A 72089-nucleotide genomic window follows, 5' to 3' on the forward strand; every position below is an offset into this window, starting at 1 on the left:
ATCATTTTCTTAAAATATATTATATATCACTTGACATTAATTTTCTTAAAAATATATTTTATCTCACATAAGATTTTTTACTTAAAACATATTTTATCTCACTTGAGATTTTTCCCTTAAAACATATTTTATTTCACTTGAGATCGTTTTCCTTATAATATATTTTATCTCACTTGAGAGTGTTTTATAAAAATAGATTTTATCTCACTTGAGATTGTTTTATAAAAACAATTTTTTTCTCACTTGAGAGTGTTTTTCTAAAAACAAATTTTATCTCACTTGAGACTGTTTTTCTAAAAAACAATTTTTATCTCGCTTGAAATTGTTTTACTTAAAACAAAGTTCATCTCACTATAGATTGTTTTTCTCAAATAATTTTAAATTACTTAAGATTGTTTTTCTTAAAACAAATTTTGCCTTACATTTGACAGTTTCATTCAAAACATATATATTAAGATCATTTCACATGAGATTGTTTATCTTGAAACATATTTTCTCACTCAAAATATTTTTTAGCTTCTCCTGAAATCCCTTCCTGTGAAAATTGAATTCTCTCTCCCTTGATATAAAAAGATCATTCTCAGTCTCACATGAGACCAACATAATAAATAATAAAAATAAATATTCAAACGTGTTAATCAATGACATTTGTGTCTTTTGCAGGTTCAAACCCATCACAGAAGGAGTTGGATCAACATTTTTAACGATGAGTTCATAAAGAGAAGAAATTGGTCAACCTGCTTGATTCAATAACAGAAGTAGGTGGATCAACATTTCCGATAGAAGAATTCATAATGAGAAGAACTTGCCTAGAGATGGAGAAAAGTTCATAATGAGAAGAACTTGTCTGGCCCTTGTTAAGATCCATCACAGAAGGAGGAGGATCAACATTTCCATTAGAATAATTCGTAATGAGAAAAATTCATTCAACCATGGCTCATCCATCACAAAAGGAGATGGATCTATATTTCCAACAAATAAGTTTATAATGATAAGAACTTGTTCAACCTTGGCTTATCCATCACATAAGGAGATGGGTCAAAATTCCCAACAAATAAGTTTGTAATGAGAGCTTGTGGCTAAAAAATCTAAAGGCCACGTCAAAAAATGATGTTTTATATATTTTCTCTATTCCAATTCCACAGTAACAAGCAAATACGAGCAGTTGTAATCACCATTTTTATCCTGATATTATTATTAATATTATTATTACGATAAACCAATCTAAGCCCAAATATATACATATACATATAAATTATAATTATAATTATAATTATAATGACCCACATGTGAAAGGGAAAGGGGAACTAGGGTTTCACCACTTTTGCTCCATGCACAACTTCACTCTCTGTCGTCAGATCTGGAGATGATCTGATGGTCCCAGATTTACCCTAATTAGGGTTTCTCCTATACCCTTGAAGTTTTAAGTCGCTCATGCCATAGCCATTGGATTTGATATGATCCAATAGTTCCTGATGAAGTCTCACAAGTGACTCGCCGGTTCCCCATGCAAATATAATGATGTGGTCACCGTCAGATTCCTTGTCGGTCACCGTAAAAAAAGAACAAAAGGCCTCTAGGTAAAAAATACTTACCCCGTCCTTCGTTTACGTCACCGCCGCTTGCAGAGTGTAGACCACTCCGAATTACCCTCCTCGGTCAGAGCATTTAAAGCCAAAAAAGAGAGGGAAAAAAGAAAAAATCAAAGATCCCTTTTTTCCATTTACATGCAACACGAAAAAGTAAAAAAAATAAGAGGGTCTTCCATATAATATACAGATCCATCAGAGAAAGAAGATCATCAATCAAGCATAAAAAAGGAGAGGAAGAAAACTTTCGAAATAAAAAATGGGGTGAAGAAAAGAAAATGAAAAGGAAGAAACGAAAAAAGGGAAATATCTAAAATATCATGCCATTCGTGGAGCCATCATCGATCGGATTCACAGAGACTTATTTTCGAAGGTATTTCACCAAAATTTGTTCTTAGATTTATACTTGGACCTTCGATTTTAGGCTTAGAAGGCTTGAGATTTAGAGTCTAAAAGAAAAAAGTTTTCTTTTAGGGTAATATCAAACCTCTATCCATCAGTAAGTACCAAAATATGTTTACACAAAAGAGGAATGACTCTAAACCTTTGTGTTTTACCTTAAATTCATAGAATAAAATTCTTTTCAAATGAAAGCATGCAAACTAGATACCATGCAGTTAGATTAACTTCTTCAAATAGAGTGGTAGATACATGATGGGATCGATATTATATTCATCTATGAAAAGTCCTTTTAATCTTTATCGATTATCTTACATGTACAAACTTATTTCTCGTTTTTATGGCATTATAAATTTTTTGCATCACATCATCATGGCATAATACAAAGATGTCGATCCACAATTGAATATTCAAGTGGAAATGTTTCAAAGGAAGAAAAAAGTTTCCATACACGAACATGCACTGATACATAGGAGAAGCTAAAAGAAAACAAGGAGGAAACTCGCTTGAAGATTCAAGCATCAGAGTTGATCGATGGCATGTCATCCGAGATTGAAGGATATCAAAGGGACATCATATGAGATGGTCCATACTTTTAAGAAATCCTCAACATAAGCTCAAAGGATCATGGAGCACTTGAGAGATCGAGTCTTTGAGGATGAATCACTGGGATGAAGCATCAACATACTTTAGACCAAGCACTCAAGCAAGTCTGTAAAATAGGATACTTTGTAAAGTGAAGACTTTGATCTCCAATGTAACTTTTTATCTGATATTCATCATTGGGATCGATAATATTTTCATTTTGCATTAGCATTTAAATCCTTACACATGTATATTTGCATCAACATGTACTTATATTTATTGAAGCAATATAACATTCATTCATTAATTCAATAAAACATCGAATAATTAGAAATGAATTCCAATCGTAGTGGTATTGGCTCCCATTAGAAGCAAGAACACTTAGCATCTGTAAATATCAAGAAGAGTGGCTAAAAAAATTGAGGACATACTATCTAAAATTGAGAAAGAACAAAAAGAGTTGCAAAAATAGATGAGATGTCGATTGCCTAAATTGAGGTTGATATTACTAACTCTCAGCTAGATTAGTTGAAGAAGATGGAGTAGATATTCAAGAAACATAAGACAGTTGGAAACAGTCCTGCTGATGAGCTTACTCACCCTCCAAATTTTATGCACATCCATATGCCTATGCATAATCCTATGCACCAAGAAACACACCCGCAAGTTTTCTTAACTGGTGAGAACTAATTGTATCACTAAGGGAGTACTTCCTTCCATACCAACCATTACGTTGCCTCTGGGTTAAACCAATGGAATTTCATGCTAACAATGAGGTCCTAGATCTTAACAAATTAGTTGAAAAGGAAAAACTCACTCAGCATATGAAAATTTTGGAGAAGATAAAATCTTGGGAAATGGCTAAATCGTTTTGTTGGTTCAAAGCTAAAAAGTTAAGCCTAGTCCCTGATCTAGTACTTATGCCCAAGTTCCAAGCTCATAATTTTGAGGACATATAATGGGACCACTTCCCCTTCGCCACACATCACCATGTCTTGTAGGAAAATGGTTGGTCATGTGGAGAATGAGAAGTTGCTTATCAACTATTTTTAAGACAACATGACTGGACCCGCTTCTAAGTTATATAACCAAGTCGTACTCAAATTCGTTCTTAGAAAGACTTAGCTCATGCCTTCTTTCGTCAATACAATCATATGACTATTATGGCCCTTGATCGAACAACGTTACAAAATATAGAGATGAAGTATGACGAGATCTTTCAATAGTACGCGTAATGATGGAGGGATATTGCATCCTAGTACATCCACCAATGATCGAAAGGGAGTTCACCATCATGTTCATAAATACCTTAAACTTCTCATATATCGATCACACGATAAGTTGCATCCAAAAAGAGTTTCTCTAACATTGTCATGTGTAAAGAAATGATCGAAATAGCTATCAAGCATGGTAAGATAAGGGGTAATGACAGTGTTGAAATCAAGAATAGAGCAGAGGTCAATATAGTGGGATCCTATTCGGCTAATCATGGGGTTGAACCTCATAGGGTGATATGAGAAATGACTCATATTGATCTAATTCCAAACACATGAAGAATTGCTTCGAACACTAGTTAAGAGGAACCTGGTGATTCTAGTGTAGTCCAAGCCAAAGGGGCCCTATTTCATTAAGACTATGGTGTTAATACAATATGTAGCTACCACATAGGGAGCATAAGACACACTACGAAGAACTGTGGAGCATTGGAGTGTAAGGTTCAATATTTTAACAATTTAGAGCATGAGCCTTCGATTAGTAATGGGGTATTCTAATGCAAATCAAAAAGAAGTTATTGCATTCATTAAGTATCCTCGTTGCAATTCCAAGTTTATTTACGGATGGGTATGGAATCCGAACCCGACGGGTTTTGACCCGACCCAATCGGGTCATATTTTTTAAAAAACAATCTAGGGTTCAGATCAGGTTTTATATTAAAATATTTAAAGTCGGGTCAGAGTTGAGTTTGGGGCTAAAATAATCCTACCCGACCCGAATCGTTAATACATAATTATTAATTTTTTACTTTCCCTAACCCTTTATTCCTACTCGAGCATCTCTTTTAGGCTTCAACGCTTTAAACTTCACTTAACACATAGATTAGAGCCACTGACGCAGACACAACGACTCGTTTTTCGACGCAGACGCAGCGACTCCCTTTCCGATTTATCTATTTCAGCCTTAAGGTATTTGATATCTTCGTCACTTTTTTGTTTCTGCTTTAAAAGTTGAACCTGGTTCTATTGTTTCTTCTTCAGTTCCAGAATCTAGTGCAAATAAATATCCACAATTATAACGGAATCAATATCAGTCATTCTATTCAATCCAACAATAAACACCATTTAGCCAAAACTCTTTGCACCTGTGCCTCAATGAATTTCAGTTTCTGAGCATGGATATCTTGAACCTTTTGTTTTTGTCCATCAGAACCAGCAGAAAGATTTTCAATTTTAGCCATTAAGGTGATCCCTATCTTGATGCAGTGAAGAAATATGATAAGAAATGTTAGCATGCTTATTTTTTCCTTCAAGCAAAAAGTCTGAGAATTAAAAGATGTTTGAACCTAATCGACTCTTTTCTCATCCTCTAATTCCTAAATTTTCTTCCCAAAATGAAGCTTAAGAGCAACTACATCGCCTCCAAAAAGTTTCATTTCAGACTGCTCAAACATAAAATAAAAAATTGGGTTAGGTCGGGTCGGGTCACGGATGGAGGTCCCCTTCTTCTTGGGTCAGGTCTGGTGGACCAAAAACTCGACCCAACCTGACCCATGCCCATCCCTAAGTTTATTTTCTTGTTAGAATTAGTTTTTCTTTATTTTTATCTTGAAAAAAGTTTAAGTCGTTTGATTTTTCAACACATTAAATAAAATGCTACCTTCTAAGGTTATGAAGAATGAATCAAATTCTTAATCTTATAGTTCTTTGAATATCAGTTGAATTAAAAGATTTTTAAATAATTAAGGTTATAAATCTTTGAAAAAGTGACAAGATTGAGTCCGTGTAAAATAAGGAACCTTGATTCTACTGCATAAGATACACCCTAAAAACATACATTTTCTTGTAGGGAATAAGATAGCCTTCTCTTCGCATGAAGAGACAATAATGAGGGCTTGGCATTCAGGTATGTGTAGGATCAGAAAAAATAGGGCACATTACATATGAAGTTGTGAAACTAATTAGACAACACTTTTGTTGAGTATGTTTAATGATGATTCTAATCTTTACATATGGATCAGTGGAGGAGATGATTTTAATTTAGGCCAATTGCTTGGGAATTGAACTCTAAAGGTGAGACTTTCTGACCTTCAACGACACCTAGACTATAACAAGTTCTTCTCGACGAGCTTAATAAATTGAATATGTATGCCTAAGAAGTTAATATAATTATATATATACCATAAAGTTCAACTATTCCTCTAAAGCGATTAGTTAAAGTGTCTGACTTTATGGATAGATTCCTTCAGCTAGCCAAAAAAGGGGCAAATAATATATACATATATATATACACACATATATACATACAATAAAGTTGAGCTATTTTGTTAAAACAATTGGTTAAAAGCCCTTGCTTTATGGATAGATTCCTTAAGCTTCACACAAGCACTCGAAAAAAAAATTTAGAAAGATATTTCTGCACTTCCTTAGCTAAAGGAGTCTACGAAACTTAAACAAATCAAAGATTTCAGAAAACTAAAATAGAAGTGATCTAAAAGGTATAGCAATTGATTATGCTAGTTGCGACATTTTTCCGCATTCGTTCAAAATGCCATGCCAAAAAAGAGAGGCATGTTACAACGTTCACAAGGAATGAGAAATAAATGACATCTTAATAGCTGAAACCTTAGAAAATAAGAAGCCAACTTTAAACCAACCCATTAATCATGACACTTGTCAAAGGGTTATAACTTTGAAAATTTTAAAGAACAATTGTTTCTTTTTATGTTCAATGAACTCATGTTTTGTGAATTGTTTCAATTGTGAACCTAAATTAAATGGCATTATTTTTTTTATAAAATTCTTTCATTTCTAAAACAGAAGAAAAGAAAAAATATTTTCAAACAGGATAATCTCTCGAGACTAAAGGAGGTCCTTGAAGTTGATGAGGCTCATTCCTGCCTCAAGTGAAGAAATAAGAACAACAAACAAAAGTCAAAGCAAAAAAATGAGTAATGCGGAAGAAACAAATATGTTCACAAATCTTTGAATAATGAAACCAGAAAAATCAGAAGATCCCAAGAATAAAACTCTTCACAGTCTTTTGAATTGATGTCAACATTAATGATCAACCAGGAAGCAGACGAAAATCTAAATAAAAGGAACAAGTCTTATTTTTAGATTTTTAGACATCTCAATTCATAGCAAAGATTTGAGGCATTTCTGTCAAAAGCATTAATCATTTCTTAAGTGTTCATCTGGTTTTGAGACCTCATAAAATAGACCCCTAAAATTATTTGATCATAATAAGGAAAAAAACACTTGTTGACACTTTTGTTAACTCTAATCGATAGAATGTGATTTTTGATAAGTGGTACATGAGTTAGACCACTCGAAGTTCAAATATTTTGACACAAAGAAAGTCGTGAAATGCCTGCACTAGGGCATTTCCAAAAAACATAGAATATGTTGAAATAACAAGATTCTGATAAAAAAACACTAGGAATAATCATTTCCAATTGGAATATCAGGGCAGAATATGAAGACAAAAAGATTTAGTCTTGAAAGGCAAACCATTCATGCTTCAGTTCACATGAGGGTCCTAACCAAACAAGCCAAATTTGGCATTTATGTTAGGGTCAGGAATGGCGTCAAGACCATATACTTGACCATGACAAAATTCAAGAGAGAAAACACTTCTTCTAAAATTTACGAGACAAAAGATAGAAATGACATACTTGCACAAGATAGTCAGAATCTTCTCCAAAAGATCCAAGCCCGAGCTAAAAAAAATTGATACGCTAATATTGGAACAAGTTTTATTCTATCACGATCAAGTAAAGGAAGACTGCGTTCTCTACTTAGAAGTCAGAAGAAGATTGATGATTAATATTTCTACATACATTGAGAATGTCACGCATACATATTTAGGCATTTACCAAATATGAGCATACACATTCATTCTTCATTAAGTTTTGAATATCCGAAGAGAATACAAAAGTAAAAAAGGATTTCATTTCACAAATTTGTGCAAGAAAAAATGGATTTCAGCAAAGATTTAGTCCACATTTCAACATTGAAAGAAGTGGTTCGATATTTCACCTTCGCTCAATTTCATCGTATATGGAGTTGGATCAGCATCACCATTTCGCTCTGTTCCATCGAATAGGGAGCTGGTTCAGCATCATCTCACTTGAGATTGTTTTTCTTAAATCATATTTTATCTCACTTGAGATTATTTTCCTTAAAATGTATTTTATCTCACTAGAGATTGTTTTTCTTAAAACATATTTTATCTCACTTGAGATTGTTTTCCTTAAACATATTTTATCTCACTAAAGATCATTTTCCTTAAAACATATTTTATCTCAATTAAGATTATTTTTTCTTAAAAACAGATTTTATCTCACTTGACATTGTATTCCATAAACAGATTTTATCTCACTTGAGATTGTTTTCCTTATGACATATTTTAACTCACTTGAGATTGTTTTCCATAAAACAAATTTTATCTCACTTGAGAGTATTTTATAAAAACAAAAATTGTATCTCACTTGAGAGTGTTTTTCTAAAAACTAACACTTGAGAGTGTTTTTCTTAAAAACAAATTTTATCTAACTTGATGTTTTTTTACTTGAAACAAATTTCATCTCACTAGAGATTGTTTTTCTAAAAGAATTGTATCTTACTTAAAAATGTTTTTCTTAAAACAAATTTCGTATTACATGAGACAGTTTCCTTAGAAACATAAATATTAAAATCATTTCAAAGGAGATTGTTACTCCTGAAACATTTTTTCTTACTCAGAATATTTTTTAGCTTTTCCTGAAATCCCTTCATGTGAAAATTGAATTATATCTCCCTTGATATAAAAAATCATTCTCAGTCTCACATGACACCATCATAATAAATAATAGAAAAAATATTTAGACGTATTAATCAAGGACATTTGTGTCTTTTGCAGGTTCAAACCCATCATAGAAGGAGTTGGATAAATATTTCTAACGAAGAGTTCATTATGAGAATAACTTGTTCAACCTGCTCAATTCCATCATAGAAGGAGGTGGATTAACATTTCCGATAAAAGAGTTCATAATGAGAATAACTCACCCAGAGATGGAGAAGAAGTTTATAATGAGAATAGCTTGTATAACCTTTGTTCAAATCCATCACAAAATGCATTGGATCAGCATTTCTAATAAAAGACTTTATAATGAGAAAAAATCATTCAACCATGGCTTGTCTATCACATAAGGAGATGGATCGACATTTTCCAACAAATAAGTTTGTAATGAGAACAACTTGTTCAACCTTGGCTCGTCCATCACAGAAGGAGATGGGTCAGCATTCCTAGAAAATAAGTTTGTAATGAGAACTTGTGGCTCATGAACCTCAAAGCCACGTCAAAAATTATTACCCTGTCCTTCATAGCAGAGCACTGAACACTCCAAATTACCCTCATCGATCAAAGAATCCAGAGCCAAAAATAGATAAAAAAATAAGCAAAAATCAGAGATCCTCTTTTTTCATTTACAAGCAACAGGGAAAGTTAGAAAAATGAGAGGGTCCTCTATATAAAATACAGAGAAAGAAGATCATCAATCAAGCATCAAAAAAGAGAGGAAAAAACATTCGAAATAAAAAAGGGGAGAAGGAAAAAATGAAAATGAAGAAACGAAAAAAGGGAAAGCTCTAAAATATCTTACCTTTCGTGGAGCCATCATCGAAAGGATTCACAGAGACTCATTTTCAAAGGTATTTCTTCAAATTTTGTTCTTAGATTTATTCCTGAACCTTCGATTTTAGTCTTAGAAGGCTTGAGATTTAGATTCTAGGAGAAAAGAGGTTGCTTTTAGGGTGTTTTGCTTAACCCCGACCATGGTAGGCAGCCGTTGATGACTTTAAATGTGAGCGCGGCATGGGGGGTTCTTTGTAACCCTACGATAGTGGAGGGTTGGGAGAAGTCCCCCCCCCCTATTTTTATTGTTTTAGTTGGCTGCCAAGTGATAACAGAGTTACAAAAACCCTTAATATGCATTATATATTGCAAGCTTTGGGTTAATTACCTAATAAGTTCTTGAAGTCTTGTTTACCTTTTCAGTGTAATCCTTTTGAAGCTTTAATGAATTGATTTAGTCCTTTTTCTATTTTTTTTATTCTTCATCCTTGTTCAAATATATTGCTTTACGGATTAACCTCATTATCTTTTTTTTATTATTTTATGTACATATTTTGAATAATTATTCGAATATGATGTTCGATTTAGTTCTATGATCGGGTATCATTCATCATTTTTTTATTATTCTCAAACTTTGCTTTTTGGATTTGTTATTGCCTTTGATTAAATCCCTTGCATATTAAATTATTGGGTAAACTACTTGTTTAGTACCTAAATTATCAATTTTGTTTCATTTTAGTACATAAACTTTCAATTTTTAAAAAAATCATACCTAAAGTTTATTTTTTATTTCATTTTAGTACCCCACCGTTAAAAATTTAGATACTAAACAAAAAGTTAACAATGGGGTAATAAAATGAAACAAAAAGTAAATGCCGGTTACTAAAATGACACAAAAAGTAAACTTTAGGTTTTTATAAAAAAATTGAAAGTTTGTGTACTAAAACGGAACAAAAGTGATACCTTAGGTACTAAACATTTTTACCCTAAATTCTTATGTCCATAGGCAGTATATATATATATTGCACTTCGCTACGTTGCAATCGTTTTTTTTATTATTGCATTATATATGTAAGCATATGTATTCTACATTATATTAGTTTTTTTATATATTTGTTACACTACATGTATTTGTTAAACCTTTTATCAAAATGGTAAAATATCCTTAAACTCGATGATTATAATTACTAGGTTTATTTCATACTTGTATGAATTTTCAAGAATACCTTTTGTAGAATAGGCGTGAAAAGTGCAACTTGCTAGAAGTAGCTAGAAGTAGCATGATTCAATACAATGTTCAAATTAACAGTGAACTTGAAAATATTGAGTATGCTTTGATAAAAATGAAATAATAACAAAATCATCTTTTAGTTTTAATAATGACATTTTTTTGGTATGTTGTTTAATTTATTTAATTTTTATTTGATTCATGTTTAATATGAGGTTTTAAACATATAATGCAAAGTAAATTAACCAATTTTCAATAAAAGGACCATATTTTAAGTTTCAACTTGAATATACAAATTCCATCACTAAGACAACGTATAAGCGATCAAGTACCAATTTTTGGCGCTGTGGGGGTGATAATTCTTCCCCCCCGCGTAAAAAAATCGACTCCCGAGTCCTTAAAAATGAATCTTTGTTAAACGCATACTATTTTTTGTCTTTAAAATGATTTTTCTCAAAATTGTTTTAAAAGACATTTTTAGGTATCCGACCTACTTAACCCAAAGGTCGATGGTGAATCTCATCATCATTTCAAAAATATTGAACTATAATTTTTATCTTGTGAAAAAAGATGTTGATAGTTTGGTGACTCCGTTTGGGACAAATTTGAGAGTTAGACCATTAGTCACTTATACATTGTCTTAGGGGTGGAAATTGTGGATTCAAGTCCAAAATTAGCTTATGATCCTTTTATTGAACATTGTCTTATTTATTATTCACTTCTTTATGTAAATAGTTTTATTGATGTTAAAATTCATGTTTGCAGCTTTATTGAATTTTCCTTTGTCAAAACTGCTTTTATCTTTGTTTTTTGTTTAGTCAAAAAGTTTGTATGTTCCTCCTCACACACTTCACTTCCATCACATGACATATGCTCTATACCCAAGCTCTGTCCCAATTAAGTAGGGGCGAATATTACGATTTCATGGTGAATTTATTCCCTGTATGAGCTATAGTTACTAACCTCTAAGACGCATCCCCTATACCTCTATGGGAATTTACTTTCTCGTATAGGTACAGGGAGGTGGATCTCCTCGAATTTAACTCATTCCGTTTGAAGCCTGTAATGGGTGAGGATCAAGGGTTTGGTAGCCCCAGGGGTACATCAATCACAATTCAAGTACCCTTTCCCCTAGAGTCGAAACCATGCATATAGCGAACCATAGACTGGTCACCCTAGTAGAGCCATACAAAACCTCTATCCATCAGTAAGTACCAAAATAGGATTACACAAAGGGGGAATGACTCTAAACTTTTGTTTTTCCCTTGAATTCATAGAATAATTTTCTTTTCAAATGAAAGCATGCGAACTAGATACCATGCGGTTAGGATTAATTTCTTGAAATTTAGTATATGGGTAGATACCATAATGGGATCGATATTATATTCATCTATGAATAGTCCTTTTAATCTTTATCGGTTATCTTACATGTACAAACATATTTCTCATTTTATGTCACTATTCACTTTTTTGCATCACATCATCATGTCATAATACAAAGATGTTGATCCACAATTGAATATCCAAGAAGAAATGTTTCAAAGAGAAAACAGTTTTCAAATAAGTAGTCGCATACACGAACATGCATTGATAGCTAGGAGAAGCTAAAAGAAAACAAGGATGAAGCTCGCTTGAAGATTCATGCATCAAAGTTGATCGATAGCATGTCATCCGAGATTGAAGGATATCAAAGGGAAATCATCTGAGATGGGCTATACTTTTAAGAAAGCCTCTACACAAGATTAAATGGTCATGGAGAACTTAAGGGATCCAATCTTTAAAGATGAAGCACTAGGATGAAGCATCGGCATACTTTAGACCCAGTGCTCAAGAGAAGTCATGTATGTAAAATGGACTACTTAGTAAAGTGAAGACTTTGATCTCCAAAAAAAAAATATTATATTTTGCATTTTTCATTCACATTCTTACACATCTACCTTTGCATCAACGTGTTCTTATATTTATTGAAGCATTATATCATTCATTCATTCAATAAAAAAACGAATAATAAGAAAGGATTTTTTATCGCAGTGGCCTTGGCCCCCATTAGATACACCCAAACACCATACCCTTTCTTGGAAGGAATAAGATAGCCTTCTCCTTGCATGAAGCGACAATCATCAGGGCTTGGCATTCATGTATGTATAGGAGTGGACAAAATGGGGCACATTGCATATGGAGTTGCGAAACTAATTAGATAACACTTTTGTTGAGGACATTTAATGATGATTATAATATTTAAATATGGAATAGTGGAGTATATGATTTTAGTTTAGGTCAGTTGCTTGGGTATTGAACTCTAAGGTGAGACTTTCTTACCTTCAACTACACCCAGACTATAACAGATTCTTCTCAAATAGATTAAGAAATTGAATTTGTATACCCATGTAGTTAATATATATATATATATAATTAAGCTGAGTTATTCATCGAAAGCAATTAGTTAAGAGCTCTGACTTTATAGATAGAACCCTTCAACTAGCCAAAGAAAGGCAAATAATATATATACACACACCACACACACACATACATACAATAAAGCTGAGCTATTCTACTAAAGCAATTGGTTAAAAACTATGGCTTTATGGATATATTCATTCAGCTAGCCAAACAAAGGAAAATTAAATTGAATTTGATTAAACAAGGAGTAAATGTGAAAATGGGCTAAGGGAGTTAAAAATCACTTGTTATAATCAACTTCACACAAACACTTAGGAAATTTTTTTTAAAATGATATTTCTGCACCACCTCAGCTGAAGGAGTCTACGAAGCTTGAAGAAGTGAAAGATTCAGAGAACTAAATAGAAATTTCTAAAAGGTCTAGGTAAATGTGAAAATGGGCTAAGGGAGTTAAAAATCACTTGTTATAATCAACTTCACACAAACACTTAGGAAATTTATTTTTAAAATGATATTTCTGCACCACCTCAGCTGAAGGAGTCTACGAAGCTTGAAGAAGTGAAAGATTTCAGAGAACTAAAATAGAAATGTTCTAAAAGGTCTAGTAATTGATTATGCTAGTTGCGACATTTTTTTCACATCCGTTCAAAATGCCAAGCTAAGAAAGAAGGGCATGTTACAACGTTCACAAGGACTGTGAAATAAATGACATATTGATAGTTTAAACCCTAAAAAATAGAAAACCAACTTGAAACCAACCATCGCAAAAGGAGATGAATCAATATTTTCATCAAATAAGTTTTTAATGAGAATAACTTGTTTGACCTTGGCTCATCCATCATAGAAAAAGATGGGTCATCATTCCAGTAAATAAGTTTGAAATGAGAACTTGTAGCTCAAGAAGCTTAGGGCCACGTCAAAAAATGGTATTTTATATCTTTGCTCTGTTTCAGTTCTACAACAATAAGCAAAGAGAGGCAGTTGTAATCACCATTTTTTCCTATTATTATTATTATTACAATAAAAAAATCCAAGACCAAATATATATATATATATATATATATATATATATATATATATTAATTAAAATTACAATGAGGCCCAATAATAAACCATGTATGAAAGGGAGTCGAGAACTATAGTTTCACCCCTTTTACTCCATGCGTCGTTTCACTTTCTATCGTCAAATCTGGAGATGATCTAACGGTCCCAGACTTACCCTAATTAGGGTTTTCCTAAATCCTTGAAGCTTTCAGTCGCCACTCATACCACAATCAATGGATCTGATATGATCTAACAGTTCACGATGCAGTCTCGCACTGTGACTCTTCGGTTCCCTATACAAATCTGATGAAGTCGTTACTTCCGGATTCCTCGTCGATCACCTCAAAAAAAGAACAAAAGGCCTCGAGGTAAAAAATAGTTACCCTATCCTTCGCTCACGTCATTATCTTCTGCAGAGCATTGTCCACTCCAAATTACCTTTCTCAGTCAGATCATCCAGAGCCAAAAAGAGAGAAAAAACAAAAATCAGAGATTTCCTTTTCTGATTTACATACAACACGAAAAAGTCAAAAAAATGAGAGGGTCCTCTATATAAAATACAGATCCATCAGAGAAAGAAAATCATCAATCAAACATCGGAAAGAAAAGGAATTAAACTTTTGAAAGGAACAAGGGGGAGAATCAAAGAAAAGGAAAAGGAAAAACGAAAACAAAAGGAAAACTATCATACCATTCATGGAGCCATCATCGATCGGATTCACAAAGACTTATTTTTTGAAGGTATTTTTTCAAACTTTTTTCTTATATTTATACATGGTCATTCAATTTTAGGCTTAGAAGGCTTGAGATTTAGAGACTAGAAGAAAAGAGGTTTCTTATAAAGAGTTTTGCTTAAACCCTGACCATGGTAGGCGACCTTTGATGGCTTTCAAGATGAGCGAAGGCATGAGGGGTTCTTTGTAACCCTACGACAATGGTGGGTTGGGAGAAGTCCCCTCATTTTTATTGTTTTAGTCGGCTGCCAAGTGAAAACAGGGTTACAAAAACCCTTAAGATGCTTTATATAGTGCAAGTTTTTTGTTAATTACTTACTAAGGTCTTGAAGTTTTGTTTACCTTTTCCTTGTAATCCTTTTGAAGCATTAGTGAATTGATTTAGTCCTTTTTTCTATTTTTATTTAATGCTATTTTGTTTTTGTTATTTATGGATATTTATTTCATGTGTGCTTTAACTTTGTCCTTGTTCAAATATATTGCTTTACGGATTGGCCTCGTTATCTTTTTTATTTTTTATGCACATATTTCGAATGATTATTCTAATATGTTGTTCGGTTTAGTTCTAAGATCGGGTATCATTCAGCGTTTTTTTTATTATTCTCAAACTTTGCTTTTTATATTTGTTATTTCCTTTGATTAAATCCCTTGCATATTAAATTCTTATGTCCATAGGCAGTACACATTGTTAGAGTATGTCCAGAGACCAATCATATGATGATTGTAATGATACATTTTATTTATTGATTTTATTGAATAAAGGAATTGCCACTATTATTTTTAGTTATGTATATGTGTTTAACATAAATTGAAAGATAATAAAGTCCATATAATAACATTATTATTATTAAAAAAATCCCTAATCAAGTATTATTATGGGCATGGACAATAATAATGTGTTTAAGACTAATATCTTATTTATTGATGAAAATGAGTTGTCATTGATATAGAGATGTCAGAATTGATACGATATTATATTGTTAGAAAATAATGTATTGGATTAACCCACCATGAGTACATGTCTTGGATTATTATGTGACGGTCATAACATTGCTCATGCTGATGACTATATGTATGATCCTCAAACTTGAGATCAATGTTATCCCAACATATATTATTTTTTGTTTTGAAACAGTTAAACATGATTCGTAACTGGTTGCACTATAAAGACTGTTATTGAATATATCTTGATATATGTAGTGGGGTGTGTATGATTAAGATATGATTTGTAGTTCCTACATAATAGGAAATATATCACAGACCACTTGATTGAGTGAGACTAGAAATGCATGGCCATGCTCGAATAAGTTGATATGAGATATCATACATTATTCGTTAATTATAGTCTAATCTAGATATATAGAAACAATAGATGGGTTATACAAGTGTGACTATTCCTATACTTGTGCCTATTCGAGATATAAAGAATAAAAGGATGTAATACATAAAAGAGTTAATCACGAAGATGATATGTTGAATCATAATTTATTGTAACTTAGGTGACAATGATATATTGCCAGGTGTCACTCATTGTATGTAATATTAGAATTGTTCTAATAATTACTACTAACGTTACAAGAACCTACAGGGTCACACCCTAGGATTGAAATGAGCAAAGATGTACAATTTGTTGTACGTTACTAAAATATATCTAGAGTTAATATATGTATATTTGATATACATATGATTTTTAATTATTCTGAATATAGTAAATAAAAATTAAATGAATGTAATTATGATTACAACTCTTTTAATGGATATTTAATTCAGAATAGTTAAATAAGAGTTTAAATAAACATTAAAGAGTGTAATTCATATTATAAGTCTTTAATGATATTTAAAGAAGAACATCTTGATCAATAAGAAGAACATATTGATGTGTGGTAACGAGAAATCCAAATCTCTCAGGTGCATGGCGTTCTCTTGTGGATCTGCACAATGGTTGTGTTCTAAATCTATTGATTGTTCCTCAACAACTTGTGAAACATGCTAAAATTCAGTTTCATTGATCTGTTGTTCTTGAACTTCTCCAAGTTTAATATTTCTACCCTTACCTTTCTTTAAGAGAAATTTTCTTTCAAGAAAAACTCTCGTTTGAGCAACAAACACTTTCTTCTCATTAGGGTTGAAAAACTAGAATCCCTTAGTTTCTTTAGGATATCCAACAAATATACAATTATGAGATTTAGGTTCAAGTTTTGTAGACATCTGATGTTTTACATAAGCTTCACAACCCTAATCTTCTTAAAAAGACATCTGAAGTTAGAAAAGATACTAATCCTAGGAGATGTAATCCCTTGAAATAAGAGATTGAAACAGAAAGAATAATTATAGAATCTCTTAACTTAAGGGATGTAACAACTCATTTCTATAATTCATACAACCCTCCACTGACATAACCTACAATAATTACATTCATAACATGGTTATATTTTTCTGTGGTCTAATTATTAATTTTATAAACTGTTGGGAAATTGCACTTATTACTCAAGCCACCGGCCCATTCATTGTTTCTACTGGGGAATATCCAATATATTTCTTCATAGGCTTGCTAAGAACATTCAAGATGCTTATGCTGAGACGGCTAGTATTGTTGAACATATTTTTCTCTCTTTCCTGTCTCCTCCCTTTCAAACTGACTTATTTTTATTTATATTGATTTCAAATGGATGTATATTGGCTACTTTCTTCGTGTTTCTTTTGGAATGACATGCCCTAATGGTATATGTTGGTTTAACAATGTGGCTACCATTGACACTTAATAATAATGAGTTTGTTTGAACGGGCTGATAACACAAGATCACTTTTTAGGAGGCTAGTACAAAACTAACCTTTGCTAGTTATTTGTATTCGAAACAAAAATGATAGCAAAGTTACTTGATAATGCTAACTAAATATAATATTTTATTCAAAGTTTTAGGTTCTTCGTTTTACGAGTCTATTTGACCAAACTGGAGTTATGGCAAAATTTGTTCTTACCTTTCCAATAGTGTTGTGGCAAACTAACCTCTGGCCCATTCGGAAGATAATTGGGAACCAAATTCACCAATTCAGAGAATTATACCTGTTGGGCTTACAATTAACTTAAAGTAGGTTGGGGTAGAAAAGAAAAATAAGAGTCAGTTACTACCCCTAAAAAATATGGAATTATCAAACCTTGAAGAAGTTACAAATGAGGGAGAAACTGTGATAGAAATTGAAGCTACAAGCGGGAAGAAGTTGCTACAAAAATTGAAGCTCCAGCAGTGGAGCTGTTAGAAAAAGGGTCGCTAGATGAAAATCATGAAATTTACTCAAACGGATTTTTACGTTGGAGTCCATCGTATCCTCTGTCAAGCCATTTATCCATAAGAAGTGTCTCGGTTGGAAGAAGGGAGAGAGGAAGTTTTCTAGAGTGTATAGCAGATCCAGTGAAAGGCGGGTATGGTTTAGACCGGGTAAATAAGAAGTATCGTTGCAAGCAGTGGATCTTTTGGAACAAGATAAGAAGATAGTCGGATCTAGTATGATCCAGCATACCTGTTGACCAGATTCGGGGGAATGACTCAACTTAGTTGAAAGCAAGAGTTGTAATTTACAGAACCCAACAGTGAACCAAACTCAGTCCATCCTATGTACAGAGAGGTTATCAGAAGGCTGTTAAATTGGTACAGTGATTGGGCAAGACAACAGAAGAAAGAGAATGACTTTGATTAGGGATGCATTGGACATGGTCAGTAGTTCTAAAGTTTCTTCTTCCTCTTTCTTGGTGTTTTTGGAGAAAGCTTTGGCTACATGAGAAGTCAGTAAGATGCTAGGTATTTCTTTCAAATATGGAAAGAAGGCTTTTCTCGAAAAAAAATAATAAGCATAGAGAAAGGATCGGGAGAAGCTAGGGAATGATGATACCCTAGGGAAAGAATTCTTCTCTTGCTTTTCGTTAGTGGTTCTTGGTTTTAATCATTCTTAATGTCAAAACTTAATATAATCTCGTGGAATATAAAGGGCTTTGGGAGAAAGGAGAAGTCAAGATCAGTGTTAAGGTTGGTTAAGAAGAATAAGCTGATTTTCCTACTTATACAAGAGGCTAAGCAAGATCATTATTAACTGCGTTTAGAAGAAGGTTGGGGAGTTTACTAAAGAGGTGATCTTTTTTCCTCCAGCTGTTGGGTCTACGGGTGGTTTGCTTTGTAGTGGAATGAAAACTTGTTTGAAGTAACTAGTGATCACATACATAGCAAATTTATTGCAATATTTGGGAAGTTTAAGGAGTCTAATTCAGAGTGTGTTATTATTAATGTACATGGCCCTTCTATAGAAGCTAAGAATAATGAGTTCTTCAGGGAGTTGTTGGATTTTTCGTAAGTCTAAATTATCTAGTGTGCATTGGGGGAAATTTTAATACTTATCTTGACCCAACAGAGAAGATAGGAAAGTCACACAATTGGCATGACATCGACCTCCTTCGTAACTTTGTACAACAAACCAATCTACCAGACCTTTTGTTGTCGGGAGGAAGCTTCACTTGGTGCAACAATATAGAATCTTCAACATGGGTAAGACTCAATCAATTTTTAATTAGTGGTAGTTTCTTGAATAGTTTTTCGAATATGTTCCAGTGTCTACTGCCTAAGTCCCTTTCTGATCATAATCGATAGCTTTGGAGCAAAAATGTTTAAACTGGGGACCCAAACTTTTTAGATTTTTCAACTATATTTTAGAGGAAGAATGATTTGAGGATGTGGTTAAATCATCCATGGCTGCTTTGATGAAGAAGAATAATCAAAGAGGTATTTTCAGCATTCTGCAAGGTACTAAAAAGGTATTCAGAAATGGTCTGGCAGCAATCATTTTGGGTTTTCAGATTCTATTTCAGAGATGAAAGGCAAAATAAGTGAATTATAAGTTAAGTCACAAAGAGGAATCCTTTCTCTCCAAGAGTGGGACCAGCTACTGCAGTTTAGAAAGGAACTTTGGAGGCTGCATAGGATTGATGAAAGCATCTGGTTTCAGAAGTCGAGAACGAGATGGATCAAAGATGGAGACAGAAACACGAGATTCTTTCACCTCTGTACATTGAATAGGAATAAAATAAATGTCAATTCTACATTGAAGGTTGGTGGGAATGTAGTCTTAATCCAAAAAAGATAAAGTCCCGTGTATCCAATTTTTTCAAGACAACATACAACACCAAAAAAACGTTGGAAGTTGAGTATTTTAATTTAGACTTTGTAAAATTGTCAGTTAATCAAAGTGCACTCCTTGAGGAGCGATTTTCATAATAGGAATTGTGGGAAGCTATTTCATCCTATGACAATGCAAAATCCCCTGGTCCGGATGGATTTACTATGTTTTTTTTTTTAAATATTGGCCTAGTCTAAAGGAGCAAATAATGAAATTTTTTAAAGACTTTTATTGTGGAAGGAAGTGGGATTTTGCATTATTTGCTAAATCCTGAGAGTTTATATGACTATAGACCAATTAGTCTTGTTGGTATTATATACAAAATTCTCTTAAAAGTATTATCTAAGAGACTCATCTCGTGTTAAAGACATTTTCAGTCCATTCAAGTTCGCTTTTATCCCGAGGAGGCGGTTGTTGTTGGATTGTGCTTTCCTTGCTAATGAAGGTATCGATTATTGGAGGAAACAAGGGCTTAAAGGGGTTGTTTTTAAAGTTGACTTTGTTGGAAATCCTTAAATTAAGTAGATTCTCTACCTTAGTTCAAGGAATTTCCTTGTAAATACTAGCCATAATCTACTTACTAATTTTTAGGGATATGTTAATTATTAGAGATTATTTTCTTTTTATTCTTTTTTGCTATGTTAAAAGGGTGTACTCCTATTAGAAGAAATAAGAATTTTTCTTCTTCCTAAATCTGTTCATGGTATCGAGAGCCATAGGATTCATTCGATCCTACTCATTTGTCTCTCATCTCTCTTCCTAAATTTTTTTCCTTATATCAGGGGTGATATCAATAAAACCCTCTCTGAGACTGAGATCTCACAAATTGCTCAAAATCACAGCTAAGAAATCCCTCAAACTAACCTTAACTCCTCTCTTACAATCACAAATCATCGATTAGATGGAAAATATTTCCTGCAATGGTCACAATCTGTCCTTATGGTTCTTTATAGCTGAGAAAAAATTGGGTACATCAATGGAGACATTCCCCGACCAGCATCGACAAAATCTAGTTATGCAACTTGGGAGCTTAACAACTCAATGGTTATGGCTTGGATTATAAATTCGATGGAAGGTAATATAAGCCGAAATTACCTTTTCTTCAAAACTGCCAAAGAAATGTGGGATGCAATTAAGGAGAATTTCTCGTATCTTGAAAATGTTTCCCAGGTATTCGAGATCAAATTAAAGTTGAAAGATATTCAGCAAGGAGCACTTGAAGTCACTCAATATTACAACAACCTAAAGATCTTATGGCGGGAGTTGGACATGTATTATGAAGCTGATTGGGGCAAGGGCGAGGAACACACCAATTTCATGGATCATATTAACCAAGAGTCTCTTTATGAGTTCCTAGTAGGAATAAATCATGATATTGATGAGGTCCGAGGACGAATACTAGGAAGAACCACACTACCAACCATTGGAGAAGCATTTGCTGAAGTAAGGAGATAAGAGAAACGACGTCTTATTATGTTAGGAGACACAAGAGAACTAAAACCTTTGACCACAACTGGTCATCATCCTTCAGAGAACACTTCCCTTATTTCAAAAGCCCCACAGTCTCAAAGGTACAAGGCTGGAATTGATTCTGGTTCAAATAGGCCATGATGTAGCCATTGTAACCAGGTTGGACATACCAAGGAGAAATGCTTTAAACTCCATCTCTATCCTAGAAAAAACCAGAAAGAAAACAAGCAGCAATGATGTCTAATACTGAAGAAGATGCCCAGGATGTTCGGCTAACCAAAACTCAATTTGAGGCTCTTCATAAACTCCTCGGAACTCCTACAGCCAGTAGGTCACTAGATTCGGGAGTAGCCAACCACATGACAGGTAATCTAAGTCTGTTTCACACATATTTACCTTGTCATAATCACTCCCAGATTTGCATAGCTGATGGATCTTACATGCCAGTGGCTGGAATTGGAACAATCAAACTTACAGAACATTTTTCCATTGATAAAGTTTTATATGTTCCAAATCTTTCTTGTAATTTACTCTCAATTAGCAAGCTTACCAAGGATGAGAAAGTACTTACTGAATTTTCTGCTTTCGGTTGTGTGGTTCAGGAACAGAAATCGGGGAAGATGATTGGCACTACTAAAGTTGATGATGGCTTATATATTTGTAATAAAAATAGTTCACAAGAAGGGATGGCCTTAACTACATCGAAAGAATAATCTATCATGCTATAGCACCATAGACTATGACACCCTAATTTTATGTACTTGAAGAAATTGCTTCCTCTACTATTTCTAAATAAGAAAATAAGTTCCTTAAATTGTGAAGTTTGCCAACTGTCTAAACATGCTCGTGTCCCTTATCCTTTGAAACCTTATGTTCAATCTCAACCTTTCACTTTAATCCACAATGATCTATCTCCAAAATCCACAGTCGAGTAAAAAATGTCACAGGAGCTACATGGTTTCATAACATTCATTGATGACCACACTAGAGTTTGTTGGGTATATCTCCTCAAAGAAAAATCGAAGTCTCTAGAGTCTTCCAAAGTTTTCATTCAATGATTCGAACTCCAAAATTCACACCCGTATAACTCATAATGGGAGAGAGTATTTTAATCTATCCTAAGCCCTTAACTTTCTGAGCAAGGAATCATACATCAGAGTTCTTGTCCTGACATCCCTCAACAAAATAGGGTTTCTGAGAGGAAAAACAAACACATTCTAGTCGTGGATCGTGCTCTTATGTTTACTATAGGTATACCGAAGTATTTATGGGAGAAGATGTTCTCACTGCTTGTTATCTTATAAACCGACTCCCATCAAAGGTATTAAACTTTCAAACACCTTTACATACTCTTAAGAAAAATTCCCTTGTTTCGTGTTCCTAATCTCCCAACCAAAATTTTCGGTTGCAAATCATTTCTCCACAATCATCAACCAAACCGTTCTAAACTCAATCCTAGAGCCCACACTTGTGTCTTTCTTGGATAGTCACCTACACAAAAGGGGTACAAGTGCTATTCTCCAACCCTACACCAGATGTTTGTTTCCCTTGATGTTATTTTCTTCGAAAACGAGCCATATTTTTCAACCTCTCATCTTCAGGGGGAGATATTTAGTGAAGATGAGACCTTGAACAACCTTCTCATTATACCTCAAGACTCTATCAGTCCTTTAACAACTACAAAACCTGCTGAAAATCCTACAACCACTGCTGAAATTCCTACAACCACTACTGTAAATCCTACAGCCATTGCTGAAAATCCTACAACCATAGTAATTCCTGATTTGGACCCTATTTTACTCAACTCCACTGTGCATCAACATGAAACAAGGGTGATTAACCATACAAATGAAGAAAAACAACCCTCTCCTTCTAACAAATAGCAAGAAAAAAATCAGCAGCTTTGTTTATACTATCAAAAACATCAGATCCCAGAGACTGAAACAGCAGTGCCAATGCCATATTTACCCGATGACTGTCCTGAGGAAGAAGTCTTACCTCCTTCTCCTTTCATCTATCTTCTAATTATAGTAAGAAAGGGCACTAGAAATTGCACTCAACAACCCATTTCTCGGTTTGTATCCTATGAGAACTTGTCTAAATCTTACAATGCCTTTATTTTCATTATTGACTCTGTAGAAACTCCAAAGAACATAGAACAGGCTCTTAAGTCAACCAAATGGAAGCAAGCCATGTTGGAAGAAATAAAGGCTCTTGATGATAATGGAACGTGGGAAATATCTAAACTACCTACTGGGAAGAAGACTGTGGGTTGTAAGTGGATTTTCACTAAGAAATTTAAACCAAATGGGAGCATTGATTGATACAAGGCTAGACTTGTGGCCAAGGGTTTCACTCAAATATATGGGTTGGACTATGAGGAAACATTTGCACCACTGGCCAAACCAAATACTATTCAAGTGCTCTTCTCAATTGTTATCAACTTAGAATACCCTTTGATCCAATTGGATGTAAAGAATGCTTTTCTCAATGGAGAATTAAAAGAAGAAGTCTACATGGATTTTTTGTCTAGATTCGAAGGAAGCAAGGGCCAAGTATGCAAGTTGAAAAAGTCTTTGTATGGACTAAAGTAATCCCCTAGGGCTTGGTTTAATCGTTTTGCCAAAGCCATGACGAGTAGACATTATATTCAAGGTCAAGTTGATCACACCTTATTCTACAAACACTCGGATAATGGGAAGTGTTGTATTCTCATTGTATACAAAGATGACATAATATTGACAGGAGATGATTCTATTGAAATTGAAAGACTAAAAGAATTCTTAAGTCTTGAGTTTCAACTTAAAGACTTGGGGAATATTAGATATTTTCTTGGAATGGAGATAACAAGGTCAAAGGTAGGTATTTCAATCTCTCAAAGAAAGTATGTTCTTGATCTACTTTCTGAAGTCGGACTGTTGGATTGCAAACCAGCCGAGAGTCCTATGGAATCCAACCTTAAATTAGGAACTGATAAAGATAGAGAAGAAGTAGACAAGGAGAGATATCAACGGTTAGTGGGAAAACTTATCTATCTTTCTCACACTCATCCAGACATAGCTTTTGGAGTAATTGTTATTAGTCAATTCATACATGCTCCTAGGGAAAAACATTTGGAAGCTGCCTACAAGATATTGAGATACTTAAAAGGGACTCATGGTAAGGGGTTGCATTTCAAGAAATATGTAAATCAAAGCATAGAAGTCTACACTGATGTAGATTGGGCAGGTGCTATTAATGACAAATGCTCCACAAGTGGGTACTACAGCTATGTTTGGGGTAATCTCGTGACATGGAGGAGTAAAAGAGTAGTCGGTTGTGGCATACAGCAGTGTTGAAGCTGAGTATCGAGCTCTGTCCCAAGGTATATGTGAATGAATGTGGCTACAACGACTAATGAGAGAACTAAAATTATCCTATACAACACCTATAATATTGAATTGTGACAACCAGGCAACAGTTAGTATAGCTCACAACCCTGTACAACATGATCGCACCAAGCATATGGAAATCGATTGCCACTTTATTGCGGAGAAAATTAACAAAGGGGAAGTTTGTGTTTCATATCTACCTACTCAACAACAAGTAGCAGATGTGTTAACCAAGAGTTTGAGCAGAAAAAGGTTCGAAGAAATTATGGGTAAGCTAGGTTCGATTGACATCTACACTCCAACTTGAGGGGAGTGTTGGAAATCCTTAAATTAAGGAGATTCTCTACCTTAGTTCTAGGAATTTCCTTGTAAATATTAGCCATAATCTAATTACTAATTTTTAGGGATATGCTAATTGTTAGAGATTATTTCCTTTTTATTTTTTCTGCTATGTTAAAAGGGTGTACTCCTATTAGAATAAATAAGAATTTTTCTTCTTCCTAAATCTGTTCAGACATTCATAGAGCTTATGACACTGTTGAATGGCCAGTTATCCTTAAAGCAATGAAAAACATGGGCTTTGGCGAGAGACGGTGCTCGTGGATTTTGTATTGTCTTTTTTCAGCATCAATCTCGATCCTAGTGAATGGTTCCCCTTTAGATGAGTATCAAAAAGAAAAAGGGTTGAGACAAGACTGCAGTCTTTCCCCGCTTCTGTTCAATATAGTTGGCGAAAAGCTCCATTTAATGTTGTCTAAAGCCGCTGATTTGGGCCTTTTTCAAGGTTTTGCAATCGGAAAGTCGGAATATCCTTTTCGTTTGACTCATCTCCAGTTTGCAGATGATATTATTATTTTTTGCCAAGCCTCTCTTTGTCAAATTAAAAATGCCAGAATTGTTTTAAAGATCTTCAGCTTAATGGCAGGGTTCCATCTAAATCTAGCAAATAGCACACTATACGGTATTAATTTTGAAGATGACAACCTAAATGATTGGGCGTTGGCCATTGATTGTTCAGTAGATTCTTTTACTACAGACTATCTAGGTCTACCCCTCGGTGCGAAAAAAAATTCTGAAATCCTATGGGATCCGGTCATCAAGAATTTTAACATGAAATTGGTTGGATGAAAAACATTTTGTTTATATATGGCGGGCAGATTAGTGTTGTTGAAGTCGGTGTTGTCCTCCTTGCCTATCTTCTTCTTATCAATATTCAAAATGCCATGCAAAATTAGCCAGAAGCTTAATTCATTGATGGCAAAATTTCTTTAGGGAGATGGTGCAGAGAAGAGTCAGTTTCACTAAGTGAATTGGAGAATAGTATGTCGTCCGTTAAATAATTGTGTCCTTGGAGTTTTGGATTTGAATCTTACCAATCGGGCTCTGCTGGGTAAATGGGTTTGGAAGTTTGCCAATGAAAAAGATTCCTAATGGAAAAAAATGTTGTGCTGCAAATACAATATCAATTGCAACACCATGTCAATCAACAAGGTATTCTCTCCTCAGGCCTCTTGGATTTGGATAGGTATTGCCAATAGTTTCTTGAAGAATGATTCGGCTGGAGTGTGCCTAAGATCTAATTCGAAGATGCAAGTGGGGAATGGTAAGTCTATCTCTTTTTGGAATGATGTTTGGATAGATGATACACCTCTGAAAAGTCTATTTCCTAAGATTTTTGCTCTTTCATTCAATAAATAGGGTAACATGGCTGAATTTAGTTGTTATGAGTCGAATGGCTGGGAGTGGAATATACAAACTAGGAGAAACTTGTGTGATTGGGAATTGGACCATTGGGTGGAATTGAAGTCAAAATTGAATAGCTTTAAATTAACTAAATCAGTGGATGACTTTTTATCTTGGTCAGGGAAGGGTGATGGATTGTTCTCGGTAAAATCTTGCATAATGGCCTTATCTAAGGTCTCTGGGGAAAAGTATTTGTGGAAGAATTGGGCCTGGTTGGGTTTAGCTCCTCCACGAGTTAAAACATTTCTTTGGCAGATATCTCATCAAAAATTGTCAGTTAGAGTAGAGTTGAAGAAAAAGAGGTGCCCCTAGGAGAATACATTCTCTATCCGCTTTGCCATCAGCATGATAAATCAGCACATCATCTTTTTATCTCGTGTATTGTTTTATGGGAACTCTGGAATAGATTAGCCAGCTTATGGGATCTTTATTTAGCATTGCCCCGTGATCCTCCTACCCTTCTTAGCTCTTGTTCTGAATTGATGGTTAATTCGATTATTTGGAAATTTATTCCGGGTGTTGTTTCTCACGAAAGAAATAGAAGAACAGGACATGGAGATTATAATTGAAGTGAGAGAATTGGGGGAAATGAAGACGAATTAAGGATTGAGAAAAAGGGAATCGAGGAATTAGGGATTTCAATTCCAAATACTAAGACCGAAGAAAATTACCTGGAGCTGGGACACTAGTAAGGGAGAGAAGAAGTTGAATGGGGCAGAAGAGATGGGCTCAGAAGGGGATCCAATCAACAGGCCACAGGAGGAAAATATTTATCTCTTATCTGCAAATATATTGTAATGCAAATAAAACCGTGTACTGGGGAATAAAGACCTTACCTGATGAATGAATAAGAATCATTTTCTGTAATCTTTCTTTTCTTCTTCTAAAACCTTCCTTTGATTTTTCCTTCTCTAATCCTCTCGGTTCATAACAAATTGGCATCAGAGCCTAAATTTCTAGCATTATAGCAAGCTGGAAAACAGAAAAAGAATCAATCCATAGAAGAGTCGACTGAACCTATTGCCATTCAATAGCAAATTGAAGATTTATCCAAAAGAGTGGAACAAGTCACTGATGAAACGAAACCTCCAAAGTGGTAGGAGGAGCAAAACAATCATCTAAACAATTTGGAATCAAAGATGACCACCAATCAAGCCTATATAGAACAAGTCCAATGAATTTTAACGGGGAGGAATGATGAGCAAGATATGGCAAGGTAAGAAAAGGAGCATATTGCTACACCCACTCTAACTAAAGTTGAAGGAAAGAAATCGATGATGGTGACAGAGATAAATGTTAAGTCCAGATTCTCGTACAACATGGATGAACCAGGTATCCTCAAATCTAAACCCTATGAGTCACAAATGGACCAATAGAATATTAGGATGGAAAATCAAACAGGGGATAGCAATGGGGCCAAAATAGTTCAAGGAGGGGCAGTAGGAAATACTGGATTTATGTTTCCTAGGCCTAAAGTAGAACTAAAAAATTTTGATGGAATGAATCCAAGGGATTGGGTAAAAAAATGTCATAAGTTCTTTCATCTTTTTGGAATTCCCGAAGAACAAAGAGTTGTGATAGTTGCGATGTATTTATAGGGAAAAGTTGAATCATGGTTTGATGGTTATATCATGCAAAAAGATCGAGTGCATTGGCATGAGTTCGAAGCAGACTTAAGTCATCGATTTAGTGATATGCAGTATGCAGTATGCAGATGTCATATAAGAATTTAGTAAGCTAACTCAAAAAGGAATAGTGGAAGAATATCAAGTGAGGTTCAAAGAGTTGAAACCTTTCATTTTAATGCAAAATCCAACCTTGGGGGAAGAATTTTTTGTGTCCATTTTCATAAGTGGACTAAAGTACGAATTGAATCATAGGGTCAAACTCTCAACCCTAAAAAAGTAATTAAAGCTTGCAGGTAGGCTAAATTATATGAGATCTCAATAGAGTTTGAAAGTAAACGACAGAAACAAAACTTAATAATCCCACCCAATCCAATTTTAACAAACCTGCTGCCATTCAAACAAACCAGAAAGTTATGTCAAATCCTCCAAACAAAACTAGTTTACTGGAGTATCACAGATTAAATAATTTTTTTTACAAATATGATGAGAAATTTCAACCAGGTCACCAATGCAAGTTAAGACAAATGAATGCTATGGGGGAACTTGATAACCATGAAGAAACAATCATACCAGAAGAAGTTTTGGGGGTTTCAAATGATAAAGATGAGAATCTAGAAATTTCAGTCAATGCTCTCACAGGTAGCATCACTTATACTACAATTAGAATTCAAGGCTTGGTCAGGGGAAAACCTCTCGATATTCTTATTGACATCGGCAACACACACAACTTTATCACTCCTAAATGGGATAAAGCTAGTATTAAGTTAGTTTCAACTTAACCACTAGCCAATACAGTTTCTAATGGAGAAAAACTTTTTAGTTAAGCCAAAAGTAATCAGTTATGTTAGATTATACAAGGCCATCAGTTTTTTCATGATTTCTGGGTACTAAATCTAGGAGGAAGTGATATAGTTCTTGAAGTCGATTAGATGAGCAAATATAACCCAATTCTTATGGATTTTAATGCCATGACTATTACTTTTGAGAATGAAGGACAATAATTATATATTCAGGGTCATCAAACATCCTTCCTTACGAAAACAGTCTCCAATGACAAACTGCAAAAGATCACTGCTAAGGATCCACATTTATTGGGGGAAATTTATTTTCTAACTATAGAAAATTGTAAGCAACAGGTGCCTAGTGAACAACAGGTGCCTAGTGAGCTACAACTGCTGTTAGCAGAATTTGCAGGAGTTTTTGAGGAACCTACAGGAATGCCTCCCAAACGTGTACTTGACCATACAATTACACTTAAACTGGGTGTAGCTCCGGTCAATTTGCGGCCTTATAGGCTTCCACATCATCAAAAAGCAGGGGTGGAAAGACAAATTTCTAACATGTTATCAGCTTCTATCATTCAAACAAACAAGAGCCCTTTTCTTCTCCTTGCTTACTTGTTAAGAAAAATGATGGTTGTTGGTGATTTTGCGTGGATTATAGGCAGCTAAATAGTCAGACGGTGAAGAATAAATTTCCAATACTAGTGGTGGATGACTTACTAGATGAATTACATGGAGTATCCTATTTTTCTAAATTAGACTTAAGATCTGGCTATTGGGAAATTCGAATTCAGCCTAAAGACATCTACAAAACTGCTTTTCGCACTCATCATGGACACTTTGAATATAAGCTAATGCCCTTTGTACTTATAAATGCCCTTGCTACATTTCAATTTCTTATGAATGATTTGTTCACTTCCTATTTGAGAAAGTTTGTTCTAGTGTTTTTTGATGATATATTAGTGTACAACACTACATTGTCTGCTCATGCAATGCACTTAAGAAAGGTTTAGGAAATATTGACATAACATCAGCTTTATGCTAAGAGAAGTAAATGCTACTTTGGACAGCCACAAGTGGAATATTTAGGCCATATTAATAATGCTCAAGGTGTCTCCACTGATCCCTCAAAAATTACTGCCATGAAAATTTGGCCACTTCTTCAAAATTTAAAGTCTCTTCGGGGATTCTTAGAGCTAACAGGCTATTATAGAAGGTTCATCAAAGGTTATGGTACAATTAGCCGTCCACTGACAATGATGTTAAAAAAAGAAGGTTTTAAATGGACTCCTACAATAGTGGCAACTTTTACTCAATTGAAGGAAGTAATGTGTAAGGCTCCAGTTTTGGCTCTTCCTGATTTCACTAAAGAATTTTGTTTGGAAACCGATGTGAGCTCAGAGGGTATAGGGGTTGTTTTTTCCCAATGAGGTCATCCTTTGGCTTACCATAGTAAAGGTTTAAGTCCTAAAAACATGGATCTTTCTATCTATGAGAATGAATATCTTGCCATTCTTTTGGTAGTCTTAAAATGGCGACATTATCTTGTGTTTGGTATATTTATAATTAAAACAGACCACAAACCTTTGATGTATTTGTTAGAACAGAAACTCACAACAATAATTCAGAAGAAGGGATTGACCAAATTATTGGGTTTAGACTACACAATTCAATACAGGAAAAGGCGTACAAATGTGGTGGCAGATGCTTTGTTAAGACAATTTGTGCAGATGGGTGAGTGTAAACAAATGAGTACCATGATTATCATTCCAACTTAGGTTAAGGACATTGAACAAAGCTATGAACATGATACTAGTGCTAAAGAATATATTAGAGCAGTAACTATTAACACTGCTAGTGCTCCAAATTGGAAGTATTCAAAGGGTATTTTGAGCTACAATGATAGAGTTTATGTGGGAGAGACGTGTTCTTTACGATTGAATATCCTACAAATACTACATGACTCTCCACATGGAGGGCATTCTTGTATTCAAGCTAAGTATCAGTGGGTGAAAGCTTATTTTTATTGGAGGTTTACATGTTTTTATGCATAAGAATTGCATTTTGGTGATAGTAGATAAACTAACTAAATATGCCCATTTTTAGTATTTTATCATCCCTATACTGTGATGGAGGTGACTAAATTATATTTAGATTAGGTATATAAACTTCATGGTCAGCCTAAGATGGCCATTTCAGATCAAGACAAGACCTTTACTAGCCTTTTCTGGAAAGAACTAGTTAAGCAATTAGGAACCATCACACTTTTTAGCACAACCTACTATCCTGAGACAGATGGTCAAACTGAGCGAGTGAACCAGTGCCTGGAACAGTACTTAAGAGGTTTGTGTTTTCTAAAACCTACACGGTAGACAAGATGGTTACCTCATGCTGAATGGTGGTACAACACAAACTACCACACGGCACTTAAAATTACTCCTTTTGAGGCCCTATACAGATACAAACCTCCTACGATGTTATAATGTTCTGAATCTAATGTAAACAGTGTTCAGACGTTACTACAAGATAGAGTTCAGCTAAGACAAAATGTTCGAGATCAATTATAGCAAGCACAGAATCGCATGAAACAGCAAACTGACAAAAATCACAGTGAAAGGACATTTAATTTGGAAGAAGTGGTGTACTTGAATTGCAACCATATCGGCAGACTTTCCTAGCAATCAGAAAAAAACTTGAAGTTAGAAGCCCGTTTTATGGTCCTTACAAGATCCTGGAAAAGATTGGTGCGATTGCGTACAAATTAGACTTACCAGAGACTGCTCGTATCCATCTTATTTTCCATGTTAGTCTCCTAAAGCCAAAACTTGGAGAAAGACACTAGTTTCATCAGAGCCTCTTCAAGTAATAGATAATGGCCAGATGAAAGTATTTCTTGAGAAGATTTTAAGCAAAAGAATTGTAAAAAGGGATAATCGTGTTTTTACTCAATTGCTAGTACAATGGACAAATTTGAGTTTTGAAAATGATACCTGGGAAGATTATACAGTCATGCGCGCTCAATTTACTACTTTCAATCCTTGGGGACAAGGATCTGGTCATGGAGGGGGTATTGTCATGAACAAAAGAGAAGAACAAGACAGGGAGATTAGAATCGAAGCAAGAGAATTGGGGGAAATTGAAGAGGGATTAGGGATTGAGAAAAAGGGAATCGGGGAATTAGGGATTTCAATTCATAATGCTAAGACCGAAGAAAATTACCTAGAGCTGAACACAAGTAAATGAGAGCAGAAGCTGAATGGGGCAGAAAAGATGGGCTCATAAGGGGATCCAATCAACAACCCACAAGAGGAAAATATTTAGTTCTTATCTGTGAATTTGTTAGAGTTAGTTATACAGCTGTCACTTTTACATTTGCTATAGTACATTGTAATGAAAATAAAACCGTGTGCTGGGGAAGAAAAACCTTACATGATGAATGAATGAGAATCCTCTTTTGTAATCTCTCTTTTTTCTTCTTCTAAAACCTTCCTTCCTTCAATGTTTCCTTCTCTATTCCTCTCGGTTCATAACATGTTTTGGTCCATTTGGAAAGCAAGGAACTCAATTGTTTTTGATAGCGTGAAACTCAACAGGTCCTCATTTTTGTTCATTGTTATATTGAGGTTAGCAAAATGGTATCTAGCTAGGTTCCCTCACATCCCTATCCAGGCGAATAAGTTGATTGGATATCCTTCCCTTGCAGACAGGAGTTTTGTTTTAAAGTCACAATGTAGTCCTTTGCAATGTTGGTTTCCCCCTCCAGTTGATTTTTTTAAGATGAATGTAGATGGGGTTGTAAGGTTTGATGGGTTGGCAAGAGGTATTGGTGGTATTTTAAGAGACTGTAATTGTTTCACTCGAGTGACATTTTCCGAAAGTGTTGGTCCTGGCCCTCCTCCAATAGCTGAATTGAAAACCATTAAAAGAGGCATCGAGATCTTTCTCTCTTCAGTTTGGGCTCCTAAGGGCAGATTGATTGTAGAAAGTGATTGTAAATCTGCAGTGGAGTGGATTCATTCTCCTTTTACTGTTCCTACTTTCTTTAGTTCTCTAGTAAAGGAGATTAAGTCCCTTGTTACAGCTAAGGCGTCTATAGTTAGGTTGATTCCAAGGGCTTGTAATTATGAGGCTGGTAAATTAGCGAATGAGGGGATCGGGTAATTGTAAGGGTTCTATTTTAGACTGTTTCTTTGTGTGTGTGTTTTTTTTTTAAAGCTACTCAATTCATTGTACTTATTAAGTCTCATGTAATTTTTTTCTATTAATAAATTGAGGTACTCTTTTCCTCCTTCCGTTGGCCGGTTCTTTTCTTCGGGAAAGGGACTACAATGATGGAGGTTTTTAATGAGGTCTCCTACTTTTATAAAAAAGTTTTAACTAAGAAAGGATTTTGCTGAGGCTAAATGAAGCTTAGGTACATATTATCTTTTTTATTTTATTCTTTTATGTAGAGTTTCTATTGATCTTGTCAGTTAGCTTTTCAGTGAAGGTTATTGTCAGAAGATCCAACTTTGGGCTTCGGCTTTTAACCCACAAAAGCTAGGTGAAGCTCGACAGTATACATATTATGCCTTTATGTGTTTAGTAGCATTGAAATTGTTGAAATGGTGACATAAATTATTTAATTATTGGTTGAACTTTAATTTGTACATAGAATCAGCCTTCTCTAGGGGAAGCATGGTGTATAAGTGATGCTAATATACATATAGTTCTTGTTGTTTGCAGGCAGTCTCTTATATCAGGACCTTGTATGCATTTACAAATGAAACCTTGGCCAAATATTCTTATGCAACCTCATTACAAGCAACTCTGAGATATGGTATATTGATTAGTCTTGGGCAAGGGCTTGGGCTTGGATTTACGTATGGGCTTGCAATATGTTCTTGTGCCATACAGCTACGGGTTGGATAATTCCTTATCACACATGACAAAGCTCATGGTGGTGAAATCATAGCAGCCCTTTTTGCTGTTATTTTAAGTGGCCTGTAAGCTTCAGTTTCTACCTTTTTTTCCTGCCTTGTTTAATCTCTAGTGTCTTACCGATCCTTTTTTTGTTGTACAGTGGGCTGAATCAAGTAGCAACAAATTTCTATTCTTTTGACCCAGGAGGAATTGCTGCTTATAGACTTTTTGAGATGATTAGTCGTTCGTCCTCTAGTTTGAATGAAGAAGGGAACATCCTTTCCTCTATTCAAGGGAATATCGAGTTTCGGGATGTGTATTTGAGTTATCTGTCTCGTCCTGAAATCCCTCTTCTAAGTGGCTTTTACCTCATTGTACCTGCTAAAAAGACAGTTGCACTTGTTGGAAGAAATGGCTCTAGGAAAAGCAGTATTATCACGCTCATGTAACGGTTTTATGATCCTACATTAAGTTTAATGATGGCCATGTGGTTTTACATAATGCATTGTTTTAGCTTGATATTTAAGGTTTTGAATCATTGCTTTGCTGTCGGTCAACCTTCATGATCTAAAATATATATTCTTTTATCATCCAGGGGAAGTTCTTCTAGATGGGGAGAATATTAAAAACCTAAAGCTGGAGTGGTTGAGCAGACAAATAGGACTTGTTACTCAGGAACCTGCCTTGCTTAGTTTGAGCATAAAAGATAATATTGCTTATGGGCGAGATTCTACATTTGATCAGATTGAAGAAGCTGCGAAAATAGCGCGAGCACATACATTTATTAGTTCGCTCGAGAGAGGATATGAGACATAGGTGAAATGTGAAAAAAATAAAATATATTATTTTTCAATCCCATTGTCTTGATTATTTCTCATTTGTAGCTTATTTTGTTGAAACCATTTACCGTGAATTTCAGGTGGAGAGGGCTAGCTTAGCGTTAACAGAAGAACAGAAAATCAACTTTCTATTGCTAGAGCAGTGCTTTTGAACCCAACAATCCTTCTGCTTTATCAAGTTACTGGTGGACTTGATTTTGAAGCTGAAAGAACTGTTCAGGAAGCTCTAGATCTCCTCATGTTGGGACGCTCAACTATAATAATAGCTCGGCTATCACCCTCATTTTAAATTATATATATATATATATATATATATAAATTAATTTGGTTGATTTAGGGGCTAAATTGCAAGTTTCAGAAGTTTGCAGCTCGGTTTTGAACCTGTAGAAAGTTTAGAGACTTAACCCTGAATTGTCCCATTTTGCCTGAGAGGTTTCAAACCCCTATCCCGTAAGCATGGCCAGCCATCACCTTACCATTTAGCCTAGGTCACTGTTTATAATATTTTAAAGTAAATATATTATTTACTTAAGGCTTAGGTTATAATACCAAAATCCCCAAATTAAACCCCCAAGTCCCTAAGTTATCGTCGTCCGACAGTCGTTAACTGCACCGCCACCATCATTCTGTTCGCCATCATCTGGTGACTGAAACCCCTCCAACCTCACTCTGGAATTCATCGCTGATCGCCGCGAGAAGCTCGCCAAAGCACCGTCGAAACCCCCTCCCCTGGTCGCCTTAGTTAATCATGATTTTCGACAGCCATCATCATTCGTTTGCCTCATCTTCGGCAAGGTTGGACTTCTCATCACCGTCCTCTCAAAACCCAACCCTTGGGTGTTAACTTTGTCGACGTTTTCTTTATCGTTGGTGTTGGTAAACTCGGATTTAATTTTTCGGTTAATTTTCTCAATTTTGCTTGATTATTGGTTGGGTTTGAGTTGTTTGAAGACTAAGTTGCACCTGGAGTACTCGATCGACCGACTCAACCCCTTTCCATCGTCTCACATGTCGCAACGCACCGGTAGTGTGCATAGGGCTCCTACTTTGGTCCAGGAGCCTTCTGGAACCGATCCAATTAGACCGAACCAGGTTGGGTTAAGTCAACTCATTGAGTCAACCCAGTGGAGTCAACTCGAACATAGTCAACTTGTTGACTTTGATTGATCATTGACTTTTACCATAGTTGACTTTGACAAAAAGTCAAATTTTTCGAAAAGTTATATTTTATGTTTTTAGACGTCTTAAGTCCAAATTCGAATTCCGTTTTGTCAAATTTGAAGCCGAAAGCCTCCGAATTTACCGTCAAACCCGAGCATGCATATGTATATAAGTATTTCATTTAAGAATAATTAAATTAAGGTTAATGACTGATCTAAGATATTGTTATTTGAAGGTAAACGAGACTCTCCCGACTGTTTGATAGCTTGATGCAACTCCTCTCGATCTGTTCGGCCTCGTGAGCTAGTGATTACTCATTCGAGCACTGCTGTTGAGCGTGGCTAGGTAGGTGGTCAGTATACTGCCGACTGATCTGTTTTGCTAGGTGTGTTCCTTATGTGCTATATGATTGTTTTATCTGTTTTGAAATGTGATTTTTCAAAATTACTGAATTACTGAATCTTTTATTCATCTTGACGTTATGATTTACTAATTTACTGGTTGACTGGTTATGAACTATGGTTGTTTGATATATGCTATTTGGTTATTTGTTCTCACTAGAAATATGATTATGCCGATTATGGATCATGGAATTTACTGTTTACTGTGTGAACTGTTTTATTGATATATTGTTTTGGGTAGGAAATTGGAGTATGGAGGTTAAGTTCTGATCAAACTAGTAATTCCTTACGGACCAAAGGCAACCTTGGATAGACTCCAAGGTCCCGAGAACTTTCTTAGGTAGGCTCTCAGACCCTAAGGTGCTCTCTTAGGTTGGTTCCTATACCCAATGGGTATAAGGTAAGCCCTTATGGGTGCAATTCTGGGGAACTGCATGTACGGAAGGAGGGTAATTATGAGTTTTAAAATTCAACTTCTCTACGACTTTTACGATACTTTATTGAACTACTTCTTGATTATTTTACCTATTATGTTTTATTTGCACCATTAGAACATACTAAGCTCCCTAGCTCACCTTTTCAAACTTTTTTCCCCTTTATGATACTTTTGGATAGACATCCTAGACCTGACACTTGGAGGATCGATACATTCGTATAGAACATTTTGTTGTAATATTTTTATCTTCCGAATTGCTCTTATTTACGTTGACATGTGTCTTTATTTTGAAATATTTTTTTATGATGATTATTGCTTTTATTACTGATGTTAGATTTACTGCGATACGGATTATAACGTATTTTATTTTACACAATCACTTACGGTTTAATATTTACTCGTTGCATTTTTATCGTTATTAACTATATTTTTTTAAAGATGTTATTTATAATGTGGATTTAAATTATCGAAGATTGTTTGGAATATGTATTGAAAATTTTTATTATAATCGACTAGATCTAGTCGTAACTCACAGACTGAGTCTAGGGGTTACATCGATAGCTTTGTCTCATAAGAAATGTTGATTATATAGCTATGATGGAGGGTCAGCTGATGGAAATGGGCACACATGACGAGTTAATAGCCCTTGATGGTTTGTATGCAGAACTCCGCAGAGGTGAGGAGGCCACAGAACTTCCAAGGAGATAATTAGAGCTATATATGCATTATTAAGAATGCTCAAATGCTATTTTTTAGAATTTTAATTACTAGTTAGTGATTTTTCCTTATTTAGTTTGAAAAGATTTCTTGTTTGTTTCTATATCCTATTTATGGTTTATTATTTTATTTTCTTTCAGGATGCCAGTTAGGAACTGCAAGAATACATCAACATTCCAAATTGAAAAGAATTCTCCATCAGTTCATAGCTTCAAAGAATCATCATCTCCAAAGTTTGTCAAATCACCATCTCTCCAAAGAGTTCCTGGTGTATTTGGGTCCCAAGACGGTGCTTTTAACTCACAAGAATCACCTAAAGCTCATTGTCCACCGCCACAGAAAAATGTTGGAAAATGGATTGCCTGCGGATTCCGGTGATAAGGAACCATGAATTAGGAGGCAGGACAGTTTTGAAAGGAGACTTCCAGAGTTGCCTAAACTCGATGTTCAGTGCACCCAGCAGCAGAAATCAAATGATTTGGACCCTGAATCTCCTGTATCACCTCTTCTGACATCTGATCCTAGAAACGAATGTTCACATTCTCAGACTTTTAGTCGGCCTCACAGTCACTCTGATGATATCCCAATGAAAAATAAGGAAGCAAAGGATGTGCGTCATGGGGAAGCTCCATCATTTTGGAGGTTGGCACGCTTAGTTTTGCGGAGTGGCTCTATGCTGTGTTGGGAAGTATTGGTGCGGCAATCTTTGGCTCTTTCAATCCACTTCTTGCTTATGTTATTGCACTGATAGTGACGGCATATTATTGGCATGAACATCATCACTTAGAAGGTGACGTAGATAGGTGGTGTTTGATAATTGCCTGCATGGGTATAGTGACGGTTGTTGCCAACTTCTTGCAACACTTCTACTTTGGCCTTATGGGGGAGAAGATGACTGAATGGGTGCGCAGAATGATGTTCTCAGGTATCCGAATCTTCAAAGTTGTGAGTTTTAGAGAAGACATAAATTCTCTGGTTTTTTATTTTCACTTACAAAACTAGAATTCCCTCTAATTTATAGAACTCTAGAGAACAATCCTAACTACAGTTAACTTATCTACAAAACTGATTTAGAGATAAGACTAAGAATTTAAATTTGAATTTCAACCTAAAATATATTTAGGAATCTATAATCTACAAATGTATACCATGTTTTCTAGAATGGTGAATTTCATGGATATCATTTAGCTTATTTTTTTCTTTGTAACAGCAATGCTGAGGAATGAAGTTGGCTGGTTTGATAATGAAGATAATAGTGCTGATAACTTGTCCATGCGATTGGCAAATGATGCTATATTTGTAAGCGCTGCTTTTAGCAACCGGCTTTCAATATTTATACAGGATAGTGCTGCTGTTATTGTTGCTATACTAATTGGGATGTTGCTACATTAGCGGGTGGCACTTGTGGCATTCACAACCCTGCCAGTCCTAGCTGTCTCTGCTTTTTCTCAGGTTTGTATATTTTTTTTTTCATTTTTATTTACTTCATTATCAAAAATCATGGGAGCTTCTGGATATTTTTGCTTAGTTTTTTCTAGTTCCATGTATCGTCTTATCTTCTTTTTTCCTTGTACACCTTTTGCCTTTGTTGAAAATTGGTGCAACTTGCACCGAAAGTTGGGAGAAAAAAATATATAATTTCACCGAATGGTGGAATTGTCAAAAAAGTTGTATTTTTGTTGATTTTTGATAAAGGGTAAATTACACAATTTAGTCATTGTACTTTAGGGTATTTATAAGATTAGTCCTTAAGCTTCAACTATAAATATCCTACTTCATTTAGCTTCAAAATCATCACAAAGTATTCTAGTTTTCTTTTAATACTAGAGAATTTAGAGAGTTTCTTGAGAGTTGTTTTCTCTTTTTTATCAAGAGAGAATTATCATTGTTTTCTCCTTGGTAGATAGAGAGAAGTTGTAATTCCTATTTTCTTATAGTGAAATTCTTCTACCGTTGTCCGTGGTTTTTACCCTATATAATTTAGGAGTTTTTCACGTAAATTTTGTCTTCTTTATCTTCATTTTTATTTTCTCAAATTATCAGTTGCGATTTTGCTCTATCCGATAGCCGTCTTCCGCAACAATTGGTATCCGAGCCAGATTTGAGTGTGTAATATCTGCTTATTGTCTTTGTGGTTGCCACCAAAAAATGGATCCTCCAACATAAGAAAGTAAGAAGATATTACCCATTCTTTGAAGGTTCCACAGAACTATTCACGATAGTGAAATAGTGGGAGCTATCCGAAATAGAAGCTATGGCAACGAAATTTGATATTGAAAAATTCAATGAGAGAAATTTCTCATTGTGTAAATTAAAGATGAAGGTCATCCTGAGGAAAGACGTGTTGTCTAGCAGCTATTAGCGAAAGACCGGTAGATTTCACAAACGATAACAAATGGATCGAAATGGACGGAAATGCTATGGCAAACTTTCATCTAGCATTAGCAGATGAAGTATTATCAAGCATCGAGGAAAAGAAGACAGCTAAGGAGATATGGGATCATCTTACCAAATTGTACGATGCCACATCGTTGCACAATAAAATTTTCCTTAAGAGGAAATTATACACTCTCCGTATGACAGAATCTACTTCAGCGACGGAGCACTTAAACATACTGAACACGTTATTTTCTCAGCTTACATCCTTAAGATGTACAATAGGAGAACAAAAACGTGTTGAACTTCTACTTCAAAGTCTACCTGATTCATATGATCAACTCATCGTCAACTTGACAAATAGTAATGTCACCACTCTAGTCCTCGATGACGTTGCATCTGCTGTTCTACAAGAAGAAAATCGGTTCAAGAACAAGAAAAACAGACAAGTAAATCTGCAACAAGAAGAAGCGTTGACAACGATGAGAGTGAGATCAACGGAACGTGGCCAAAGCAGCGTCACAAACATGGTAGATCAAAGTCAAGAAGAAAGAAGAATTTAAAGTGCTACAACTGTGGAAAGAAAGGTCACTTGAAGAAGGATTGTTGGAGTCTAAATAAAAACTCCAATCCACAAGGCAATACCGCAAACACTTCAGATGATGGAGATGCTATATGCTGTGAAGCGTCAACCATCGTGGAAGGTAGAAAGAGATATTCAGATATATGGCTCATTGATTCGGGAGAAATATATCACATGACCTCAAGAAGAGAATGGTTTCATCATTATGAACTTGTCTCAGGAGGATCTGTGTATAGTTGCAATGATCATGCCTTAGAGATCGTTGGCGTGGGAACCATCAAATTGAAGATATATGATGGAACAATTAAAGTTGTTCGAGATGTGCGGCACGTGAAAGGCTTGAAGAAAAATTTATTATCCTACGGATTGTTGGATAATAATGCAAGCAAGATTGAAACATGAAAAGGAATCATGAAGGTGTTCCGTGGAGCGCTTGTGGTGTTGAAAGGCGAAAAGATAGCAACAAACTTGTACATACTGAAGGGAGAGACTGTGCTAGAAGCAGAAGCCTCTGTTGCCTCATGTAGTTCAGATTCTGCAATGTTATGGCATCAGAAACTTGGACACATGTCAGAACAAGGAATGAAAGTCCTTGTGGAGCAAAAACTACTTCCAGACTTAACAAATGTATCACTTCCTTTGTGTGAGCATTGCATAACAAGTAAGCAGCACCGGTTGAAATTCAATATGCCAAATTCTAGAGGCAAAAGTGTTATAGAATTGGTTCACTCTGACGTATGGCAAGCACCAGTTACATCCCTAGGCAGAGCAAAATACTTTGTCTCATTTATTGATGACTATTCCAGGAGATGTTGGGTGTACCCTATTAAGAAGAAGTTAGACGTGTTTTCAACTTTCAAAAACTTTAAAGCGCGGGTGGAAATTGATTCTGGAAATAAGATCAAGTGTTTCAGAACAGATAATGGAGGAGAATACACAAGCGAAGAATTTGATGACTTTTGCAGGAAATAAGGCATTAAAAGACATTTCACAGTGGCGAACACTCCTCAAAAAAATGGAGTGGCAGAGCGGATGAACAGAACCTTGTTAGAAAGAACAAGAGCAATGTTAAGGGATGCAGGCCTAGAAAAATCATTCTGGGCAGAAGCAGTCAATACCACATGTTATTTGGTGAATCGAGCTCCATCAACTGTAATAGAGCTGAAGACACCAATGGAGATGTGGACTAGTAAACTAGCTGATTATTCAAACCTTCATATATTTGGAAGTATTGTGTACGTGATGTACAACTCTCAAGAAATTTCAAAGATGGATCCAAAATCCAAGAAATGCAAATTCTTGGGGTATGCTGATGGAGTAAAGGGGTATCGCGTGAGGGATCCCACTGCCCGCAAAGTGATCATCAGTAGAGATGTTATCTTTGTAGAAGATAAGTTACAAAGAAAATAAGAAGATAGTAGCGCTGAAAAGTCAGAGACTACACAGATACATGTGGAAAAAGAGGTTGAACAAGGAAATTCTTCTAAAGCAGAACCAACACATGATGAACAAGAACCAGAGAGTTCTGAAGCTCCAACAACTCGTCAATCAGATCGTGTGAGGAGACGACCCAATTGGTACTCAGATTATGCTATAGAATGAAATATTGCATACTGTCTTTTAACAGAGGATGGTGAGCCATCAACATACCAGGAGGCAATAAACAGCTCAGATGCTTCACTGTGGATGATGGCGATGCAAGAAGAAATTGAAGCCCTTCATAAAAATAATACATGGGACCTTGTGCCACTACCACAAGGAAGAAAGTCAATTGGTAACAAATGGGTCTTCAAAATCAAGTGAAATGGGGACGATCAAGTGAAGAGGTATCGTGCAAGACTGGTGGTCAAAGGATATGCTAAAAAAGAATGTATTGATTTCAATGAAATCTTTTCTCATGTGGTTCGACTAACAACAGTTCAAGTAGTTTTGGCAATGTATGCTACATTGAACTTACATCTAGAGCAGCTAGATGTTAAAACAACTTTTCTTCATGGAAATCTTGAATAAGAGATTTGTATGCTCCAGCCTGAAGGTTTTGAAGAAGAAGAAAAGAACTTGGTTTTCAAGTTGAACAAATCTCTATACGGTCTAAAGCAGACGCAGAGGTGTTGGTATAAGAGATTTGATTCCTTCATTATGTGCCTTGGATAAACAGACTTAATGCAGACCCTTGTGCTTATTTCAAGAGGTCTGGTGATAATGATTTTGTTATATTGTTGTTGTATATGGATGACATGTTGGTTGCAGGACCCAACAAAGATCATATTGAAGAATTGAAGGCACAACTAGCTAGGGAATTTGAAATGAAGGACTTGGGACCAGCAAACAAGATTCTATGGATGCAAATTCAGTGAGACAGAAGTAATAGGAATATTTGGCTTTCACAAAAGAATTACTTGAAGAAGATCTTGTCACGATTCAACATGCAGGATTGTAATCCAATTTTTACCCCTCTTCCTATTAACTTCAAATTATCCTCCAGTATGAGTCCTAGCAGTGAAGAAGAGAGGATGGAGATGTCTCAAGTACCGTATGCATCAGCAGTGGGAAGTTTAATGTTCGCTATGATATGCACAAGCAGTGGGAGTGGTTAGTCTGTACATGGCGAATCCAAGCAAAGAGCATTGGAATACAGTAAAGAGGATCTTGAGATACATCAAAGGGACCTCAAATGTTGCATTATATTACGGAGGATCAAACTTACTTATCAATGGGTATATCGATTCTGACTATGCATGGGATTTGGATAAAAGCAAATCTACTACAGGATATGTGTTCAAAGTTGCTGGTGGAGCTGTAAGCTGGGTTTCAAAATTGCAGTCAGTTGTGGCTACATCCACAACAGAGGCAGAATATGTAGCAGCTACACAAGCTAATAAAGAAGCAATTTGGTTGAAGATGCTATTGGAGGAGCTTGGGCACAATCAGGAGTATGTCTCTCTATTTGTGACAGTCAAAGCGCCTTGCATCTAGCAAAAAATCCAGCATTTCATTCAAGGACAAAGAACATACGAGTTCAATACCACTTCATTCGTGAAAAGGTGGAAGAAGGGACGATAGATGTGCATAAGATCCATACCAAAGATAACATAGCAGATTTCATGACGAAGGTGATCAACGCTGATAAATTTACCTGGTGTCAATCCTCCTATGGCCTGTCAGAAACGTAAGTAACATGAAGGTACAAGGTAGAAAGAATAGTGTGAAGATAAGATTGTTCCAATCGAATCTTAAAGTGGGAGATTGTTGAAAATTGGTGCAATTGATTGTAACATACATCGATTCTTCTGTATATTACTCATTTGAAATGCTGGAACTAACCCCCAACCTGCGAGCTTCAGTTCATCTGTCGGTCGGAGAAATCCAGAATCTGAAGAGGAAAAATGGGGATGATGCACTTTGCAAAGATGTTTTTCTAGGAGTCGGTAAATGAAGAGCATGTTCGAACTGTCGAGCATCATAACAATATCTGCTCCAGCGGGTAGGTACATCGGCAGCTGTATTTACGTAGGGTCCGGTTCACTGTATGATGGTTCAGAATTACGAGTTTCGACATTTTGGGTAGTTGCTGAGGCATAGGTCAATATTCTTTGCAGGAGCAAGCAGGCATTAGATACAAGGTTGTGCTTTGCCTTCATGGTATAGTAGTGCATTTGTTTATTGATCGGAAAAAAGGTTGATAATTTTCCCCATTTAGGTATGCTTTGCCCCTCTTTTCCTTGAATTTTAAGGTCGCCCCCATTTAGCTGGAAGATTTTCAACTTTTGAGTACTTCTGATATGAAGATGATGTAACCTCTGTAAATAAATGTTCGTTTAAACCCCCTTTTCTCTTTATTTCTACAAAATCTTTTCATGTAGATCCTGCAATCTGTGCATGTTGTGATCGTATTATTTGTATTTGTAGAGGTGAGATATTTTTTAAATTTAATATTTAGAAATATTAACTATGTGAGATTCATACATACTATTAATCTTGTATATAAACATTATTTTTTTACTTTCATATTTTACTATATTTTATTAACTAAAATATATTTGAGAATCTACAAGTAAAAAATAGAATAAAAAAAAAATTTCACTAATTCATCGTTAGATGTTGCATAAAATTCAATTTACACAAATTCATTGAAAATAAATTTATATTACATAAATATTCAAAAAAGAGATACATATCCAAATAAGTATGAATATTTAAGAAACAAGGTGTGGCTTTTATGACAATGATGTAATTATGGAAATAATAAGATCAAATATGTCATTTAACATCTTATTTTGCAATCAGTTCTTCCAAACTACTGGATTTTCTAGCATTTTTCATTTTCAGCGTATTTTGCACAATCAACTCTTTCAAAAAGGTGTTTACCAAACACTAAAAATAAAGGATTTGACTACCAATAAGCTATTTATACTCAAATAATTCAAAATCTCTTCAAAAAGTTGTTTACCAAACACCCCCATTAACTTATTAAAACTTATTCTAAACCGAATCAAAATTAAATCGGTAAACAACAAAACATCACATTAGTGACCGTAGACAACCACTGACAAGAGATGAAAGAATTTTGAGAAGATATTTTATTCTCTTATATTCTTAGTCAAATGTAATAACTTAAGCCTACAGACTCTAAATCACTCCTTAACCTCTCCTACAACATTGTTTCTGCTAAAAACTTTTGTTTTGGCTAGAGAAAGTAGATGTAATGCAAGAAGAAAAGAATTCATTGAGGAAAGGAGTTATATTTCGAGATTTTAACATCAAGATAGTATGTTTTTAATCTTTGTGTTGTTATGGCTTCATTGAACGTTATACTTTGTGGTGAATGTGAGCATTCAAGGCGTTTGGGCATGATTTGTACCTAACTTGAGTATTTCTAATATTAATATTTTATTGGATTTAGAGTTTATATCATTTCAAACACGATAAAATACAAAATACAATTGTATTGTTGAACTTGCATTATCTTATAGTTAGGACAACCAAGTAGACTCGGTAATTCGGGATGCATTTAGGGGTGGGCTTACCTAGGTCATGATCCATCCTTTGACTTAAAAACTAAACATATATAATTTTAAATAAAAATATATATTAATTATGTTAAAAATTATATTTGTTTAATTGATATTTTTTAATTTAAGTAATAATTTTAAAATCTTTACTAATAATTTCTTTTTTTATTAAAAAAGGCTATTAAGCATACAATTTAAAAAATTATATATATATAAACTCAAAATTATTTGAAAAATTTAACAACAATTTATATATTTAATCATTAAATTATTTAAAAGAATTAAATTGGTTGATAAATTTAACTACAATTCAGTAACACCAAGGAAAGTGTTCTTCTAAGCCTGCTTTGCACGTCTTTACGTTCAAATATTTAGAGAAAAAAAGCAGGAAGGATGTATGGATAAATATATGCGTTTTCTATAAATGGTTAGCCTTTGAAAAATTACCTTAAAGAGGTTATTTGTGCTACAGCATAAAGTTAGTTTTCAAATGAGTTGGATTCTACTTAAAATAAATCCTAAATCTCAATTGATTCAATGTTACTGTTGTATGAAGTCGTATTATTCAGATCTGAAATTGATTCAATTTTTGCAATGATTCAAGAATCTGACACTTTTTTGTCTTTACATTTAATTTAATGATTATATTCTGTTAACTTTATCAAATAATTTCATATATTATTAATAAAAATATATTGAGTTAAAAAAATATATACATGAGATTATTAAAAGATATTAAAATTATTACTTTTTTTAACTCTCTTTTTTATTCTGTCATTTATTACAATATCTATCCAAAATGCTGCATTTTATAACCGAGTAGTGGGTCTAGCTTAGTGGTGGTGGAGTTGATATAAAACTTCTTCTATTATTAATTTTCTATCCAATACGTTGGTGATACGTATCACCATTTAATTGGCTGGAGAATAAAATAATTAAATTAAAAAACCCTCACCGTCCACTTTTGTTGTGACGTGTGTCACAATCCGATTAAAATATTAAATATATTAAATTAAGTTAAGATTAAGATCAAATTAATAAAATATATAAATATTGAGGATTAAAGGTAGAATTTCGTCAATTTTGTTATATATCACCGATGGTAAAAATAAAAAAGCTAAATAATTAGGTGATCAATGATATAATTTTTCCATTTTTTATAGTCAACAAAATTGTGCAATTTTTTAATAATTCTAATTAATTTTTTAATAATTCTAATAGATTAATTAGATAGTAATATATATTATTTTATTTTATTGATTATTATCTAATTGATGTAATAAAATTATTAAAAATAATATTTTTGTGACGATAAAATAGAAAATGATATGAATTTTTTTAAAAAATTATCATGTCAATATCAACATCAAGTTTTTAACAATGGATGAGTAAAATAAAGAATAAAATTAATGATACTTTTATTTAAAAATTATTTATAATTAAAATAAAAAAGAACTAGTTTAATGACTATTAATAAAATTTATCTGGGTAAAGTAACGAATGTTCCCCAACTATAAGATATTACTTTATTAAGTCTCTTGATTATTAAAAATTAAAAAATGGCTCTCCAACTATAGAATGTTGCTTTTTAAATCCCTCGACTATCAAAAGTTACAAAATGGTCATTCAACTATTCATTATGTTATAAACTCGTTTTTTTTTTGTTAAAAATTAATAATATTCTGAGTTGACCGTTAACTTGCTGACTGTGATATGATAAAATTTAATCTCAGAATCTCAAACTACTATAACATCTCAATTATCATGCTAACTTCCAACTTAGACAATCGCCAATTTTTAACGAAAAATGACGAGTTTGAAATATAATGAATAGTCAGATGACCATTTTATAACTTTCGATAGTCGAGAGACTCAACAAAAGAGCACTCTATAGTCAAATGACCATTTTAAAATTTTTATTAGTAAAGAGACTTAATAAAAATATACAATTTGTATACTTTATTCAATTTATTTTATTTTATTGTTTTATTTAGTCCATTCGTTATGGAAATATATTTTCTCTTTCGCTCACTATATTTTTACGTATAAAAATGATCGAATTCTTATATTTAGAGGATCGACCCTGTTTTAGTTTGTTAAACACGATGGGATTATATAATATTAAAAAAGTAATTAAAATAACACATAAACACAATAATTTTAGATAAACCATTAACGCATAAAAATGTCCATGCCTTTAAATACAACAGCATGAAAAATATGTATGATAATTAGAGTAGACTCCACTCGAGATAAAAAATTGAGTTATTTGAATTAACGAATTTTATTTTATAAATTAAAATTTATTTAAAATATATTCAAGTTGAGTTGAGTCATTTGAATTTATATTTAAATTTAATTGAAAATATTTATTATGTTATGGTACCATTTGGTTCCAATTTAACCGATTTTCTGCATATATCATGTAGAGTTGAGGGATTTGAATCGAATTTAGAAACTAATCTTCTAATTACTAAAAATTTTGAGTTATTTGAGTTCTATTTTATTACTCAACTTGAAATTGATTTTTTTAAGTTATGTCAAGTTAAGTTGTGTCAAATTTTTTAACATTGAATCGAGTAAAAAAAGTTCAATTTTTTCGAGATGAGTCGAGTTTTGCTGACCCCTGCGGCCAGTAACAAATACATAAAAAATTTATTGCATGGGCCAATATAAATATAATAAAAAGATTTATCTAACATAATTCATATATACATTTTTTATTTAAAAATATAATAGCAACTATATATATTTAAATTGAATATAAAATTTTTAATTTTATGATCATATATATATAACTTATTGTTAACTTTATCAAATAGTTTATTTTTTAAATAATTTCATACATCAAAGGCTAGTGGCTTGATTGAAAACAAATTAAATAGTTATGTGGTATGTTTGATAAAATTGAAAGATTTATGGCAAAAGTAAATGTTATAAATAGTTAAATGGTAAACTGAGTAGTTTACTCAACTTTAAATCCAAAATAGGAAAACCCGGAGATCTCTCCCGTTTCTCCAAAATTCCAAATCCGTGAACCCTAAAATACAACAAAATAACTAGGTTTATGGCAAAATTTGATGCCCAAACTCTCATCAGAGACAAAAGGTTCTGGATCGCTTCTTTCCTCATTGCTTGGGCTGCTGCTCTCCAGGTAAAAAAAAATGCGATTCTTGTTGCAAATTTGACCCATTTTCTGGTTTTTCAATCATTTAATTGCATTTGAATTTCTGTGTGTGTTTGTTCTTCTTCTTCTTTTGGAAGGGGCATATGACGTGGATGCAAAGGCAGGACGCTTTCAAGCAAAAATTCGGTACACCAAATCAATCCAATGATGATAAATCAGAAAACATTTCCCAAAGATGAATCAGCTGGTTTGTTTTCTAATGCTGTTTTTTCATTTGATTGTTAGAACAATGTCGGATATTTGTGACCTCATGTTTAGATGATGAGGTTATTAAGTTTCTTCTTCAGTTAGACCTTAAAATGCCCAATATTAATCAGTATGTTTGAAAATTTCAAGGAAGATTGATATTATAAGTTTAATAGATTGTGGCTTCGCAGATTTATGTGATGCTATATAAAGTCTAAACTGTTATAGACAAATTCAATCGAACGCTTCTGGTATTGCGATATCTTTTTCAGATTTCGAATGAGTGTCTAATATCTTTTTCCGAATATTTGAATGGTTAGAAATTTTTAAAAGAAGAAAGTTAACATTAAACATTAAACCTTAATAAGAAGATTGAACATCAGAACACTTTACAATGATTGAAGTTCGGTTTTGATAGCTAATATCTACTTCACATTCTTGGTGAGTTTAGGGTTCATAAAACTTGCTATTTAGTCTAAAAGTATTTATACAGAAAACCCAAATCACGATATTCTTTTCTTGTGATTTTTCCTCTCATCAGACATATTCATCAGTAGGTGTGACTTTGTTGCTTGCTAAATCCAGGACAAAAAGTTCTTGATCTGAAACCTTTGTGATCCCATCAATGGCTGAAATTATTTTCAGATCATTTGGCTCTTTGGTTTCGATGCTAAGACTTGATAGAGGTTGATCCTGGCTTTTACCCCACAAAACCAGATAAAGGCCAATGACAATAACAATGGCTCCAATAACCCTATAGATAAGATCAACACTGTAAGTGCAGGAAGTATGAAACTTTTTCCAGCAGTTTCCTTGTCGGAAACGGAGAAGGGATTATTTACCTTCCTAGGTAGAGTGTTTCTGATAAGATAAATGAGCTCAAAATCGCAACAATCACCGTGCTTAAGGGATTAAAAGCAGTTACGAAAACCGGTCCTCTACTTCTCATTATGGTCCCTTGAATATAATATGCCAATCCAGAGCATAAAATACCCTACAAGCAATCAAAATATTTTTGAATCATCTTGCATGGATATTACTCAAGTATTTTACTGCTGTGCTGTTTATGTTTTTAACTCTTTTCTGCTGTATATATTCATGATGGAGAGTGTTCTTACGCTGTAAACTGCTGCTAAGAGTTTAGAATCGAAATGAATATACCAAACGGTAGGATTGCCGGCATCCATGATTAGGGCAACGATGCTTCCTTGAATGGTGCCGGCCAAACATATTAAAGCTGTTAGGGAAAGCTCAGCTGGGTATGATTTTAGCGTTGTCGCCTACACATCACCGACATTACATTCTTATCAATATGAGGATACAAGTACGGTTGGTTTTTTCCATAGTTAATTGACTAATGGTCAACACATGTTGCTGACATAATATTTTCACATGTGTTTAATTGCTGACATGATATGTAATATGTCACCTATAATAATGATGTGGCACATGCCAATGAAAGTAATGAGCGAGCGTGATAAAAGTCTTACTTGAAGAACGATGAAACTAGCCCAGCAGAAACAACCGACGGTGATCATGATGGCACCTCTTATGGGATGTTGCTGAGTTCCGGCAGTGGAAGAGATTTGATGATGGTTTGAGTTTGTCCATGGCAACTGCAACTTTGGTCCATTCATCAATGACATCAGCATTGCACCCCCAACTGTTACAATAGTTCCTATGATCTTTGCCTGGCTACGACGCTTTTTTATGTTAACCTCCTCAAGCCTGCAAACACATCCATTTTCAATTACAAGTGTTGAGGTTGAGTCACACTTTTCTACTATGCTAATATCATTTATATTTATTCAAATTTGAATTAAAATATATACAAATAAATTCTGATAAAATTTATGCACGGTATTAATGTCATTTTTATATTATCTAAATTTGATTCAATCTGAAATATATATATAGTAATGGATATGGGTTGCATTTCGGTTGATTCGACCTAAAAGTATACATATTTCATCCGAATTCGACTTGATTTGAGGTTAGGATGACTTCATTTGACTCTAAATTTAATCTTCCTTTTGAGATACAATTTGACTGGACTCAAATATACTTTAAAAAATAATATTAATTTTATTTGATAAAATAGGGATTTAATTAAAATAATAATATAGAGAGATATTATTGCAATTAACTTTATATATAATGTATAATTATATTAATTTTTTGGATCAGATCGAGTATTTTTCACCTTAAACTTAAATCTTACTCAATCTGAACTTATCTTCTAAAAAAAATGATTTGATCCAATTCAAACCTGAATTTTAAGAAAAATCAGGCTGATAGAGTTGGATCGAGTCAGAATTCATTGTGTTCGGGTTTCGTGACTATCCATATATATCTCAAATTTTACTTACATGTATGCACACATGTGTATATTTTCGTATAAAATACGTTAAAAATCAGTTTTTTTAACGAAGTTAAAAAAACATATTTTTATTTTATATGGTATAGAAATTATTTATATCTATTTAAAGTATAACTCGACCAAAATATAAACTTTAAATTATACTAAAATTTAGTTAGGTAAAGTATAAAAAATGGTCCCCGACTATTTATTATGTTTCAAACTTATCATTTTCCTTTAAAAAATTGGCGGTTGTCTAAGTTGGATGTTAACATGATGGTTGTGATATGATAGCCATTTGAGATTATGGGATCAAATTTGATTATATCACAGTCAACAGATTACGTTCAATTCAGAATACTGCTAATTTTTAAACGGAAAAATATAAGTTTAGAACCCACTGAATAGTCGAGTGACCATTTTGTAACACTCTACAGTCAAAAGACCATTTCATAACTTTTAATAGTCGAATGACTTAATAAAGCATTATCCTATAGTTGAGGGACCATTTGTGTACTTTACCCAATTTATTTATATATAAATGTAACTTGAAACCATTAGTTGAGATTAAGTTTGAAATTTGTTTTAAAAAAAGGCACATAGGAGCCTTGTCCTCACTTATCTAAGTAGACAATTTCCTTTCAGTCCTCCTCAAAACATAAACATTCAATTTAAATATTTTTAGTTTTTTCTTAAATGGATTTGCTTTATATTTTTTACTCCTAAATTAATAATTTAATTCAGTCCATTTTAAAAAAAAAAATATTTTTCTTAAATCCATTTTTCCATGTAAAAGATATATCCAAATCCTTGAAATAGCAAAGCTATATAGTGTAGAAATGGTTACTTGAAGATCCAGGCGAAGATAAATGCAAAAGCAGGAAGAACATTGCACATTGCAGATGTGAAAGTTGCTGAAGTATACTTCATGCCACCGTAGAATAAGTTCTGATCAAGTACCGGCCTGAAACATTATCAAAATATTATATCTCACGGATCTATATATTTAAAAATATACTCTAAAATCTTCATATTCTTTTTCCCCCTTTTATTAACATATTAAACTAAAATTAATAATATTTTTCTTCAAAATAATGGATATGTAATTGTTCTTATAGAGAACTGCATGTCAGTTGGTGTTGACAAGTAAATAATTGGAATGGTACGTGAAACTTACTCCAATAAGCCTAGTAGCAATATCTTAATAAAGATAGACAATGTCATTTTTGGCCTAATCTTCCTGCAAATTCATTAAGATAAATATAAAATGATAGTAAATATGTTGGATAAATATAAGAGTAAACTATATTTTCAGTAACTAAACTATTACTTTTATTTCTTTTTGGCCCCAAAATTTTATTTTTTCAAAATCGTTCCTAATGTTTACTTTCAGTTTCATTTTGATATCCTTTCGTTAAAAACTTAACAGTGATATTGACGTGTCACCATAAGACAATATAATACCATCAATGGAAAAAATATCAAGTCAATAATTATGTTAATTTTTTAACGATGAGATATCAAATCGAAACCTAAACTAAATGTTAAATATGATTCTTTTTTTAAAAAAAAAACTAAAGTTAAGGTACCAAAATGGAACAAAAATAACATTTTAGGTACTAAATGTCAGAGATTTATATAGCGGTCTGCGACTATAATAACGTCTGTTATATAGCGGTAAAGTGCCATCGGAAACCGTTATCCTATGTCTGCGATAATCGCAATCACTATAATAACGTCCGCTATATTCGAAAATGGCGACAAATCAACCGCAGAACGTTACCCTAGAAATGAAGGAAGGGGGAGCATGAAACCTATCGAGAACAATGGCGAAAGGAGCAATGACGAGAGTGGCAACAGCGTGGCGGTAGACAACTAAAACATGTTCGCTCATGCCTTGGTTTAAAGCAAACATTGTGATCAAAGACATGCCCGCAAACCCCGACTGCAAAAGAATTACCGCTACAAATGGCTTTGTTTGAGCAAGAATTTTGGCCAAATAATCCATTGAAATTTTGTGTGTGCGTGTTTTTTGGCTCTACACAATCTCTCTTTCCCTCTAAAACAATCAATCACTACCTACTTATACACAAATTATTTACCGATTAAAGTAATAATTAAACTTTTGGGTTTCCATAAAAATGAAGTAACTCTCATGGTCAAACATCATTGACCAACGGTCTCCTCTTTTTTATGAAAACATCTCAAACATAAATAATTCGGCATCTTTGAGCACAAAAGTTTATTAGTTTTAGTGGGCTTTGCCTACACGGACCATTATCTAGGAGAAGTAGATGATTTTATGAGAATTCTTTTAAGGGTAAATAACAATCGTAGTCACTTAATTTCTAGGATGTTTTCAATTTAATAACCAAAATTGGAAATTTTTCATCGAAGTCATTGCATTTAAAAAAACTATAATTTTGATCATTCGACATAGGCCTCTAAACGAACTGAACGAACAACTAAATGAACGAAATTTCTTGCTCGTGTTTGTTCACTAAAAAATTTAGCTTGTTCGTGTTCATTAAAATGATAAACGAACACAAATGAATAAACTTAAACTAACACAAACGAACGAACATAAAATTAATTGGGTTTATATTTGAGAAGTTTTTTCTTTTCGAATAATTTTAGGATTTATATTATTTTTTATTGATTTGAGTATTTTTTTTATTTGAGTTAAAAAATAATTTAGTTTAAAAATATTAATGGGTTTAAAGTTAAAATTTATTAAGTCTTAATATTTCAAACGGGTTTGGAGAACATAAACAAACAAACATAAATGAACGAGTTACTGAACGTTCACAAACATAAATGAATGATTCGTGTTTGTTTCTTTAATTAAACGAACATAAAATATTGTTCATATTCGTTCATTTAATGAATAAACGGACATAAACGAACTTCCTCCGAATTATTCACGAACGGTTCGCTGAATGTTCAGTTCGTTTACAGGACTTCTTAGACCGTTAAACAACTAGTGAAAGCTAGCGTGACATGCCGGCATATAATTTTTGTTAATAGATTATTATTAAAAATGAAATAATGACATGTGACACAATTTTATAGATGAAAATTAATGAAAAATTAATTTATAAATAGCTTAAGGGAGATCATACTCTGCACTTATAAAAGATGTGAGCGATGCCCAACCACTCTGCAAAGAAAAGTAATTGTTATTATGACAAAATAAGATATTTAAGTTAAACAGTGTCAGATAAATTAATTTTATTTATTTTTTTATAAATATATTAATTATAATAAATGTAACACCCTAATCTAGTACGACCCAAAGACCAATGGATTAAAATGTTACACGAGACTACTAAAGTGACTAACCTAAAAATTTCTTTTAAAAACTTATTATAAAACATCTGATAAAATTCACCCATAGTAAATAAAAAGAAAAAAAAAACATAGTAATAACTCTATTTAAAAAATATGGGGAGCTCCCAAAACATTCAAAATAATAACAGTACTGATTTTACAAAACATAGTTACGACTGAATACACAATGGTCTATATAATAGTACATGCCCTCTAAGGATAATCCAAGACGTACTTTGATGCCTTGGCTGGACTGGAATGGCTTCTGACGATAATGCTCCGCTACTGGCCACCTAGGAACCTGCACACGGAAACACATTTTATACGTTGAGCTTACAAGCTCAGTGTCACATTAATAATTGTATTGTACTACATGTATTCACTATATGAGCATGCAAGTGGCATAGATATATGAAAATGTGAACTACTGACATGAACTGCTAAGTAGGCATCATGGTGCGACTGAGGCATCAGCATCTCGGAGTCCATGCACCACTCTAGTTTTTCTAAAATACCCTTGGGTATTTGGGTGAGATCTGAAGCTGCATTAAAAATGTACACCCGCCAACATACTCCGTCAAGTCTTGGGGAATCTGTGCCCATTCGGCTACTGAAGTGCCTTGTCATTGACTGGATATCCAACTGACTATCAGAAGTGTCAAACAAGGCTAGTTTTATGTAATCTTAGATGATATTATTTCTAATTGTTCTGATATTAATTATTTCTCTCACTTTTAGTTTTATCTGTTGATATTTTGATGTTATTGGGCCCCTCAAGTCTAATCTCTTACTTAATTGATTATTTATCCAAAATTGTATGCTGGTATCGATATTATCCTTTCAATATTGATATTAAACCCTGAATATCGATACTCTCCTTTTGGTATCGACACTTACTGTCTGATATAGGCTAATTGGGAAATATAGTATCGATACTGATGGATGAGTATCAATACTCTAGGGCTGAGGTATTGATATTGGCCTAAGTATGAATACCAAAACTAGATTTGATGTTTTGGAAAATACCTTAGTATCGATACCCCTACTGGGAGTATCGATACTCTACCTTGGTTATCAATACTCCCTTAAGTACCGATATCAAAAATATATTATTGAATCTGATTTGTGCCCTTTGTATGGATACCACCATATGAGTATCGAAACCGGACTTGCAATATCGATACTCATTGAATAAGTATTGATACTTTTCCCCCAAAACTGTACTATTTTACCCTAGCTGAAGAATAATATGGGTGTTGTTCTTCCTATATCGATACTCGTACCCATAAATGCCCTATTTTGGGAACAAAAAAATGCTAACTTTCTCCTTCAAATGTCCTATTGAGGTTCCCATTTGTTATTTAAGTCTTATGTATGATTGAAGGGATCATAAAATAGTTTTTTTAACATGATGAAACATCAAAATATGTAATCTACCATAGACATGCTTCATAACTCACTCAACCTAGCAAAACATACCTAATGATCTAAATGTGATAGAGATGAGTTAGAAGTCTGAAACCTGATGTTCTAAGCTACTGAGAACTTATAAAGGTTCAAATAAGAGTGAACTTTTCTTTTCCTCTAGCTTTGGAGTTTTCTCCAGCTTCTATCATTAAACAAGAAGTTAACATAAGGGTTGCTAGCTGAGTTTAGAGGTTAGAAGCGTTTAAGAACACTTCCTAAGACTAAAAATCTATGAAAACATATTAAATCCTCCAAGTTCCTTGAACCCCCACAAAACCCATTTTTGAAAACGATAGCCAAAGTTTGTGTTTGAGGGCTTGAATCGAAGCTCTATGAGTGAAGATTATGATTCTTAACTTAGCCTAGTCAGACTATGATTAAATACTAATAAAACTTCTACCTTTTTTCAAGCCTTTAAGGGAAGAAGATGAAGTTTGAAAGAGAAAAAAATGACAAAGAAGAATTGAGTAAAAAAGAAGAATTGAGTAAAAAATGATAAAGATGAAGCTTGAAGGAGAAGAAAATTAATGGGTTTTTAGTATTCGCTTGAAAATTTGTATAATTACCTCCTTCGTCCTTCAAACTTCTTCCTAAGATTAAAAATGCCACACTTTATAACATCTAGGCCCTAAACTAGGCCCAAATCAAACCCCAAATAGACAAAGCTCTTCTACAAGGCTAATGGGTTTATCTAAACACTTTCGAGTTAGCCTAATCTACTAACCCAAGATTTGGGCCGTTACAACTCTCCCCTCATAATTAGAAATTTTATTTTCAAAATTTACCTGAATAGAAGAGGCGAGGGTATTGAAGCTGCATATCCTCCAAGGTTTCCCAAGTTACTTTTTCAATGCCATGGTTCTTCCACAACACAATCACTAAAGGAATCCCCTTGTTCTTTAACTCTTTCACATCCCTTACTAAAACTTGATTGGTTCTTATGTATAGGTCATACATGGGCTGACCTGAATTTGGCCTAGGGATATGAAATGGGAAGGATCATAACGTATCTCCTGAGCATGGATACATAGAACACATTGTGGATGCGCTTCAATTCTTGTGGTAAGGCTAACCTGTAAGCCACTGGTCCAATCCTTTCTAGTACCTCGTAAGGTCCTATGAAATATGAAGTCAACTTTCTTTTGCCCAAAGTGAAGTACTTTTTTCCAAAGGGAAGCCTAGAGGAACACTATGTCCCCAGCTATGAACTTGATATCTTTACACTTCAAGTCTGCGTAAGACCTCTACATGTCTGAAACTTTCTTTAGCCAGTTATGAATCAACCGAACTTTCTCATTCGCTTCTTTGGTCAAGTCTAGACCTACTATCTTACCTTCACTGAGTTCTATCCAACTTAATAAAGTCCTATATTTGCGCCCATACAAGGCCTCATACGGAGCCATCTGAATGCTCGACTGAAAATTGTTATTGTAGGCAAACTCAACTAAAAGCAAGTGATCCTCCCAACTACCCTCTATATCTATAATGGTGCAGATGAATTTTTCCTCTAGGATTTGAATAACTCACTCTGATTAACCATCCGTCTGAGGAAGGAAAGTTGTGCTGAAGTGTAGTTTGATGCTTAAGAGTTCATAAAGGGCTTTCCAGAAGTGGAAAGTGAATCGATAGTCTCAGTCTGATATAATAAAAGTTGATACCCCGTGCAATTTCACAATATCATGGATGTATAGCTGAGCTAATCTCTCTATGTAACACCCCCAACCCATACCCGACCCGGATATGAGTCAGAGATACTACATTGACTTTAAAACACAACTCTTAATAAATAATAGTAAAATATTTGATCTTATATTAAGAAAAATACAATAATATACGTACTGTAATATAAGTTTACCAAAATATTCAGAGCATACACAACTTAACCCTTTAATTACATGCCAACTGCTATTTACATAACAAAATGACCTACTGATTAAGTTGCTTCTGATCTGATGGTTGCAGGAGTAATACTGTCAAGCTGCTTCACCTGTCTCGTCTAATTCCTCGGATCCTACGTGTGAAACACTCACACGCTAAGTCATCGACTTAGTGAGGCAATAATAATAACAAGGCAATGTAATGTAATGAAAATGTCAGGATCATATGAGATGAAATGCAAACATGTACTTAATCAATGTAGTATACTTCATCAATATCCATACCTGTAAGCGTATGACTGTAACATTCATGAATCTATATTAATAAGTTTATTGGCCCATGATAGCATATTGAGAACCTAAGGTATCGGAGTAATGTGAGGTTGTGCACTATGCTGTCACCACAGCTCGTATAAATGCACCGAAGTGCCCCGTAGAATTGCACCGTAGTGCCATATAATGATGTCCATAAGGACCACATAGAATTCCTTAAGAATCATATACATATACTATGGATCAAGTATGTGTCTTTCTAGACTTCACACATGTTCCAAAGGATATACATATGTCCTAAAGAACCGCGTAGAATTGCACCGTAGTGCCATATAATGATGTCCATAAGGACCACATAGAATTCCTTAAGAATCATATACATATACTAGGGATCAAGTATGTGTCTTTCAAGACTTCACACATGTTCCAAAGGATATACATATGTCCTAAAGAACCGCGTAGACCCTCTACCCTTGGCATGCCAACTATACCTATAGTTCTCATCTACATAACATGGGCTTTTACATTTCACGTAGTCTATATCGCGTGGACATGTAATTTCTTACCTTTTCACATAGCTCATAATTTTTTCCCACATATTCATGTCATATAATGCATTTTCATATGAACTCATGTCATGTCTCATAATACAGAATATGCTCATGTATCAAGATATAAAAATCTAGACTTATCACAAGTCTAGAATGCAGGATATTTCTATAATCATGCTATGCATATGCACTCACCTATACTTCTTTGCCTTTTCCTCGATCGATTCTACTTGTAGATTGTTCCCGAACTCGAGTAGGCTCGGTATCTACATAAACATAATTTTCAAGATGATCATCAGATGTCTATGTCTTGAAATTAAGCTTTAATAGCTTACTAATTTAAGGAATTTATAGCTTAGTCTTCCTTTCTTTTCTTTCTTTCTTTTTTTTTTCTCATGGGGGAATCGGTTCCCCCCCTGGGGGTATCGATTCCCCACTAGCATTCTGGAATTCATATTCGTTGAGGGGGTATCGGTTCCCCCCTGGGGGTATCGATTCCCCTCTAGTATTCTGGAAATTCATATTCGTTGAGGGGGTATCGGTTCCCCTTGAATGGGTACCGATTCCCCTAACCCAGAAATCATATTTTGAGCTCGGAAATCATCCCATTTCAGCTCAAACATACATATTTCACTCTCTTTACTACTCTTAGCTTTCATACACTTACTTTAACTAATTATTATCCATTAAATACCTCTAAAACTTAGAAATCTAATTCTCCATGTAGAATTTAAGAATCTAACCCAAATTCCAATATGTTCTAATTTGAATTCTAACACCTTATACTTCTTAGTTAGCTTCTTGACAAGTCAAAAATCTTATTCAAACTTCAAAAACTCATTCATATCAAAATTTCATCTAAAAATTCATTTTCCAAATCTATCTCTAAAACACTTATCTTGTTGTTTTAATGTCATATAAGCTTTCCTTTAGCTTATATAACATCCAAACTTTCATTTCCAATCTTAAAAATCAAAGAAACTACCAAGGTTCAGATTCTTACCTTTACTTGCAAGCTCCACGTTGAGAGAAGGAAGAGAAGAAAATAAGGAAGAAGGAAGAAGAAATGGGAGGATTCTGGAAACCTAATGTCACACGTGGGTTCTCATATAACCCCATAACATTTTATTTTAATTAAAATTTCCTTACAAATGACCATTTGGTCCTTACCTCCATCTCATATTTACTAACCATACTTTTTAAACTATATAATTATTCTACTTTAATCACCAAATGTTGAAACTTTGCAAATTAATCACTCACCCGACATGGAGGATGTTACACTCTAAGGTATAGTTTATACAAATTAAAAGAAAATGGGTTAATATGGTTAAGCTATCGACTATGAACTAAATTACGTCATGTCTCTATCTAGTCATTGGTAACCCAGTCATAAAGTTCATGGTCACCCTATCCAATTTTCACTGAGGTATCTAAATAGGCTAGAGTAATCCTGATGAAACCTGGTGTTCCGCTTTAACCTGCTAATACACTAGACACCTAGTGACAAACTCTAACGCTTTCCTTTTTATACCCAACCATCAAAACAACTGATGAAGCTCCTGGTACATCTTGTTAATGCCTAGGTGAACTGATAGTGGACTACAGTGTACCTCATGGAGAATCTTACTACACAATTGAGCATTTGCGGGACCATACAACTAACCTTGAAAATACAACACATCTCCATCACGTAACTCAAAACTTGGGGCCTCTCCCTGGTGAACCTGCTCAACTTGAGTCCTTAACCGGTCATATGAACTCTGTAATATCTTGGTGTCACCTACGAAATCTGGTTCAATATGCAACTCGACTAACAATCCGTCTTCGCTGGTTAAATATAAACGTGGTAAGAGGGCTCGCAACTCTATCATCAACTTTATGCTCAAGGTATCTAACACCACATTAGCTTTACTTAGATGGTAATCTACCATACAGTCATATTCCTTAAGCAACTCGGCCCATATACATTGTCTGAGGTTCAACTCCTTCTGAGTGAGTGAAGCTTGAGACTTTTACGATTAAAGAAAATGTGGAATTTCTCACCAAAGAGGCAGTGCTGCCAAATCTTTAAGGCAAACACCACTACCGCTAGCTTAAGGTCATGGGTGGGCTAGTTTTACTCGTAAGGTTTAAACTGACGGGATGCGTAAGCTACAACCCTACCCTCATGTATCAATACTCATCCAAGACCATTCAATGAGGCATCGGTGAAAACTTTAAAGTCTTTACTCGACTCTGGTTGGGTCAACACTAGGTCCTGGGTAAATATGACTTTTAACTGCAAGAAACTCTTCTGTCATTTCTCATCTCAAATGAAGGAGACTCAATTCTGAAGCAATTTGGTTAGCAAGGCAACTATCATAGAAAAGCCCTAAATAAATCAATGATAATACCCAGCTAAATCGATGAAACTACGTACCTATAATATATTCTTAGGTGGGTCCCACTCAACTATGGCCTAAATTTTTTGTGGGGTCAAATTGGATGCCGTCTACTGACATAAAATGACCTAATAGTAGCCAAAACTCACACTTCCCAAACTTTGTATATAACTTTCTGTCTCTAAGAGTTTGAAAGACGATACAAAGATGTTGATCATGCTCCTCCTCTGACCGGGAGTACACTAGGATGTCTTCTATAAGAAACATCACAAACTTGTCTAAGCATGGGTGGAAAACTCGGTTCATCTGGTCTATGAATGCAACTGAGGCATTGGTGAGTCCAAACAGTATTATTAGGAACTTGTAATGATTGTATCTAGTCCTACAAGTTATCTTCGTCACATCTGAATACTTGGCTTTAAGCTGGTAGTAGCCTGACCGCGGGTCGATCTTTGAGAATATACATGCTCCCCTAAGTTGGTCGAAGAGGTCGTCTATATTAGGAAGTGGATAATGGTTCTTAATGGTTAAAATTTTCAATTGCTTATAGTCGATGCATAACCTCATCAACCTATCATACTTTTTAAAAAATAAGACCGACGCTCCCTATAGAGATATGCTTGATTGGATGAAGCCATTCTCTAGTAACTCCAGAATATGAGCTTTTAACTCTTTTAGTTCTGTCGGTGCCATGTGATAAGGAGTAATGGACACTGGAGCTGAACCTGCCATTATTCAACGTCAAACTCTAATTCACACTCTGGTGGTAAACCAAACAATTCTTCTATAAACACATCAGGAAAATCTCACACTACTAGGATATCCTCAAGTGTTGGAACTAAAATTCGAGTGTCGACCGTATAAGCCAAGAAGGTCTCACACCCTCAGTCGATCAACCGCTAGGCCTTTACAGCTAACATAATCCTTAATCGACCTGATGTTTTTCTCAACATCTCAAGTTCAGAACCATCACCTATTCTGAGCTTAAGTTATCTGGCCTTGCACTTCAAATTGTCGTCATGATCGGTTAACTAATCTATACCCAATATCATGTCAAATTCTTTAAAGGGTAATTTTATCAAGCTTACCAGGAAAGTTTATCCTTGAATCTCTACTGAGCATCTCTTGTGAACCTTGTCTACTTGAACGTCTAGACCTAGGTGGCTTGGTACTCAGACACCTACCTCTAGGTTCTCTATTGGAATTTCTATTTCTTGAACTATATCGGAGCAGATATAGGAGTAGGTGAAACCAGATTTTATCAATGTAGTAACTAGAATGAAGAATACTATTAATATATCAGATATAATATTGATTGCATCATACTCCTCGTGGGCTCTCACTACGTACTGTCTGGAGGCTACCCTCGATTTTACACCGACCACTGATTTATTTGTCCCTCTAGTCTACTACCTGAATGCAGTACTGTCATCCCTAGTGGCCCTTAGCCCCTCTATACTGACGATATTGATCTCTGAGTCGCTGCTGGTGCTACTCCCTAAACCCTTGAACAATCTCATACGAAGTGGTTTAAGGAGTCACAACTGAAGAAACCCCTTGAACTCTGTTGGCACGTCCATGTGTGCCTTATATCGTAGTGAACACAAACTGAATGAGTGAAGAGTCTCACTGAATCACTGGAACTAACTACATATGTTAAAGTCATAGGTCTCCTCCTAAAGTTAGATATATCACCTCGATTCAAACTCTATCCCACTCTACTAGATTGTACTGTATGGGGTCTCCATGAACCTTGACTGTCTCTGGTCATTTTTACCAAAGTCCGAACTGATCTCGCTGGCTCAGGGGGCTCTCATGGTTTACCCTATAGTCTCACTGGTTTGCATGAACCTCATGCTAAGGACTTTCTCAACCGCCTTCTCCTGGCGGGATAACTCTGCAAAGACCCTAGAAGGGTCGGTCGCTAGGTGTGATAGGATATCGAGATGTAGGCCCTCCTTGAACCTACGACAATGATACTCTTCTTTAGAGATCAACTGAGGTACATATCTGCTCATATGAAGAAACTCGCACTCATACTCCATTACTGTCCGGTCCCCCTAAACCAAGTGCACAAACTACTTCTTAGATCATCAGTGTGAGCCTCCTCGATGTATTTCTATCTAAACTCTGAAAGAAAATACACCCATATTGGTCTCTCTCGCTCCAGCGCCAACTATACCATCTCCCATCAATCTATTGTGTCACCCTTAAGCAGGGTGGTGACGCAATCAAGCTTACCCTCTGGGGTAAGGTGTAACTCTATGAGGGTGTGGAGTGTTTTTTAAGCTATTGGTCTAATGCTACGTGATCATTATCCATTGAATCAAATAACTCAATAGTCTTATATTTGTGGAGCCTCTCTTGGGGTACTACTACTGGATGAACTGGTGGTACTGGTAGGAGAAGTGGTATTATTGAGGTACTAGGCAAGGACCAAACGATATGCCTAAGTATAGAGGTGAGGTCCTGAAGAATGTCGCTTCATCAACCCCCGCATCTATTTGTACTCCCTACTGGTATGAATCCAGGATGAATTCGTTAATGGCTTTAGTTGCTAGTGAGGTATGACTCTAATCTCTGTCGTCTTGACTATATATAGGGTCGTCTATCATATGTTTTTATCTAAAATTAGAAAGAAAGAGGGGTAATTATCATTATAGTCATTACATTACTCTTGACTTTCTAGAAGCATATACATGTATAGACGTTGACTGACTCTAACCCACAGGTTTTAGGAACGACTAGACCTGTTGCTTTGATACTACTAAATTTTACACCTTAAATCAGTATGACTTGAAGATCGACTGATTAAAATAGCACACGAGACCATCGAAGTGACTAACCTAATTTTTTCTTTTAAAATTTGATTATAAAATATCTTATAAAATCCATCCATAGTAAAAAAAAAGAAAACATAGTAATAATTTGAATTTACAAACTATGGGTAACTCCCAAAACATTCAAAATAATAAAGGAATTGAGTTTACAAAACACAATTATGAACGAATGCACAAGGGTCTTTATAATAGTGCATGCCCTCTAAGGATAATCCAAGACATACTTTGATGCCTCAGCTGGATTGGAATGGTTGCCAACGATAATGCTTCGCTACTGGCCACCTAAGAACATGCGTAAAGAAACGCATTTCATATGCTAAGCTTACGAGCTCAGTGCCACACTAATTACTGCAATGTACTACATGCATTCACTAGATGAGCATTCAAGTGGTATATGTATATGAACATGTGAACTACTGACATGAAATGTTGAGTAGGCATCATGGTGCGGCTGAGGGTTTTGCATTTCAGACCTCACACGCCGCTCTAGTCTTTCTAAAATGCCATTGGGTATTTGGGTGAGATCCAAAGCTGCATAAAAAACGTACACCCGCCAACTTACTCTGTCGAGTCTTGGGGCATCTGCACCTAGTCGGTTACTGAAGTGCCTTATAACTGATTGGGATATCCAACTGACTATCAGGATATGCTAAAGAGACTTGGGTGTCATGGCTATTTCCCGAGTGTCAAACAAGGCTAATTTTATATAATCTTAATTGTTACTGTTTCTAACTATTCAGATATTAATTATTGTTATCACTTGTAATTTTATCTGTTGTTATTATGATGTTATTGGGACCCTCAATTCTAATCCCTTACTCATTGGATTATTCATCCAAAACTATACGTTGGCACTGATTCCGGCCCTTCAATATCAATATTGAACCCTGAGTATCAATACCCTCTTTTTGGTATCAACAATGGCCTGAGTATAATACCTTGGGTTGGGTATTGATATTGGCATGTGTATCGATACCAAAATTAAGTTTTATTTTTTGGAAAATACCTTAGTATTGATACCCCTACTAGGAGTATCAATACTCTTCCTTTGGTATCGATACTCCCTTGAGTACCGATACCAAAAGTATATCTTGTAATCTGATTTGTGCCCCTGTTATCAATATCACCCTATGAGTATCTAAACCAGACATGCTGTATCGATATTCCTTGAATGAGTATTGATACTTTCTTCCCAAACTGTACTATTTTACCCTGGCTGAAGAATAATATCGGTGTTGTTCTTCCAGTACTGATACTCATACCCATATATGCCTTATTTTGGGCACAAAAACATTAACTTTCACTCGTAAATGACCTAATGATGTTCCCATTTGTTATTTAAGTTTTATGTATGATTAAAGGGATCATAAAATGGTTTTTAACATGATGAAACATCAAAAGATAAAATCTACCATGGACATGCTTTATAACTCTCGCAACCTAGTAAAACACACCTAATGATCTACATGTGATACAAATGAGCTAGAAGTTTGTAACCTGATGTTCTAAGCTGCTGAGAACTTCCAAAGGTTCAACCAGGAGTGAGCTTCTTTTTTCCTCTAACTTTGGAGCTTTCTCCAACTTTTATCACTAAGCAAGAAGTTAACACAAGGGTTACTAGTTTAGTTTAAAGGTTTAGAAGGGTTTAAGAACACTTTCTAAGACTAGGAATCTATGAAAAAAAATTAAATCCTCCAAGTTCCTTAAACCCCACAAAACACATTTTTGAAAACCATATCCAAAGCTTGTGTTTGAGGGTTTGAATCGAAGCTCTAAGAGTGAAGATTATGATTCTTACCTTAGCCTAACCTGACTAGGATTAAATACTAATAAAGTTTTCATCTTTGTTAAGCCTCTAAGGGAATAAGATGGAGTTTGAAGGAGAAGAAAATGACAAAGGAGAATTGAGTAAAAGGAAGAAAGTCAGACGTGAGATCATGCAAATTAATGGGGTTTTAGTCTTTGATTGAAAATTGGTATAATTACATCCTTCGTCCTTCAATCTTCTTCCTAAGATTAAAAATGGCCCAAACCAAGCCCAACTCAAATCCCAAATGAACCAAGCTCTCCTACAAGGATAATGCGTTTGTCTAAATTTTCGAGTTAGCCTAATCTACTAACTTGGAATTTAGGACGTTACACTATAAATTACAAAAATGGAAGAACACATTTTTAATATCCATTATAACACCAACTGAAATATATTAATTTTAAAATATTACTTATATTTTCATAAATGAATTAATTATATTTTATAACAAATATTATTTTTTAAAATTTATTTTATGAAATATTTATATTAAACATAATTACAATTTACAAAATTTATTTATAAATTATTTAGATTAAAATTTATTTATAATTTATATTTTCATAAAATAATTTCATTTATTTTTAAATAAATGATATATTAAAATATTTATTTTATGGAATATTTAGATTAAATTGTTTATAATTATATTTTATGAAATTTTGTTTATGAAATTTATTTTACAAAATATTTAGATTAAAAATTATTTATATTTATATGTTATAAAATATTTATATTAGACATTACTTTATGAAAATATAAATTATAACACTTTATAATTTAAATATATATTAATGTTTGAGTTTGATATAATATAAAAAATAATATTTAGACTAAACTATAATTGAAATTATATTTTATTTTATGAAAATATTAATTATATATAATATTAATGAAATTAATATTTTTTTCCATTGAATTCCATGTATTTTTTATTACTTTTCACTAGACATAGTTTAACTTAAATACTATATATTTTATTAATTTGACAACTCCTTTAGTTAACTCAGTGGTTGGGTATTGCCTCACATCTTTTGGAGGCCTTGAGGTTTAATCCTATTGACTTGAATGAAAATTTTTCAATTTTAGTAATTAATGTAAAAGCTCCCTAATAATTTAACGACTATTAGTGTAATTTATCCTTCTTTTAATATTATTTTATTATTAATCAAAGGTAATTACAAGTGGTATAATTTATTCTAAAAACTGCTAACCATTTGACAATGAACACTCAAATACCTTGCAGTCACTGATACTCGAACCTGAGACCTCTAGGGATAACAATTATCTCACTGTTAACTAAGGTTGTTTGGTTTGTACCCTTCTTTTAATACGATAATTAGTATATTTATGTTATGTTTAAATATTTTATCATGTCATAGTCGTATATTTGTACAAGATTTGATTTAATGATATATATATATATCCATGATATATTTATGTAGTATTTTTTAACATTTTCTATTTTATGTTTGTTTTAAATTTATTATATTATCAAATTTAATCTAATAATTAGATGTCATTTATAAATTAATTAGAGTTTGAACTCGAAGTTAGTTATTGGTTGAAAATTTAAAAATAACATAAATTAATATATAGGTGACGTGTTTATAAACCTTGAACTGAAGCATTTCGTTTGGGGTTTGATGAGAGAGTAAGAAAGGAAAATTTAATAATCTCCCGCGTAATTCGCGTGTAATAAGGCCAGTGGTTCAACACAGGCAGACAGTTGGTGACTTTTGAATAATAAATTTCTCAATTTGATACGTCAAGGGAAAATATAGCTCAACAACTAACAAATTCGGTTGCCACACATACAAATGTAATCATTTTATTTTAGGGTTAAGTATACAAATGATCCATCAACTATTGAGCATTGATTTATTGAATTTCCTCGACTATTAAAAGTTATAAAATGGTCATTCGACTGTTGATCATTGCTTTGTTGAATCTTGACTATTAAAAGTTATAAAATTATCTTTCGACTCTAAGTCATTATTTTGTTGAGCCCCTCGACTATTAAAAGTTACAAAAATATCGTATGACTATTTATATGTTCCAAACTCGTAATTCTTCATTAAGAAATTGATGATCGTATGAGTTGAACGTTAATCTGCTGACTAAGATATGATAAAATCATATTTTAATGATGTCTGTTGGCATCGTTGTCGCTTTCAAGTACTGACTCGACGACATAATGTTTCAAGCATTGGCTCGATAGAATAGTGTAAATGAAAAGTTGATCCACAAAATGCAACTCAAACGATTCTATGATCAGATTTGATCATATCTCAACAAGTTAATATCTACCTCAGACAATCTCCATTTTTTAATAGAAAATGACGAGTTTGAAACATATGAATAGTCGGGTCACCATTTTATAATTTTTAATAGTTGAAAAACAGAACAAAATATTATTCTATAATTAAATAATTATTTTATAACTTTTAATATTATGAAGAATCAACAAAATAACATTATAGAGTGGGGACATTTGTGTACTATACCTTTGATTTTATTTCCATTCCCTATAAATTTCGTGAAGTTCTACGGTGCGACACTCTTAATATACGATTAAGGAAAGACGCTACCGGTTTTGTTATTTTTTAAACAAAACCGATAAAAAATTACCTAAAAATTTGATATTTTTTTAACAATTCCGGTAAAGTGTCAAATAATAACAAAATCGATAGAAAAAATAACAAAATCGATAGCGCTTTACCGGATTTATTAATAAAACCGATATAAATAATAATATTTTTGATAATCTTTTACCTATTTTATTAAAAAATAAAATATAAAATCGATAACATAGTTTTTTAATAATAAGTTAAGGATGCAGTACGTGATTATTTCCATAAATTTAACGTTAAACTTTTAAAAAGTATCCTAATCGGATTACATTAATAGCACCTTTTTATTGATATCATGATGTCAAAGATGAAATTGATTTAATAAAGACATGGTGGGATGACCAATAAATTGTTTAATCATTGATTTTGACATAGCGTTTCCCTAAATGAATAATTTAATTTTTGATTTTGACATCTAAGTTTCAATGATTTTATAAACCTTAGCCAATAGGATTTAGACATATAGTGATTAGATGGATGGAATGATCTCTATCCGTCTCCTAAAAATTTAAAATTATCATATATTTTAATTTTTTTTATATATTTTTATTAAAAATATATTTTACCCTAAAATTTTATAAATTTATTTTTTCTAAAATTTTAAAAATTCACTCCAAACATAAAATTCTACTTATGAGTGCATTGAATTTATGGCCCTGGCTTAAAGCATAAACCAAAAATGCAATCCAAATCATAATGTGATAAGCTCATTTACGCCTCTAATCTGGCTTTAAAAGTGCTGCGTGTATATGCATTATCATGTTTTGATTACCAAACGTCTAATCTCTTGTTTTGCTTAAAGCCAAATCATAATAGGAAATTGCACCCTCCACAAATAATCTGCCTGCCATCATTACAGCCTTTTACTTTGCTCAATCGTCAGTAACATTACAAGTCCAATGCATAGAATTAAATATCCGTCATAATGCGATTTTGTACCCATTCTTTAACGATAATACCATCCATTATATCAATAATACATATACAGGATGATTATAAATTATAATGAGAGTTCAATTGACAACCACCATCTTGGAACTTTGGTCCAGTAAAATCAGATGGCTGCAAAGTCATACCATAAACGAATGGGTAAACTACACGTTTAGAACTATCATTTTTTTTTCGTTTTGGCCATTCAATTATTTTTTGTTTCAAAATCATACTTAAAGTTAGGAATAGACGAAGAATTTTATGTTAGGGCAAACTTCTAAAATTCTAGGGGACGAAAATATATTATCATTCGAAAATATATAGAAAAAAATCTAAAATATAAGATAATTTGAAATTTTCAAGAGCTCATCCATGCCTAATGCTATGTCTTTGCTTCATTTTGATCATCCACCGTCAAAAAATTATCACTGATGCTCACTTGTGACAAAAAGTAACGTCATATCATCATTGATTTTTTTTAAAAAATCACGTCGACAGTTCTATTAATTTTTAATGACATATGAAAAAAATAAACAAAAACGTAATGCTAAAAGTTATAATTAAAGCGAAAATAATAGTTATAATTAGGATAGTAAACATGTAGTTTTACCTTAAACAAATAAACTCGGCAATCAATTAGGATGCACCTCTTCTTTTCTTAGAACGTCTGACAAGCGATTCATCCTTGAAAAGTTGGTTGTAAATTACCTGAACTAAATTTTAAGCTTTAGCAAAATTTTCACTAAAAAGGTTTCAAGGCATGTTATTTTTATTTATGATAAAATGCATTTTATGCTACTCATTTTTTCCCCTCTTAATTCTAAGATTTTGCCTTGACTACTGCATACCGATCTTGAACTAATACACATCATACATCTGACTTTAATATATGAATCTCCTAACAGAAATCTTCTAATACAAAAAGACTTCAATTCGATACCTTGCTTAAGCAATATCAAATTGCTTACCACTTAAATAAAATCATTTTATTAATGTAATTTTCCATTTCCTCTTATTTCCAGAATATATGAATGAAACTCAACCCCCATTTCAACCATAATAGTCCCTGAGAAGTCGAGCATAGCAAAGAACAAGGTAGTTTCAGTTCCTGAACTTGTAAAAGAAACTGATGCGTTGTTATATAACGTTTGGGTTGAAAATACACCAACCAAAATATTACAAAATGAAATTTTGCATCTTTCAATAACCGGTTCACCTTCGTGTATCAGCGCCCTGGCAGAGAATGAATAGTGGAAAAATGACGACCATCATCAACATAACAAACCCTAACAAAGAGTTTTCAAGATCTGCACCAAATCTTATTTGAGAGAATTGCTTCAATGCTATAGTTTTTCAAGTATGATTTTAAGCAAAGCTTCAGATAGTGATATTGGCCTTGATTGGTTCGGGTTGAATGGCCTTTTGAACGAGTTCAGTTTGTTCTTTCATGTGCACGGAAATGAAGCCAGTAGCAGTGGAAGCAGATGGAGCACGACCGACATATCTGACATCCTCAAAGGCTCCTCTATCCAAAGAGGCCATTGAAGTGGCAAGGCGAGGTGCGATATAGCTGTATGCACCCATGTTCATCGGTTCTTCTTGACACCAAACGATCTCCGCATCTGAAAGTAACACCAAAAATAGAAATCCGAAATCATGTCTTGATATTAGGAAAAACAAAAAAGCATGGAAAGAGATAAAGGATCCGAATACGAGAAAAATTACTAAACCGAGCAGTACACAAACCCCATAAAGCTTGGACATCTAGTTTCTTTACAAAGTAAAGAGGTGGAGACCAAGAAAGAAAAGACTCCAATTCAGATATTTGCTTTTAACAAACTGAATGAAATTTGTACAGTGGCTAGCATTGCATTAGCAATCCTAGTAAATTATCAAAATGTTTCACATTGTGTATTTAGGTTCAGTGAGTTCTGCTATAGATCAAGTCTTGGTCTAAGTTTGGACTACATACTTGGATATCGCTTAAGCTCTCGCTGGATTAGGTCATAAGGGAACGGGCAAAGCTGTTCCACTCGACAGATAGCAACATCGCTAGCATTGTTTTTCTTTCGCTCATCATCAAGCTCATAGTAAACCTGAAAACATAAGCGAGTATAATTATCGTACAAAAAACAACACGGAAACATTGAACCTGCAGAAAACTATGGATGGAACTGAACAAGATAAACACTATTTATGAATCTTAGCTGTCCGCTTCACTGCATAAGATATAATTCCAGAATTAAACAGCTTTTATAAGTCATACAAGAGGAAAACAAGCAGAAACCAAGGGCATAACCCACCTTTCCAGAACAAAGTACCAAGCGTCTAATACCCTCCTCAAGGTCGGAGTGCATATTCTGATCCTTTATAAGACGCTTAAATCGTGTTCCTTGTTTATCAAAACCAGGGTGGCCTTGGACATCATCAAATTCAGAAAGGTTCGATTTGCAGTCCTTGTGACGAAGCAATTTTTTGGGGGACATCACAATAAGAGGCTTACGGAATTCCCTGTGTATCTGGGGTAGGAAGGAAGATACAATAAGGAAATGGCAAGAGACTAGCCACAAAGCTGAAATATCATTAATATTAATGATTAGATGCGCTAACCTGACGCCGCAAAACATGGAAGTAATTAGCAGGTGTTGTAACATTAACCACTTGCCAGTTACACTCCTGAATTTGTTTACGAAGTGTTGGATCCATCTCAGGAATAACAAAAGGATTATCATCACTCATCTGCAAAAGTTTATAAAAATGTAGTTATCAATGTACAATCAAGTACTTTTTTTCAATTTTGATGTTAAAAAAAGACATGCCACGTAGCATAGTCTAAATTTGAGTAAAAGAAGATAAAGCTAAAACGAG

General features: G+C 34.0%; 2 protein-coding genes, 1 long non-coding RNA gene and 1 pseudogene across 3 annotated transcripts in view; 2 read left to right on the plus strand and 2 right to left on the minus strand.

Moving 5' to 3' along the window:
• The first annotated feature begins 31153 nt into the window (after positions 1 to 31153).
• Positions 31154 to 39061, plus strand: LOC120205459 (annotated as a pseudogene).
• Positions 39062 to 48409: 9348 nt separating this feature from the next.
• On the plus strand, positions 48410 to 48959 carry LOC120205782. Its single transcript, XR_005524053.1, has 2 exons — positions 48410 to 48548; positions 48659 to 48959. It is a non-coding gene; the product is annotated as an uncharacterized LOC120205782 (long non-coding RNA).
• Positions 48960 to 49286: 327 nt separating this feature from the next.
• On the minus strand, positions 49287 to 53282 carry LOC120205789 (WAT1-related protein At2g39510-like). Its single transcript, XM_039205596.1, has 7 exons — positions 52941 to 53282; positions 52304 to 52366; positions 51974 to 52090; positions 50258 to 50495; positions 49886 to 50047; positions 49610 to 49761; positions 49287 to 49521 (listed from the first exon to the last, which is right to left on the minus strand). Exons 1-7 carry the CDS (start codon positions 53132 to 53134, stop codon positions 49305 to 49307), a joined length of 1143 nt encoding a protein of 380 aa, XP_039061527.1. The 5' UTR covers positions 53135 to 53282; the 3' UTR covers positions 49287 to 49304.
• Positions 53283 to 70591: 17309 nt separating this feature from the next.
• LOC120205800 (2-oxoglutarate dehydrogenase, mitochondrial-like) overlaps positions 70592 to 72089 on the minus strand; it is a 4739-nt gene continuing 3241 nt past the window's right edge. Inside the window, exons 5-8 of the mRNA XM_039205605.1 lie at positions 71832 to 71960; positions 71525 to 71740; positions 71194 to 71317; positions 70592 to 70843 (exon numbers count right to left, since the gene is read on the minus strand). Of these exons, the coding sequence (XP_039061536.1) occupies positions 70599 to 70843; positions 71194 to 71317; positions 71525 to 71740; positions 71832 to 71960 (714 nt within the window). The 3' untranslated portion in view covers positions 70592 to 70598. The remainder of the gene's footprint in view (positions 70844 to 71193; positions 71318 to 71524; positions 71741 to 71831; positions 71961 to 72089) is intronic.

The sequence above is a fragment of the Hibiscus syriacus genome, unplaced genomic scaffold (assembly GCF_006381635.1).
Source record: "Hibiscus syriacus cultivar Baekdansim isolate YM2019G1 unplaced genomic scaffold, ASM638163v2 tig00000452_pilon, whole genome shotgun sequence".
Classification (NCBI taxonomy): domain Eukaryota; kingdom Viridiplantae; phylum Streptophyta; class Magnoliopsida; order Malvales; family Malvaceae; genus Hibiscus; species Hibiscus syriacus.

Bases quoted from the DNA above. Each gene is read 5' to 3' on its own strand.
- LOC120205789 (XM_039205596.1), bottom strand. From the start codon at position 53,134: ATGGATTATTTGGCCAAAATTCTTGCTCAAACAAAGCCATTTGTAGCG. The intron at 52,367-52,940 runs GTTTCATGCTCC...ATGAATTTGCAG, and splicing joins TTCGCCATTGTTCTCGATAG to GAAGATTAGGCCAAAAATGA. The intron at 49,522-49,609 runs GTAAATAATCCC...TCTTATCTATAG, and splicing joins GAAACACTCTACCTAGGAAG to GGTTATTGGAGCCATTGTTA.